Below are 59,026 nucleotides of genomic sequence, written 5' to 3'. Positions count from 1 at the left end.
GCAAAGGATTAGCATTTCAATTGTTATAATTATCAACTGTGTGTTGTCTCATCTCAGTCGACCCCCACTTCCCCTTTGTACACCATGCCACGATGCCGGTTTGTCTCACTAGGGAAACTCCATTATCATTTCCTTGTAACAATCTACTGTTAATTTATGCATTTCTGTGAATTACTTAGTTAGTAAATAAATTATTTAAGACAATTGATGTATGGATGACTCATAGTGAAGACTGGGTTTGTGCAGATAACCAAGACTTTACAACGTTTGGGATGAGACTAACATGAGGTAAAATAGAGAATAAGTCATTAATCAGAAGACTAATTGATCAGATATTAAAATATCTGAATAGATATATTAGGAAAATTATAACTTTGTAATCTGAGTATTTTCCTTGGTGCCCCGACTTCCTAGATAATTGATTAATCAGTTTAATTGCGTAATAATAATTACCAAGAGTTATTTGATAAATAGGTCTTCAGTTTTAATGATGCCAAGACACGACACACGTCTTGGGTCTGGTTTTTAAAAATGTGTTTTTTTATCCAGTTTCCAGTTAGGATTCTATATTACTGAAGTGCTGATATTTCTTTATTCTCTTTGTCTTAATTCATGTGAGTCATTTTTTATTTCTTAGTCATTTTAATAAAGGATGCAGAAAGCATCCAGTTGATTTCTCTGATGTGAATTACATTACGCTGAGTCACATTATTTCAGATTGTGGTTCTGGAGCTGTAAAGGTCAGATCATTCATTTGATGGTGTCTTGAGATGAGTGTGTTGTAGGAACCTTTACTTCAGATCCCACATTTCCGTGTTGTCACCTTACGTGTATTGGGGTTGCGCGGCCAGTCATCACAGAAACCCCAACTTGCCGTCCTTTCTGAGGTGATGACACCCTCAATAATGTGTGTCTTAAGTTAAAGGCCTTGACTTGAGTTGACTTAACGAGACCACCTTGTAGCTGAGACGACCCAAGTCTTGTTCTTCTGTGTCTGTCTGACTGATGCTGAGGCAGAAACGATAGAGGTGTGAGGTTGTGGGTTCTCTGACTGAGCGAAGTTTCCTTTAAATCAAACACAAACACACGGCCGCTCAATAACACCTTATTTTAGCAGCAGAGCTAAAGGGGTCTTGGGTTGGAATCCCTAGGAAACAGGTAGTTTTGACACATTCTGGGGAAGTTCTTTGGTGATGCAATAAAGTTCAGGTTGGTATGAAGTTTGTTGACTTCTGTGTTGCTAGATGTAGAGAACAGAGCCCTGTCTGTTGACTTCTGTGTTGTTAGATGAAGAGAACAGAGCCCTGTCTGTTGACTTCTGTGTTGTTAGATGAAGAGAACAGAGCCCTGTCTGTTGGCTTCTGTGTTGCTAGATGAAGAGAACAGAGCCCTGTCTGTTGGCTTCTGTGTTGCTAGATGAAGAGAACAGAGCCCTGTCTGTTGACTTCTGTGTTGCTAGATGAAGAGAACAGAGCCAGTAGCATCACTTTCAGACAAGTTGAGTTGGTGTGATATATAGGAGGTGACCTGGGCTGGGTTGGTGTGATATATAGAAAAGTAGTTCTTGTAAAAATTGCACATTTGCATCAACAATATTACATCCCAAATGGCAAACTATTCCCTACATAGTGCACTACGCTTTGGGCCCTGGTCAAAAGTAGTGAACTATATATGGTGTGATTTTGGATACATACAGAGGCTGAGTTTCCACACTGTGAGCATTACTAGAAATTGAAGGTGTATAGCAGCACAGTTATTTCCAAACCACAGTGAATTGTCTACCAAGGTAAAGTGTCTCTGTGGCTGCTACACTTCCTGAATTCCCCACAGGAAGTATGATGCTGGGTAGCACTCAGCTATTTCTACCAAAATGAAACTACATCTCTTATCTTTATCTAATCTAATCTTATCTTTATCTAATCTTATCTTTATCTAATCTTATCTTTGTCATCTTATCTTTGTCATCTAATCTTATCTTTATCTAATCTTATCTTTTATCTTATCTTTGTCATCTTATCTTTGTCATCTTATCTATATGTCATCTTATCTATATGTCATCTTATCTATATGTCATCTTATCGAATAAATGAAATACAATATTTGTTATTATAGAAAACAATGGAATGGCAGAACTTTATTAATGTTGTCATCCAAAATAGTTTGTCAAAATGTGTATTGGGATGGATTTGATCAACTCTGTACTAAAGGGATAAATGATCAATTGACAGAGAGAAGTGATTTCTGTCCAACCACAAAGTGGATAACTTGTCATCGTACTGCTGATGTAACTGATACCAACGTAGGGCCTTTCTTCCAGTCAGTCACTGATTATAGAAGGAGAACTGTTTCCTCCAGTCAGTCAGAACTGAGAGAAGGAGAAATGTTTCCGATTGGCTCTCAGGCTGACATAGTGACATGCGTGTTGGTGGAGAGTATTTCCGTAAAGCAGTCTGTGGTTTGCTGCTGTCTGACTGAGTCTAACAGAATCAAATCAAATCTAATCAAATTTTATTTGTCACATACACATGGTTAGCAGATGTTAATGCGAGTGTAGCGAAATGCTTGTGCTTCTAGTTCCGACAATGCAGTAGTAACCAACGAGTAATCGAACCTAACAATTTCACAACAACAACCTTATACACACAAGTGTAAAGAGATGAAGAATACGTACATAAAGATATATGAATGAGTGATGGTACAGAGCGGCATACGCAAGATGCAGTAGATGGTTTCGAGTACAGTATATACATATGAGATGAGTAATGTAGGATATGTGAACATTATATTAAGTGGCATTGTTTAAAGTGGCTAGGGATATATTTTTTACATCAATTTTTCCATTATTAAAGTGGCTGGAGTTGAGTCAGTATGTTGGCAGCATCCACTCAATGTTAGTGGTGGCTGTTTAACAGTCTGATGGCCTTGAGATAGAAGCTGTTTTTCAGTCTCTCGGTCCCAGCTTTGATGCACCTGTACTGACCTCGCCTTCTGGATGATAGCAGGGTGAACAGGCAGTGGCTCGGGTGGTTGATGTCCTTGATGATCTTTATGGCCTTCCTGTGACATCGGGTGGTGTAGGTGTCCTGGAGGGCAGGTAGTTTGCCCCCGGTGATGCGTTGTGCAGACCTCACTACCCTCTGTAGAGCCTTACGGTTGTGGGCGGAGCAGTTGCCGTACCAGCCGGTGATACAGCCTGTAAAAGTTTGAGAGTGCTTTTGGTGACAAGCCGAAAAGGAACTTAAAACTTACTACACTCTCTACTACTGTCCCGTTGATGTGGATAGGGGGGTGCTCCCTCTGCTGTTTCCTGAAGTCCACGATCATCTCCTTTGTTTTGTTGACGTTGAGTGTGAGGTTATTTTCCTGACACCACACTCCGAGGGCCCTTACCTCCTGAGGAACTTAAAACTTACTACCCTCTCTACTACTGTCCCGTCGATGTGGATAGGGGGGGTGCTCTCTGCTGTTTCCTGAAGTCCACGATCATCTCCTTTGTTTTGTTGACGTTGAGTGTGAGGTTATTTTCCTGACATCACACTCCGAGGGCCCTCACCTCCTTCCTGTATGCCGTCTCGTCGTTGTTGGTAATCAAGCCGACTACGGCAGTGTCGTCTGCAAACTTGATGAATGAGTTGGAGGCGTGCGTGGCCACGCAGTCGTGGGTGAACAGGGAGTACAGGAGAGGGCTCAGAACACACCCTGTGGGGCCCCCGTGTTGAGGATCAGCGGGGTGGAGATGTTGTTACCTACCCCCACCACCTGGGGGCGGCCCGTGAGGAAGTACAGGACCCCCAGTTGCACAGGGCAGGGTCGAGACCCAGGGTCTCGAGCTTGATGACGAGTTTGGAGGGTACTATGGTGTTAAATGCTGAGCTGTGTTGATGAACAGCATTCTGCATAGGTATTCCTCTTGTCCAGGTGGGTTAGGGCAGTGTGCAGTGTGGTTGCGATTGCGTTGTCTGTGGACCTATTGGGGCGGTAAGCAAATTGGAGTGGGTCTAGGGTGTCAGGTAGGGTGGAGGTGATATGGTCCTTGACTAGTCTCTCAAAGCACTTCATGATGACAGAAGTGAGTGCTATGGGGCATTAGTTGTTTAGCTCAGTTGCCTTAGCTTGCTTGGGAACAGGAACAATGTGGAAACAGCAGACTGGGATAAGGATAGATTGAATATGTCCGTAAACACACCAGCCAGCTGGTCTGCGCATGCTCTGAGGCCGCGGCTGGGGATGCCGTCTGGGCCTGCAGCCTTGCGAGGGTTAACACGTTTAAATGTTTTACTCACGTCAGCTGCAGTGAAGGAGAGTCCGCAGGTTTTGGTAGCGAGCCGTGTCAGTGGCACTGTATTGTCTTCAAAGCGAGCAAAGAAGTTGTTTAGTCTGTCTGGGAGCAAGACATCCTGGTCTGCGACGGGGTTGGTTTTCTTATTATAATCCGTGATTGACTGTAGACCCTGCCACATACCTCTTGTGTCTGAGCCGTTGAATTGCGACTCTAATTTGTCTCTATACTGACGCTTAACTTGTTTGATTGCCTTGCGGAGGGAATAGCTACACTGTTTGTATTCGGTCATGTTTCCGCTCACCTTGCCCTGGTTAAAAGCAGTGGTTCGCGCTTTCAGTTTTGCACGAATGCTGCCATCAATCCACGGTTTCTGGTTTGGGAATGTTTTAATCGTTGCTGTGGGTACGACATCGCCGATGCACTTGCTAATAAACTTGCTCACCGAATCAGCGTATTCGTCAATGTTGTTTGACGCAATGCGGAACATATCCCAATCCACGTGATGGAAGCAATCTTGAAGCGTGGAATCAGATTGGTCGGACGGACCAGCGTTGAACAGACCTGAGCGCGGGAGCTTCATGTTTTAGTTTCTGTCTATAGGCAAGGAGCAACAAAATGGAGTTGTGGTCAGCTTTTCCTAAAGGAGTAGCGGGGGAGGGCCTTATATGCGTTGCGGAAGATAGAATAACAATGATCCAGGGTTTTACCAGTAGCACAACCGATATGCAGACAGAATTTAGGGAGTCTTGTTTTCTGATTAGCCTTGTTAAAATCCCTAGCTACAATGAATGCAGCCTCAGGATATGTGGTTTCCAGTTTGTATAGAATCAAATAAAGTTTGTTCAGGGCCATCGATGTGTCTGCTTGGGGGGGAATATATGCGGCTGTGATTATAATCGAAGAGAATTCTCTTGGTAGATAATGTGGTCGACATTTGATTGTGAGGAATTCTAAGTCAGGTGAACAGAAGGACTCTAGTTCCTGTATGTTGTTATGATCACACCACGTCTCGTTAATCATAAGGCATCTTTCTTACCAGAAAGATGCTTGTTTCTGTCAGCGGAATGCGTGAAGAAACCAGCTGACTGCACCGACTCCGATAGCGTGTCTCGAGTGAGCCATGTTTCCGTGAAGCAAAGAACGTTAGTCTCTGTCTCTCTGGAATGCTACCCTTGCTCGGATTTCATCAACCTTGTTGTCAAGAGACTGCACATTGGCGAGTAGTATGCTCGGGAGCGGTGCGCGATGGCCCGTCTCCGGAGCCTGACCAGAAGACCGCTTCGTCTGCCCCTTTTACGGCGTTGTTGTTTTGGTTCTCCGGCTGGGGTCCGATCCATTGTCCTGGGTGGAAGGCAAAACACAGGATCCGCTTGGGGAAAGTCCTATTCCTGGTTGTAATGATGGTGAGTTGATGTTGCTCTTATATCCAGTAGTTCCTCCCGACTGTATGTCATGAAACCTAAGATTACCTGTAAGAAAGAACACGTAAAAAACAAACAAAATACTGCATAGTTTCCTAGGAAAGCGAAGCGAGGCAGCCATCGCTGTCGGCCCTCAGACAGTGCAGGCAGAATACCAGTGGCAGGCTACCAGTTGCAGGCTACCAGTGGCAGGCTACCAGTGGCAGGATACCAGTGGCAGGCTACCAGTGGCAGGCTACCAGTGGCAGGCTACCAGTGGCATGATACCAGTGGCAGGCTACCAGTGGCAGGATACCAGTGGCAGGATACCAGTGGCAGGCTACCAGTTGCAGGCTACCAGTTGCAGGATACCAGTGACAGGCTACCAGTGACAGGCTTCAGCTGTGCATGGTCCTTACCAGTTGATATTGTCCTGTAGGTATGATATTGCAGGCATATCCAGTGGCATGATATTGTCCAGTGGCAGTATGATATTGTCCTGTAGGTATGATACCAGTGGCATGATATTGTCCAGTGGCAGTATGATATTGTCCAGTAGGTATGATATTGTCCTGTAGGTATGATATTGTACAGTCCTGTAGGTATGATATTGTCCTGTAGGTATGATATTGATACCTGTAGGTATGATATTGTCCTGTAGGTATGATATTGTCCTGTAGGTATGATATTGTCCTGTACCAGTACAATCCTGTAGGTATGATATTGTCCTGTAGGTATGATACTGTCCTGTAGGTATGATATTGTTTGTAGGTATGATATTGTCCTGTCAGTGTCCTGTAGGTATGATATTGTCCTGTAGGTATGATATTGTCCTGTAGGTATGATATTGATATTGTCCTGTAGGTATGATATTGTCCTGTCAGGTGTAGGTATGATATTGTCCTGTAGGTATGATATTGTCCTGTAGGTATGATATTGTCCTGTAGGTATGATATTGTCCTGTACAGGTATGATATTGTCCTGTCAGTACAGTCCTGTAGGTATGATATTGTCCTGTAGGTATGATATTGTCCTGTAGGTATGATATTGTCCTGTAGGTATGATATTGTCCTGTAGGTATGATATTGTCCTGTAGGTATGATATTGTCCTGTCGGTACAGTCCTGTAGGTATGATATTGTCCTGTCAGTTATTGAGTTATTGCTCCAGAACAGTAGCAGTAGCATGCTAGTTGATCTCAGGCAGCCCACCTAAACAAGGGTTGTGGTCTGAGAAAAGTGGTTGTTTTGTGGTCTGAGATCGGCATGGTCGTGTCAGAGGCCGACCCCTTCCAGGAACTCAAGCTGAGCCACACAGGCAGACGGTAGTGAGTGGGATGGAGGAGCTCAGGTCCTCAGCAGTACTCCGTTTCTAAGCCATTTTATACAGTAACTATTAACTAAGCCTGTGCTGTCTCCTCAGAGGAGAGATGCAGATTACTATGTAGGATAATGTATAGAATGTGTCTCTCTCTCCTCTCTCTGTCTGTCTCCCTCTCTCCTCTCTCTCTCTCTTCCTCTCTGTCTTTCTTTCTCTCCCTCCATCTCAAATCAGATGTGAGTTATAAATTATTACCACTAGGGGGAGTAAATCCAAGCAAATGAGACACCTTTTAGTTTCACGTGGTTGAATACCAGTAGATTCACAAGACTGAAATCTGAGCACTACTTTCTCACAGGATACGTTCCAAATGGCACCTTATACCCTACAGAGTGCACTACATTGACCACTACTTTGTGTTATGAAGGACATAGGGTGCCGTTTGGGACTCCAACAAGTTCAAGACAATGCTGATCACCTATTAAAATCACAAGATGCAGTGATGGATGGAATGGAATGGATTGGTTGACACGTCACAAACGGCTGTTTCTCATATCGTTTTGGGTTCATAAGTGATTGGATTTATTCGGTGGTTCATTTGTAAATCGGGAGGTGCCGGAACAAAAAGTGAGAACGAGAGAGAGAGGGAGGGTGACCTGGGGAGTTCTGTAGCGGAACGCATGAGAAAGAATAATCTCCTTTCAAATGAAGCGTCATGCATATCGTCGTATTTGCGTAGTGACAACGAGCAGAAGAGTTGAGGCTCTTACTGAAGTTGCACACGTGGGGAACATTTTTAGTAGCCCGGGATCCGGGAAACGTGGCGTTTTATCAACGCATTTCATCTAATTCTATGTCATTTTACATGTGTCACGTTCTGACCTTAGTTCCTTTGTTTTGTTTTAGTATGGTCAGGGTGTGAGTTGGGTGGGTTGTCTATGATTTTCTATTTCTGTGTATGGCCTGATATGGTTCTCAATCAGAGGCAGCTGTCAATCGTTGTCCCTGATTGAGAACCATATTTAGGTAGCCTGTTTTCCATTATGTTTTGTGGTGGTTGTTTTCAGTCTTTGTGTGTCTACATTAGACAGAACTGTTCCAGTTATTTTGTTGTTCAGTGTTTTGATTATTATAAAAAATCATGAGCACTTACGACGCTGCACCTTGGTCCTCACCTTCTTCCACCACCGACGGCAGTAACAACATGACTGGAGACTTTGACAGAATATGTTTGAATATGGAGGTGAAAGGAGCGCACACCTGTTTAAGCGAGTTGATGTCTAGCGGAGTAGAACACTTGATAAAGAAAAGGAGAGTCACTATAGGAGCTCAGATGCAGTAATTGAATAACCTGCAGTAATATAGGAGCTCAGATGCAGTAATTGAATAACCTGCAGTAATATAGGAGCTCAGATGCAGTAATTGAATAACCTGCAGTAATATAGGATATCAGATGGAGTAATTGAATAACCTGCAGTAATATAGGAGCTCAGATGCAGTAATTGAATAACCTGCAGTAATATAGGAGCTCAGATGCAGTAATTGAATAACCTGCAGTAATATAGGAGCTCAGATGCAGTAATTGAATAACCTGCAGTAATATAGGAGCTCAGATGCAGTAATTGAATAACCTGCAGTAATATAGGAGATCAGATGGAGTAATTGAATAACCTGCAGTAATACAGGAGCTCAGATGCAGTAATTGAATAACCTGCAGTAATATAGGAGATCAGATGGAGTAATTGAATAACCTGCAGTAATACAGGAGCTCAGATGGAGTAATTGAATAACCTGCAGTAATACAGGAGCTCAGATGCAGTAATTGAATAACCTGCAGTAATATAGGAGATCAGATGGAGTAATTGAATAACCTGCAGTAATACAGGAGCTCAGATGGAGTAATTGAATAACCTGCAGTAATATAGGAGCTCAGATGGAGTAATTGAATAACCTGCAGTAATACAGGAGCTCAGATGGAGTAATTGAATAACCTGCAGTAATACAGGAGCTCAGATGGAGTAATTGAATAACCTGCAGTAATATAGGAGATCAGATGGAGTAATTGAATAACCTGCAGTAATATAGGAGCTCAGATGCAGTAATTGAATAACCTGCAGTAATATAGGAGCTCAGATGCAGTAATTGAATAACCTGCAGTAATATAGGAGCTCAGATGCAGTAATTGAATAACCTGCAGTAATATAGGAGCTCAGATGCAGTAATTGAATAACCTGCAGTAATATAGGAGATCAGATGGAGTAATTGAATAACCTGCAGTAATACAGGAGCTCAGATGCAGTAATTGAATAACCTGCAGTAATATAGGAGATCAGATGGAGTAATTGAATAACCTGCAGTAATACAGGAGCTCAGATGGAGTAATTGAATAACCTGCAGTAATACAGGAGCTCAGATGCAGTAATTGAATAACCTGCAGTAATATAGGAGATCAGATGGAGTAATTGAATAACCTGCAGTAATACAGGAGCTCAGATGGAGTAATTGAATAACCTGCAGTAATATAGGAGCTCAGATGGAGTAATTGAATAACCTGCAGTAATACAGGAGCTCAGATGCAGTAATTGAATAAACTGCAGTAATACAGGTGCTCAGATGCAGTAATTGAATAACCTGCAGTAATATAGGAGCTCAGATGGAGTAATTGAATAACCTGCAGTAATATAGGAGCTCAGATGGAGTAATTGAATAACCTGCAGTAATATAGGAGCTCAGATGGAGTAATTGAATAACCTGCAGTAATATAGGAGCTCAGATGGAGTAATTGAATAACCTGCAGTAATATAGGAGCTCAGATGGAGTAATTGAATAACCTACAGTAATATAGGAGCTCAGATGGAGTAATTGAATAACCTGCAGTAATATAGGAGCTCAGATGCAGTAATTGAATAACCTGCAGTAATATAGGAGCTCAGATGGAGTAATTGAATAACCTGCAGTAATATAGGAGCTCAGATGAGTAATTGAATAACCTGCAGTAATATAGGAGCTCAGATGGAGTAATTGAATAACCTGCAGTAATATAGGAGCTCAGATGCAGTAATTGAATAACCTGCAGTAATATAGGAGCTCAGATGCAGTAATTGAATAACCTACAGTAATATAGGAGCTCAGATGCAGTAATTGAATAAACTGCAGTAATATAGGAGCTCAGATGCAGTAATTGGATAACCTACAGTAATATAGGAGCTCAGATGCAGTAATTGAATAACCTGCAGTAATATAGGAGCTCAGATGCAGTAATTGAATAACCTGCAGTAATATAGGAGCTCAGATGCAGTAATTGAATAAACTGCAGTAATATAGGAGCTCAGATGCAGTAATTGGATAACCTACAGTAATATAGGAGCTCAGATGCAGTAATTGAATAACCTGCAGTAATATAGGAGCTCAGATGCAGTAATTGAATAACCTGCAGTAATATAGGAGCTCAGATGCAGTAATTGAATAAACTGCAGTAATATAGGAGCTCAGATGCAGTAATTGAATAACCTGCAGTAATATAGGAGCTCAGATGCAGTAATTGAATAAACTGCAGTAATATAGGAGCTCAGATGCAGTAATTGAATAAACTGCAGTAATATAGGAGCTCAGATGCAGTAATTGAATAACCTGCAGTAATATAGGAGCTCAGATGCAGTAATTGAATAACCTGCAGTAATATAGGAGCTCAGATGCAGTAATTGAATAAACTGCAGTAATATAGGAGCTCAGATGCAGTAATTGAATAACCTGCAGTAATATAGGAGCTCAGATGCAGTAATTGAATAACCTGCAGTAATATAGGAGCTCAGATGCAGTAATTGAATAACCTGCAGTAATATAGGAGCTCAGATGCAGTAATTGAATAAACTGCAGTATTATCCAACGTTTCCACAGACAAGCTGTCTGATGTAGAACCTGTTTTAACACCAAGCGACTGATCAAAATGGAAGGGTACTTTGACTCTGACCAACAGAATCTGAGATCAATCAAAACAACCTTGTCTTGAATCCATCAACAGCCCCGTCCAAGGTGTGTGGAGAGACATGTTGTAGGCTACAGTATGAGGAGGAAATTAGAGTCCTAAAAATGCTTTCCAGTTTCACTGACTCACCCAATGATACGTAGCTCACTATCTGGTGATGGTCGATGCAGCTCAAAAACATATCTCTCGTTTTACAATATTTGGAAGTTGATAAATGTGTTGGTAGTCTATAGCATAGAGTCTTCTCTTTTCAGCAGGAGACATTTGCTATCCAACATGTGTTTTCCTAGATTGTATTTGAAATATTGCAAAAGGCCTGTTGTGTCTGCATGCTGTTTTTTCACTGAGGCTTCGATCACACTACAGTGTCTGACATTTTGGTTACACCAGAATTACATTCATTTCCAATCCAACGCTGCGTTTGCGTTGCAGAGACAGTTGCATTGCGTTCGGTGTGGTGCATTCGTTGGATGTATCGAACATATGCGTCAAACTGAATGCGTTGACGGCTTGACAGAAATGATAGCAGAAGGAGAATGTTGACCTGTTGTTGAATACATAAACAGATGAAGCTGCGTATTATTTTGCGAATTGTCACTGTTGGTGTCTTCGAAGACAGATTTGCTGCGCGTTCCCGACTATAGAGTTCCTTGTTATTGGGCTACAATCCACAGCTATTTAAAAATATATATTTATCCTCTGTGGCTAAATTTTAGGTCTTCTCGTGGTGTAGTAGGCTATTCTGAATAATTTAATTTATTTCTGACAGCGGTAATTTAGCTTTGGCAAATGTATTTCAATTTCAGGGGTGCTGCACACCACGCGATTCTATGAGGAAATAAATGATGAAGTTCAACGCTGGAGAGATGAGTTACAGGGTCATGTCTATCAGGGCAGAGAGGGTGAGAGATCATAGAACAATAATCTCCTTCTAGATATGTGAGAGATACTGGCGCAATGTTCACACAGCCACGCGTTTGTCTCAAAAATAGGTTTTGCACAAATTATAAACCCGGTCCAACCCAAATCTACTCATAGAATATTAGGCCTGGTCTGAAAATGTACTTTTTCACATGTTTTTTTGTGGGGCCGGATAATTAACAAAGAAGCAGCTTGAATAAACTTTGATCGCTTTTGTTAGAGTTTACATTGCAAAAAGTGAATAAAAATGTTTAATGCAACAAGAGGTTCCGGAACAAGACATTCCAAAACCGAGGCTCAAATTAAGCACTGCGATTTGTCGCAAGTCGCATGTTTGAAATTTAAGTGCTCATCGTTCCTTCGTGATTCCCTCCTGAAAATCACGAGATTTAGAAAACTCCTCATTTTAGAAATACAAATTGTATTTTATTTTGATAATTAAAAGGCAGACGGATATTTGGTATAAAAAACATTCACTTAAACAATACATTAAATATGATTTGCAAAGACAAAAGTGATTTTAAAAATTATAATTTTGACTACAACTATGTTCACCTGTCACAGACAATAACATCCTCATTTATATGAAAAATAATAATAATATCATATTTTATAAAAAACAATAAATATGAACCTAAGTAAATATAACTAAAGGAAAACATGTATTAGGAAAATACACTTTTCCTATTTAAATACTAAAATACTGCTAAAATCCTACATTGAGTAGAAATGATTCAAAGCTTTGACAATTGCATTGATGGGTGGAAGGATGGAAGACTACTGGCATTTATCCTTTCTCTCTCTCATGTCACTGATCCAAAGGAGGACGGTCCTGAACTCTCCGATGGCCTTGTAAGTCCCGTTGGTGTCCAGCTGCCAAAAGAGGGAATGAATGGTTGACAACACATCATAAACACACTCTACTTTTGGATACTAGAGTCATAGGGGATGGAACTGATTGGATACTATAGTCATAGGGGATAGAACTGATGGGATACTAGAGTCATAGGGGATGGAACTGATGGGATACTAGAGTCATAGGGGATGGAACTGATTGGATACTATAGTCATAGGGGATAGAACTGATGGGATACTATAGTCATAGGGGATGGAACTGATTGGATACTATAGTCATAGGGGATGGAACTGATGGGATACTAGAGTCATAGGGGATGTAACTGATTGGATACTATAGTCATAGGGGATGGAACTGATTGGATACTATAGTCATAGGGGATGGAACTGATTGGATACTAGAGTCATAGGGGTGGAACTGATTGGATACTATAGTCATAGGGGATGGAACTGATTGGATACTAGAGTCATAGGGGATGGAACTGATTGGATACTAGAGTCATAGGGGTGGAACTGATTGGATACTATAGTCATAGGGGATGGAACTGATTGGATACTAGAGTCATGGGGGATGGAACTGATTGGATACTATAGTCAGGGGATGGAACTGATTGGATACTATAGTCATAGGGGATGGAACTGATGGGATACTAGAGTCATAGGGGATGGAACTGATTGGATACTATAGTCAGGGGATGGAACTGATTGGATACTATAGTCATAGGGGATGGAACTGATTGGATACTATAGTCATAGGGGATGGAACTGATGGGATACTAGAGTCATAGGGGATGGAACTGATTGGATACTATAGTCATAGGGGATGGAACTGATTGGATACTATAGTCATAGGGGATGGAACTGATGGGATACTAGAGTCATAGGGGATGGAACTGATTGGATACTATAGTCATAGGGGATGGAACTGATTGGATACTATAGTCATAGGGGATGGAACTGATTGGATACTATAGTCATAGGGGATGGAACTGATTGGATACTAGAGTCATAGGGGATGGAACTGATTGGATACTAGAGTCATAGCGGATGGATCTGATTGGATACTATAGTCATAGGGGATGGATCTGATTGGATACTAGAGTCATAGGGGATGGAACTGATTGGATACTATAGTCATGGAACTGATTGGATACTAAGTCATAGGGGATGATCTGGATACTAGAGTCATAGCGGATGGATCTGATTGGATACTATAGTCATAGGGGATGGATCTGATTGGATACTAGAGTCATAGGGGATGGAACTGATTGGATACTATAGTCATAGGGGATGGAACTGATTGGATACTATAGTCATAGGGGATACTGATTGGAGTCATAGGGGATGGAACTGATTGGATACTATAGTCATAGGGGATGGATCTGATTGGATACTAGAGTCATAGGGGATGGAACTGATTGGATACTATAGTCATAGGGGATGGAACTGATTGGATACTAGAGTCATAGGGGATGGAACTGATTGGATACTAGAGTCATAGGGGATGGAACTGATTGGATACTAGAGTCATAGGGGATGGATCTGATTGGATACTATAGTCATAGGGGATGGAACTGATTGGATACTATAGTCATAGGGGATGGAACTGATTGGATACTATAGTCATAGGGGATGGAACTGATTGGATACTATAGTCATAGGGGATGGAACTGATTGGATACTATAGTCATAGGGGATGGAACTGATTGATACTATAGCCATAGGGGATGGAACTGATTGGATACTAGAGTCATAGGGGATGGATCTGATTGGATACTAGAGTCATAGGGGATGGATCTGATTGGATACTATAGTCATAGGGGATGGAACTGATTGGATACTATAGTCATAGGGGATGGAACTGATTGGATACTAGAGTCATAGGGGATGGAACTGATTGGATACTAGAGTCATAGGGGATGGATCTGATTGGATACTAGAGTTCAATCTCAGGTAAATGTCAACAGTTGAGGAATCGGTAAAAGAGGTCAATTAGATCTGGAGATGAGTTTTGTTTTGCCATAAAGCACCATGTTGAGATGTGTAAGAGGGTTGGATAAGTCATATTCACCTTCTTAAATGTGTTCTCCATCTTCCTGACGGTTGTCTTGGTCCATGTTGCTCTAGTTGGGCACTCCACCAGCTGTAGAGAGGAACAACGGTCAGTGGTCTTTTCTGTTTGTCTGTCCGTCTACTATATCTTACAATAACATGGGTGGGTGGTCAGTGTTTTCTGCAGGTATACAACTACATCCATCCTGCTAGTCTGCAGTAAAAGTCCCTGGAATAACCTTCTGGGCTGCCACACTGGCCGAACCTTTCCAGTTGAACCTGGAACCTCTCTGAAAAGGGTCTTCGAGGAACCCCTGTGTAAATGTTGGAGACAGAACCTTGTTGTGATGGGAGGGGTTCCATTTTGAGCCTTTTATATTGTAGAGGTGACAGCCTATCAGATTGGAGGTGGGGTCTGATTGGAGGTGGGGTCTGATTGGAGGTGGGGTCTGATTGGAGGTGGGGCTGATTGGAGGTGGGGTCTGATTGGAGGTGGGGTCAGATTGGAGGTGGGGCTGATTGGAGGTGGGGTCTGATTGGAGGTGGGGTCAGATTGGAGGTGGGGTCTGATTGGAGGTGGGGTCAAATTGGAGGTGGGGCTGATTGGAGGTGGGGGCTGATTGGAGGTGGGGTCAGATTGGAGGTGGGGCTGATTGGAGGTGGGGTCTGTTTGGAGGTGGGGTCAGATTGGAGGTGGGGCTGATTGGAGAATTTCAGACAGTTGTTTTTGGTCACCCGTTAGTGTAAATGTAGTTCCTGTTCATCATGTTAAAATTAATTAAAATGTGCCTTGAATATTTATGAATATTACTTATTATAATATTCATAATTTAAACATTGCTGATTACATACAGTAATAAAGTGGTAACTATTCCAACTTTGGGATTTGCATAGGCTCTTGAGGAAGTCCTACACCTCTGTTAGCCTCATTGAAGCTACAACACTGTCAGTGTTTAACCTTAACATGTGATGACAATACAACAGAACAGATGAACAGAAATGACATTTCCTCTAACAGGTGGTCAAATAAAGAACTATCTTAAAGTTCAATACTCACACAAGATTGGACATCTGTTGTCAGCCTTGCCAGAAGATCCTCAAAGTGTTTGGGGTGGAGACCTTCCACAGACTTCTGGTTGAACACGTTGGAATAGACATCCAATATCTTGTTGATTTCCCAGATGCCAAGTTGTTTCTAAAAAATAAAATGAAAACAATTCAGGTTGTTGCTTTGCTTTGTTTAATAAAATGCAAAAGTAGTTCAGTAACAGTATGTTTTGATTTCTAACTATGATTTATAAATATACCTTAACACACAGATGTTGTTGGACAGATGTGATTTATAAATATACCTTAACACACGTTGGACAGATGTGATTTATAAATATACCTTAACACACGTTGGACAGATGTGATTTATAAATATACCTTAACACACGTTGGACAGATGTGATTTATAAATATACCTTAACACACAGATGTGATTTATAAATATACCTTAACACACGTTGGACAGATGTGATTTATAAATATACCTTAACACACGTTGGACAGATGTGATTTATAAATATACCTTAACACACCAGATGTGATTTATTAACACACGTTGTACAGATGTGATTTATAAATATACCTTAACACACGTTGGACAGATGTGATTTATAAATATACCTTACGTTGTACAGATGTGATTTATAAATATACCTTAACACACGTTGTACAGATGTGATTTATAAATATACCTTAACACACGTTGGACAGATGTGATTTATAAATATACCTTAACACACGTTGTACAGATGTGATTTATAAATATACCTTAACACACGTTGTACAGATGTGATTTATAAATATACCTTAACACACGTTGTACAGATGTGATTTATAAATATACCTTAACACACGTTGTACAGATGTGATTTATAAATATACCTTAACACACGTTGTACAGATGTGATTTATAAATATACCTTAACACACGTTGTACAGATGTGATTTATAAATATACCTTAACACACGTTGGACAGATGTGATTTATAAATATACCTTAACACACGTTGTACAGATGTGATTTATAAATATACCTTAACACACGTTGTACAGGTTTTGGGCAGAAGTCTTTCATATATTTTTCTGGGGAACGTCTGTAACAAAATACATTTAAATTAATTACTACGCACAGAACAATACTTATTTAATGGACTTGAAACAGTATTAAAACCTTTTTCTACTTACCGGTAAAGAGTTAGTGAGAGTTTGTGTTTTGTTGAGTAATTCCTTGATCAGTCTGGGAGAGACCGTCCGTTGGAGACAGTTTGGTCTGTCGCGTCGTTTCTCGCCATGAGCGCGTCCATCCAGGTGTCCAATCAGCGCCAGCAGACCAACCGTCACCAAAATCACAGCGCGCATCTTGTCGGTCTTATTGTTTTAGAGTCGTAATTAACGGCGAAGAGAAGAGCAGAGAATCAGAACTGTAGTTTGACAGTCTGCACATGTTCTTTCATGTTATATACCCATCACTTCACCTTTCAAAAATTCCCACAGTCGAAACGTGATGCTTCAAAGTGTAACAACATTTCGTTTGCGCCAAATTTCACTGGAGTGGCCAACGCGCATTGGTGCTGAGCTTGCTGTTATCTCTCTTTCTGATCTACGAAGTCCTGAGGTTAGATTTGTTTGTTGTGGTTTTGCGTTCTAGAGAGGGTTTACCACTTCGAGATTACTGGATGGATAAAACGAGGTTGAAGGTTCATGATTGGGGTTATTCCCCCGTCAAACAGCTGTAGTTCCATCGACGTTAAGGAAGAGATGTGTCTCTGAGTATCTGATGCTCTACATCCATTATCTTCTTGATAACTGCTGTTCTGTAGGCTTCTAAACTGCGCTCCTCTCTACTAAATGTGAACCTGACCCACTCATGTGCTTTAACAGCCTACTTTCTAAACCTTTATTGTAATATCATAGTAAATATGCCCTTTCTGGGAAATAATTTAGATAAGACGATTCCATGTTGTTTTTATGACTTGTAATGATTCTACTACTGAGGAGGGAATGATTCATTATGTGTTTTAAAAATATTGTTTATTTTGTGTGATTTAATTTAGCATTTTACTGATATCATTCATACTATACTACATCATCATCATCACTCTGGCTTAATACAAACAATAACAAAACTGCAGTAATGCAGAAAATCTCTTGCTGACACATCTGTCTATCCTTTCTGGTGCATCATGCTAACAGTGGTTTTGTGGAGGAGGACACTGTAATGGAGCAGCAATGGCCTCTAACAAACACAAAGGTTTTGCCGTGCAAACTCTCACTCTCTGTCCCTCACTGTTGGTCCCCAGGTCCAATGGGGTTCGTTCAGTTTTGTAAGGTTGTCTGGCACTTACTGGAAGAGGTTTGTTCTGTTCATCCCTGGGTAGGATGAGTTAGCAACTCTGCTCTCCCCCCCTGATCTGTGTTCCCCACTTAAACCAGGTCATCCTCCTACATGGTTCACCACTGCTAGGTCGGGTCTGACCCAGATAGATGGAGTTGTAGTCGTCTGCACGTCGCCTTTCGGCTCCAATCTAAGTACTCTATGAGTCAATGTGGTCAGAGACAAACTGGTTCTGACGACTGACTGAAGCATTCAGCTGAGTTCCAGTCAGTCAGAACATTTAACTGCGTGTTTTACGGTTTTAAATGGTTTACAAACCTCCATCAGTTGGACATTGAACCATATGGAGAAGGTGGAGATCAAATCATTTTATCTGCTACTGTGACCAACTGCGTTTTAACCCTGGTCGTCTGTGGAGCAAAATACAATGTTAGCCCACTGAGCTAAAGTCTAGGCATTAGCTCTGGGAACTTACCTCAGAGAGCAAACACAAATCTTCAGGTTTCAGGAAAGATTACTTATCAAGCATCATTCACTGAACTTCCTCCAAAGCCCTACAAAGACCTTTAGGTTCTCTAAATCAGCAACTCAGCAAAAAAAAAAATCGTATCGAGATGTTAAAAAATATATATATAAAAAAAAAAAATGGAAAATTCATCATTCAGAGAAAATCGGCGGAAGTTCGAATGAGGTTGCCTTTTCAAGTGTCCTCAAATGTCTTCCCCGTCATCATGTGTTTCATTCTACTTCCATCATAACTGGGTTAGACCTCTGTCATAAGAACTGGGTTAGACCTCTGTCATAAGAACTGGGTTAGACCTCTGTCATAAGTACTGGGTTAGACCTCTGTCATAAGAACTGGGTTAGACCTCTGTCATAAGAACTGGGTTAGACCTCTGTCATAAGAACTGGGTTAGACCTCTGTCATAAGAACTGGGTTAGTCCTCTGTCATAAGTACTGGGTTAGACCTCTGTCATAAGTACTGGGTTAGACCTCTGTCATAAGAACTGTTAGACCTCTGTCATAAGAACTGGGTTAGACCTTAGACCTCTGTCATAAGAACCTGGGTTAGACCTCTGTCATAAGAACTGGGTTAGACCTCTGTCATAAGTACTGGGTTAGACCTCTGTCATAAGTACTGGGTTAGACCTCTGTCATAAGTACTGGGTTAGACCTCTGTCATAAGTACTGGGTTAGACCTCTGTCATAAGTACTGGGTTAGACCTCTGTCATAAGTACTGGGTTAGACCTCTGTCATAAGAACTGGGTTAGACCTCTGTCATAAGAACTGGGTTAGACCTCTGTCATAAGAACTGGGTTAGACCTCTGTCATAAGAACTGGGTTAGACCTCTGTCATAAGAACTGGGTTAGACCTCTGTCATAAGAACTGGGTTAGACCTCTGTCATAAGAATTGGGTTAGACCTCTGTCATAAGAACTGGGTTAGACCTCTGTCATAAGAACTGGGTTAGACCTCTGTCATACGAACTGGGTTAGACCTCTGTCATAAGAACTGGGTTAGACCTCTGTCATAAGAACTGGGTTAGACCTCTGTCAAAAGAACTGGGTTAGACCTCTGTCATAAGAACTTGAGAGGTGTGGTGTGAGAGGTGTGGTGGGGGGTCACAGATAGGAGCTGAGAGGTGTGGTGGGGGGTCACAGATAGGAGCTGAGAGGTGTGGTGGGGGGGTCACAGTTAGGAGTTGAGAGGTGTGGTGGGGGGTGGGGTCACAGTTAGGAGCTGAGAGGTGGGGGGGTCACAGGAGCTGAGAGGTGTGGTGGGGGGGGTCACAGGAGGTGAGAGGTGTGGTGGGGGGGTCACAGTTAGGAGTTGAGAGGTGTGGTGGGGGGTCACAGTTAGGAGTTGAGAGGTGTGGTGGGGGGTCACAGTTAGGAGTTGAGAGGTGTGGTGGGGGGGTCACAGTTAGGAGTTGAGAGGTGTGGTGGGGGGGTGGGGTCACAGTTAGGAGCTGAGAGGTGTGGTGGGGGGTTCACAGTTAGGAGTTGAGAGGTGTGGTGGGGGGTCACAGTTAGGAGTTGAGAGGTGTGGTGGGAGGGGTCACAGTCACTGTCACCATGGGGTAATTCTGGGTAATTCTGGGTAATTCTCAGGAAGATACATCCTCTGTTTCCTCTGCTGTTGTGGAACAGGAAATAGCTGTAAAAACACCAGGTCTTTATCTCTCTCTCTGTGTTACATCACTTTAAACACTCCAGAGGTGGAATACAAGAACCTGGCCCGGCCACGCCCCCGGCCACGCCCCCTGGCTACGCCCCCGGCCAAACCTCCGACAGTTGTTTCCCCTGGCCAGCATGCGGAGCAGAGAGGAACCAGGAAGTAAGTGTTTACCTGTGTCAGGTGTCATCATGTTGTCATTTACCTGAACTGGGGAAGCAGGTAAACTTCCTGATTGGACAATCCCACTGTTGGAGCATGCTTTCTGCATGACACAATACACACCCTCATGCACCAACACACCCTCACACACACGGATACACAAAAAACACACACACACACAGAGACACAAACACATACACACACATGGAGACTCACACACATACACACACATGGAGACTCACTCACACACACACACACACACACACACACACACACACATGGAGACACACACGGAGACACACACACAGATACACACACACACACACATGGAGACACACACACAGATACACAAACACACACATGCAGACACTAGTTGATGTTATTGTATGTTTCAGACACTCAGTAACACATCCAGGGATAATGCTTCAGACTCTCTCAAACGGCCACAAGGTTTAGATAATGTTCCAGACTCTCATGCACCACAGGTTTAGATATGTTCCAGATGTTCCAATTGACCATCCAATGTTTCAGACTCTCTCAGTAACGACCATCCAAGGTTTAGATAATGTTCCAGACTCTCTCAGTAACGACCATCCAAGGTTTAGATAATGTTCTCTCAGTAACGACCATCCAAGGTTTAGATAATGTTCCAGACTCTCTCAGTAACGACCATCCAAGGTTTAGATAATGTTCCAGACTCTCTCAGTAACGACCATCCAAGGTTTAGATAATGTTTCAGAGCATCCAAGGTTTAGATAACAGACTCCATCCATCCAAGGTTTAGATAATGTTCCAGACTCTCTCAGTAACGACCATCCAAGGTTTAGATAATGTTCCAGACTCTCTCAGTAACGACCATCCAAGGTTTAGATAATGTTCCAGACTCTCTCAGTAACGACCATCCAAGGTTTAGATAATGTTCCAGACTCTCTCAGTAACGACCATCCAAGGTTTAGATAATGTTCCAGACTCTCTCAGTAACGACCATCCAAGGTTTAGATAATGTTCCAGACTCTCTCTATTTCATCCAAGGTTTAGATAATGTTCCAGACTCTCTCAGTAACGACCATCCAAGGTTTAGATAATGTTCCAGACTCTCTCAGGAAACTGGCCATCAAGGTTTAGATAATGTTTCAACGCATAATGACAGCCCTTCTGCTTCTGTCATCAACTCTCACTGAATTGAGACTTATTATATATTGTTTGCTGTAATAATGAAGGCCTAAATTGCCTGTGTAATTTTACTGAAAATCTTTCCTATTTCAATATCACAGTCTGTAGATGTATTCCGGACACAGATTAAGTCTAGTACTGGACTCAATGGAGAATCTCCAGGAAACTGGCCCAATCAATTTAGGAACCATTTATTGATGAATTCACTCCTATAAACCTTGCTCTGTGGTCGCTGTCTAAGTGAACAATGTATTTCTATGGGAAAAACAGTTGTGTGCTGAATGTGAATTTAATGTGTTTGTATGTTCAGCGTCTAAAGATCTTTCTGGAAAAATATTGATATTCTACCTCTGTCTAAGTCTATACTGTATTCTAGTCAAAACTCCTCCTATATAACTACTGCTGTCTAAGTCTATACTGTATTCTAGTCAAGACTCCTCCTATATAACTACTGCTGTCTAAGTCTATACTGTATTCTAGTCAAGACTCCTCCTATATAACTACTGCTGTCTAAGTCTATACTGTATTCTAGTCAAGACTCCTCCTATATAACTACTGCTGTCTAAGTCTATACTGTATTCTAGTCAAGACTCCTCCTATATAACTACTGCTGTCTAAGTCTATACTGTATTCTAGTCAAGACTCCTCCTATATAACTACTGCTGTCTAAGTCTATACTGTATTCTAGTCAAGACTCCTCCTATATAACTACTGCTGTCTAAGTCTATACTGTATTCTAGTCAAGACTCCTCCTATATAACTACTGCTGTCTAAGTCTATACTGTATTCTAGTCAAGACTCCTCCTATATAACTACTGTATTCTAGTCAATACTCCTCCTATATAACTACTGCTGTACACATTTATAGTTATTCTACTGCTGTCTAAGTCTATAACGTACACTGTGTAAAGACAATAATATATTTGACAAGAAGAAAGTGCTTTTGAATAGTTTTTTTATTTTAGGAATCTTAGGTTACAAACACTGTGGCAAATTCAATACATTTCCCCATGTTATAGACAGCTGCATTCACTTCCTATATAAATACAATCACTTTATAGCAAAATACACATTAGCTCAATAGATGTATAAATAACTTAAACATTTCATAATCATTAAAACAATGATAATAACTTAAAAATGGAATAAATTCTCTGTTTAAATATATTCTCCAACAAGTTGAATAAATCTAGTTGTATTATTGTGTCCAGCACAAGATGTAGAAAGTAATGGCCACAAAGTGGCTACATATGAAATGCTCAAGACCTGCACATCTGACGTCAACAGACTCCTGATGCATTTGAAATACATTTCACCAGTTGGCATGTTGCTTAGTAACAACAATAAATAGATCAATAATAAATAAGCAATGCAAAATGAATACAAAACCCCCCGACAATATCCTTATAGGATATAAGGTACAGAAACATAGCATGACTAACATCTAGATGTACATCTCTATGGGATGATATAGGATGATGTTGGATCTAGATGTACATCTCTATGTGATGATATAGGATGATGTTGGATCTAGATGTACATCTCTATGGGATGATATAGGATGATGTTGGATCTAGATGTACATCTCTATGTGATGATATAGGATGTGTTGGATCTAGATGTATATCTCTATGGGATGATATAGGATGATATAGGATGTGTTGGATCTAGATGTACATCTCTATGTGATGATATAGGATGATGTTGGATCTAGATGTACATCTCTATGTGATGATATAGGATGTGTTGGATCTAGATGTACATCTCTATGTGATGATATAGGATGTGTTGGATCTAGATGTACATCTCTATGGGATGATATAGGATGATGTTGGATCTAGATGTACATCTCTATGTGATGATATAGGATGATGTTGGATCTAGATGTATATCTCTATGGGATGATATAGGATGATATAGGATGTGTTGGATCTAGATGTACATCTCTATGTGATGATATAGGATGATGTTGGATCTAGATGTACATCTCTATGTGATGATATAGGATGATGTTGGATCTAGATGTACATCTCTATGTGATGATATAGGATGTGTTGGATCTAGATGTACATCTCTATGTGATGATATAGGATGTGTTGGATCTAGATGTACATCTCTATGGGATGATATAGGATGTGTTGGATCTAGATGTACATCTCTATGTGATGATATAGGATGATGTTGGATCTAGATGTACATCTCTATGTGATGATATAGGATGATGTTGGATCTAGATGTACATCTCTATGTGATGATATAGGATGATGTTGGATCTAGATGTACATCTCTATGTGATGATATAGGATGATGTTGGATCTAGATGTACATCTCTATGTGATGATATAGGATGATGTTGGATCTAGGCGTACACACAGAAGTCTTTCAGGAAGGTGAAGAGGATGTCAATCTCTCCAATGGCTTTCTTGATTCCTTTCCCGTCCTCCATCTGAAACAACAAACCAAAATCAATGGGGGTTTTAGACAAAGATCACATTCAATCAAATGTTCAATGGATTCATTTTCACCTTGATTCATGCATTAACTCTTGTTCATAACTTTGTTTATCGTGTTTCTTTGTGACACGTATGAAAATGATCAAGTCTGAACAGGTATCCTGGAGAATTACCTCGGACAACTTCTTGCGGAAAGCAATGCTGTGGTGGTGGTCATTGTAGTGTTTAATAGCCTAGAAGAAAGAGAGAAAATCAGTCACTTTCTCTGATATAAACACCATCTCTACACAATATCACACTTAAGATCTCTGAGAGAGGAGAGAGAGGGAGAGAGAGAGGGGAGAGAGAGAGAGAGGGAGAGAGAGAGAGAGAGGGAGAGAGAGAGAGAGAGGGGAGAGAGAGAGAGGAGAGAGGAAGAGAGAGGAAGAGTGAGGAAGAGTGAGGAAAAGTGAGGAAGAGTGAGGAAGAGTGAGGAAGAGTGAGGAAAAGTGAGGAAGAGTGAGGAAGAGTGAGGAAGAGTGAGGAAAAGTGAGGAAGAGTGAGGAAGAGTGAGGAAGAGTGAGGAAGAGAGAGGAAGAGAGAGACAGACAGACAGACAGACACATTGGAAGGTGTTGAAAAGGTAAAGAATGGATGAAGAGAGAAGGGGATGAAACAGGAGTGTAGGTGAAGCAGATGACAGAGAGGAGAACGTACACAGCCGTGTTCCTTCAGGTCTCTGCTGACTCGGGCCAGGTCTTCCTTCAGGGCAGGGAGTTTAGGATGATGCTTGTCCTGCTTCTCCTTAGTGGTCAGGATGTTACTCAGGTAGAAGTCCAGGATGTTGGCATGCAGGCAGCAGATGTCTCTGTGGTTCTGCCGTAGGAAACATCAGTTCAAAGTTCAGTTCAAAGGCATCAATTCATTAGTATGATATGATTAGTATTGCCTACAGCTGCATCAGGTGGTAGAAATAGAAAATACAACACTAAACTAAATCCCATTTCACACCAAGCTGTAAAATAATGTAGGCTAGACATGGATTAACATGACATTACTCATAGGTTTAATAGACAGACCTTTCTAGTATCGATGTCTGGCATCAGTTTAGTGTCCGTATCGGTGTCAGAACTTTGCGCCTGTTGAAACAGACAGGAATGGCATCATTAGGCTTTTTAAAGTCATAATCATAATTAAATAAACCCGAATAAAAGGACTAAATAATAGGCTACTAGTTCTACAAATATAATATATTTAGTTTAGTCCTACAATTATAAGCCATTATGGAATATGAAATATGATCAAGTAACTTACATGTTGAGCCACCTGCTGTACCATGGAGTCGGTATCCGCGCTGTGCAGGGGGGCGCTGAGCGGGCGATGGATGGAGTGCGCCACGGATTCGCGCAGCAGACAGACGCTCATCACCACGACCACAGCGCCTACGAGTTGGACCGTGCTGAACTTCATATTGGCTCCGGGAGATTTGTCTTTCTTCAGTTTGAATAATAATGCGAAAATATCACAGTTCACCTGGAAAGAATAAATTACAGTCAGATAACTTGTTTTGATTCAGGTCAGCCTTATCTAATCCTATAGACTAAACGCTACAGGTGATCATACATCTATTTTGTGAGAGAGACCAGTTGTAATACTCCAACCAAGTTCTCAGATTAGGCTGCTTACCTTGCGGGTTGGTTTGGTAGGTTGTCATGTTTTCTACCTGGTAGGGACAGTATTTATATTGTCTAGGAGACGTCATTGTGGTTCCTTTCTCTGCATTCAGGTCAATCCGCGGGTATCCCCCCTCCCTTCCGGGTTCCCTACCTGGGATAACCAGGTCAACTTCATTACACCGAATTGCAAAACTATACAGAAATATACACAAAAATAACATAACAGTAAAAAAAAGGGACGATTGTTTATGAACAAAAAGATGACATCATATAAATGCGCGTGTTTTCCTAAATGAATGACGTGTGGAATTATTCATTCGTCAAAAAGAGAAGTGATGGCCAAGGGTTCGGGATATTGTGCCTACGTCACCCAGTTATTAATATTTGAAATGATTACGTCAGTTTTCTTCTCCTCAAGTGGTTTAGGATGCTGGAACACCCGATAGAGTAAGTGTACAACGCTAACTGTAAATTCCCCTTGATGAAATTAAATATATGGACAACACTGCAAACAGATCAGCCATAGAGGCCCAGGCTCTACACACATCATGATGTTTACAGTAGATCATGTCCAACATCCCAAATGGCACCTTATTCCCTTTATAGTGCACTACTTTTGAACAGGGCCCATCAGGCTCCGGTCAGAGGGAGTGCACTATGTAGTGAATCAGGTACCATTTGGGACTTATCCCAATAAAGGAGAGCTGGTGCGCTTGAGACAGATTGAGGCAGATTCAGCACACAGGAGTTGCCAAGTGACCCTCTGAGAGCTTTGGTTACATCCCAAATGGAACCCTATGTAGTGTACTACTTTTGAACAGGGCCCATAAAGGCTCTGGTCAGAAGTAGTGCACTATAATAAGGAAATAGGAAGCCATTTTGGGACACGTAATTTTGTTCAGCCATAGAGGGAAACCACTAGGCTCTTTCACAACTCGGGGCATTTTCCCTCGTTATTGGCACCTGTCATCAAACACAGTGGGACGTGTTTCATTGAAGCAGATCAGTGAAGCAGACCAGTGTCGGTCCAGCTATATTGTTCCATGTTGTTATCTTATGAAACGTGTTTTCATGCGTCATTTCACAGAGTACCATGTTCATACCACATTGAAACAGGCGGAGGGATAAACCACTGAGACGCACATCATGGGCTGTTACCTGGTTATATTACCTGATGACTGTTACCTGGTTATATTACCTGACGACTGTTACCTGGTTATATTACCTGATGACTGTTACCTGGTTATATTACCTGATGACTGTTACCTGGTTATATTACCTGATGACTGTTACCTGGTTATATTACCTGACGACTGTTACCTGGTTATATTTACCTGATGACTGTTACCTGGTTATATTACCTGATGACTGTTACCTGGTTATATTACCTGATGACTGTTACCTGGTTATATTACCTGATGACTGTTACCTGGTTATATTACCTGATGACTGTTACCTGGTTATATTACCTGATGACTGTTACCTGGTTATATTACCTGATGACTGTTACCTGGTTATATTACCTGATGACTGTTACCTGGTTATATTACCTGATGACTGTTACCTGGCTATATTACCTGATGACTGTTACCTGGTTATATTACCTGATGACTGTTACCTGGTTATATTACCTGATGACTGTTACCTGGCTATATTACCTGATGACTGTTACCTGGTTATATTACCTGATGACTGTTACCTGGTTATATTACCTGATGACTGTTACCTGGTTATATTACCTGATGACTGTTACCTGGTTATATTACCTGATGACTGTTACCTGGTTATATTACCTGATGACTGTTACCTGGTTATATTACCTGATGACTGTTACCTGGTTATATTACCTGATGACTGTTACCTGGTTATATTACCTGATGACTGTTACCTGGTTATATTACCTGATGACTGTTACCTGGTTATATTACCTGATGACTGTTACCTGGTTATATTACCTGACGACTGTTACCTGGCTATATTACCTGACGACTGTTACCTGGCTATATTACCTGATGACTGTTACCTGGTTATATTACCTGATGACTGTTACCTGGCTATATTACCTGACGACTGTTACCTGGCTATATTACCTGATGACTGTTACCTGGTTATATTACCTGATGACTGTTACCTGGTTATATTACCTGATGACTGTTACCTGGCTATATTACCTGATGACTGTTACCTGGTTATATTACCTGACGACTGTTACCTGGTTATATTACCTGATGACTGTTACCTGGTTATATTACCTGACGACTGTTACCTGGTTATATTACCTGACGACTGTTACCTGGTTATATTACCTGATGACTGTTACCTGGTTATATTACCTGATGACTGTTACCTGGTTATATTACCTGATGACTGTTACCTGGTTATATTACCTGATGACTGTTACCTGGTTATATTACCTGATGACTGTTACCTGGTTATATTACCTGATGACTGTTACCTGACTGTTACCTGGTTATATTACCTGATGACTGTTACCTGGTTATATTACCTGATGACTGTTACCTGGCTATATTACCTGATGACTGTTACCTGGCTATATTACCTGACGACTGTTACCTGGCTATATTACCTGACGACTGTTACCTGGTTATATTACCTGACGACTGTTACCTGGTTATATTACCTGACGACTGTTACCTGGTTATATTACCTGACGACTGTTACCTGGTTATATTACCTGACGACTGTTACCTGGTTATATTACCTGACGACTGTTACCTGGCTATATTACCTGATGACTGTTACCTGGCTATATTACCTGATGACTGTTACCTGGTTATATTACTAATTGCATGTGTGGGGTATAGAGATGAGGGACCTTACAGATAATTGTATGTGTGGGGTACAGAGATGAGGGACCTTACAGATAATTGTATGTGTGGGGAACAGAGATGAGGGACCTTACAGATAATTGTATGTGTGGGGTACAGAGATGAGGGACCTTACAGATAACAGTGGGTTAACTGCTTGTTCAGGGGCAGAACGACAGATTTGTACCTTGTCAGCTCGGGGATTTGAACTTGCAACCTTCCGGTTACTAGTACCAACACTCTAACCGCTAGGCTACCCTGCCGCCCCAATATCTTCTGAAGGCTTTGTTAAAGGACTAGGGTGCTATTTTGGGAAGCAGTCAATCACATGTTGATTAAATGAAACACGTCCATCACCTACAGAACAACAATACACCCAGATTGCAGTGAATTGCTACAAAAGGCTATTCTATGTACAGGAAGTCAATGAGACAGCTGAATGCATACCGATTGTTCCAACATTTATTTCATATTTCCTCTCAACAGTTGTTGTATCCAAACACACAGTGTATATCTCTTATACAAATCTATACAACATGTTTCAATTGCATCAATGTTGATTCGTAGTAGCAGTAGTAGTGCATAATTCACTTTCCAACAAGGATAGTGTATCAAGAAATATATGAACAATGCAGAATCGACAATACAGTAAAAAGATAACAATAAAAAAGTGGTTCTCCATATAATGAAACAAAATAATTTAAAATAAATACAAACCTAGTTATTTACACTTCATTCAATACATTATTACAAAACATCTGAACTAAATTCATACAAATAGGGAGGGTCCCCCAGACACTCTGGTTATATACACCCAGATTCAGTCTAGTAGTCTGGTTATATAAACCCAGATTCAGTCTAGTAGTCTGGACACTGGTCATATACACCCAGATTCAGTCTAGTAGTCTGGTCATATAAACCCAGATTCAGTCTAGTAGTCTGATTAAATAAACCCAGATTCAGTCTAGTAGTCTGGACACTCTGGTCATATACACGCAGATTCAGTCTAGTAGTCTGGTTATATAAACCCAGATTCAGTCTAGTAGTCTGGTTATATAAACCCAGATTCAGTCTAGTAGTCTGGTTATATACACCCAGATTCAGTCTAGTAGTCTGGTTATATACACCCAGATTCAGTCTAGTAGTCTGGACACTCTGGTCATATACACCCAGATTCAGTCTAGTAGTCTGGTTATATACACCCAGATTCAGTCTAGTAGTCTGGACACTGGTCATATAAACCCAGATTCAGTCTAGTAGTCTGGTCATATACACCCAGATTCAGTCTAGTAGTCTGGTTATATACACCCAGATTCAGTCTAGTAGTCTGGTCACTCTGGTTATATAAACCCAGATTCAGTCTAGTAGTCTGGTTATATACACCCAGATTCAGTCTAGTAGTCTGGTCATATACACCCAGATTCAGTCTAGTAGTCTGGACACTCTGGTTATATAAACCCAGGTTCAGTCTAGTAGTCTGGACACTCTGGTTATATAAACCCAGATTCAGTCTAGTAGTCTGGACACTCTGGTTATTTATATAAACCCAGATTCAGTCTAGTAGTCTGGACACTCTGGTCATATACACCCAGATTCAGTCTAGTAATCTGGACACTCTGGTTATATAAACCCAGATTCAGTCTAGTAGTCTGGACACTCTGGTCATATAAACCCAGATTCAGTCTAGTAGTCTGGACACATAAACCCAGATTCAGTCTAGTAGTCTGGACACTCTGGTTATATACACCCAGATTCAGTCTAGTAGTCTGGACACTCTGGTTATATAAACCCAGATTCAGTCTAGTAGTCTGGACACTCTGGTTATATACACCCAGATTCAGTCTAGTAGTCTGGACACTCTGGTTATATAAACCCAGATTCAGTCTAGTAGTCTGGACACCTAAACCCAGATTCAGTCTAGTAGTCTGGACACTCTGGTTATATACACCCAGATTCAGTCTAGTAGTCTGGACACTCTGGTTATATACACCCAGATTCAGTCTAGTAGTCTGGACACTCTGGTTATATAAACCCAGATTCAGTCTAGTAGTCTGGACACTCTGGTTATATAAACCCAGATTCAGTCCAGTAGTCTGGACACATAAACCCAGATTCAGTCTAGTAGTCTGGACACTCTGGTTATATAAACCCAGATTCAGTCTACTAGTCTGGACACTGGTTATTTATATAAACCCAGATTCAGTCTAGTAGTCTGGACACTCTGGTTATATACACCCAGATTCAGTCTAGTAGTCTGGACACTGGTCATATAAACCCAGATTCAGTCTAGTAGTCTGGACACTCTGGTTATATAAACCCAGATTCAGTCTAGTAGTCTGGACACTCTGGTTATATAAACCCAGATTCAGTCCAGTAGTCTGGACACATAAACCCAGATTCAGTCTAGTAGTCTGGACACTCTGGTTATATAAACCCAGATTCAGTCTAGTAGTCTGGACACTCTGGTTATATACACCCAGATTCAATCTAGTAGTCTGGACACTCTGGTCATATAAACCCAGATTCAGTCTAGTAGTCTGGACACTGGTCATATAAACCCATAACAATTGATTGTCTACCTATCTCCAGTGGTTGGGCTATAGGCTGTGAAGCTTCTGTCACTGTTGACATCACAGTCTGTCCCCAATATATTCCTCCCAAGGGTCTGGCCCAAGGTAGTGCACTACATACAGAATAGGGTACTATTGGGGGGGGGGGGGGCAGTGTGGATCAGTGTAGTATGCTGCCATGACACCTATCCCCTAGAGCTGTGCACTATTTATATTTTTTATTTTACCAGGTAGGTTGACTGAGAACACATTCTCATTTACAGCAACAACCTGGGGAATAGTTACAAAACTGTTAGAACAGGGTACTATATGGTCGGGTAGATGTGGTGCCATTTGGGACACATGGTGGTTCAGACTGTGCTGTGTGTCAGTGTTGTCATATCTTCCCTCAGAGACAAAAGGTAGGGAACTACATAGGGAATAGGGCGCTGTTTAGCACATAGTGTGTGTCAATGGTGTTATCTCTTCCCCCAGAAGTCATCCTTCCTCCTCTTAACAGAAGTGCACTAAATAGGGATTGGCGCCCAAACAGGGACTTGTACCCTGGACCCTCAGTGTTTCCTGTTATCTCTTCCCCCAAAAGTGGTCCTTCCTCCTCTGGGCTCGGTCCAGGACCTGGGAGGCCATAGAGCAGGACGCTGCTGACCTGGATGAGATCTGGGACATCCTGTCATCTGGAGGGTCACCAAGGGTCAGGGGTCAGAGGTTAGCCAGGTCGGGGAGAGAGTGATCGGCTGACTCCCAAAGATTTAGAACCTCAGCTATCCTTTATGTTTTATGTCATGGAAATATTGAAGCAAATGTCTCATTTTTATTTCATGTAAGAGGGGGTGTCACTTCCCTTTTATCAAGACTTTAACACTGAAATTACCCCTAAGTCTGACTTTAACACTGAAATGACCCCTAAGCCTGACTTTAACACTGAAATGACCCCTAAGCCTGCCTTTAACACTGAAATGACCCCTAAGCCTGACTTTAACACTGAAATGACCCCTAAGCCTGCCTTTAACACTGAAATGACCCCTAAACCTGCCTTTAACACTGAAATGACCCCTAAACCTGCCTTTAACACTGAAATGACCCCTAAGCCTGAAATGACCCCTAAGCCTGCCTTTAACACTGAAATGACCCCTAAACCTGCCTTTAACCTTCATTATCAGACTAATGTGAGGAAGCTTGTTCCTACTACATTACCTTCATTATCAGACTAATGTGAGGAAGCTTGTTATTGCTACATTACCTTCATTATCAGACTAATGTGAGGAAGCTTGTTCCTACTACATTACCTTCATCATCAGTTCCACAGCCACCACCAGGACACAGCAGCAGCTCAGACGTCCTCAGGCCTAAATTACCTAGAGTAGAGAAGACAATGGACGCCTGTTCTGTTAGTTGTTGTTGTTTATGGATTACATGTGAATGTCTAGATAACAGTACATTTTAGCGTTCCATGTTATTACACACGATGCACAATACTTCTGCAGTTATAGCCTGTTGTCTTCCAATCAACTCCATAGTAGTTTCTACCCCAGATGTTTCTTATCCCAGGTGTTTCTACCTCCGGTGCTTCTTATCCCAGGTGTTTCTACCCCAGGTGTTTCTACCCCAGGTGTTTCTACCTCCGGTGTTTCTACCCCAGGTGTTTCTACCCCAGGTGTTTCTTATCCCAGGTGTTTCTACCTCCGGTGTTTCTACCCCAGGTGTTTCTACCCCAGGTGTTTCTACCCCAGGTGTTTCTACCTCCGGTGCTTCTTATCCCAGGTGTTTCTTATCCCAGGTGCTTCTACCCCAGGTGTTTCTTATCCCAGGTGTTTCTTATCCCAGGTGTTTCTACCCCAGGTGTTTCTACCTCAGGTGTTTCTACCCCAGGTGTTTCTACCCCAGGTGTTTCTACCCCAGGTGTTTCTACCTCCGGTGCTTCTTATCCCAGGTGTTTCTTATCCCAGGTGCTTCTACCCCAGGTGTTTCTTATCCCAGGTGTTTCTTATCCCAGGTGTTTCTACCCCAGGTGTTTCTACCCCAGGTGTTTCTACCCCAGGTGTTTCTTATCCCAGGTGTTTCTTATCCCAGGTGTTTCTACCCCAGGTGTTTCTACCCCAGGTGTTTCTTATCCCAGGTGTTTCTACCCCAGGTGCTTCTTATCCCAGGTGTTTCTACCCCAGGTGTTTCTTACCCCAGGTGTTTCTTACCCCAGGTGTTTCTTACCCCAGGTGTTTCTACCCCAGGTGTTTCTACCCCAGGTGTTTCTTATCCCAGGTGCTTCTTATCCCAGGTGTTTCTACCCCAGGTGTTTCTACCCCAGGTGTTTCTTATCCCAGGTGTTTCTACCCCAGGTGTTTCTTATCCCAGGTGTTTCTACCCCAGGTGTTTCTGGTGTTTCCACCCCAGGTGTTTCTACCCCAGGTGTTTCTACCCCAGGTGTTTCTACCCCAGGTGTTTCTTATCCCAGGTGTTTCTTATCCCAGGTGTTTCTACCCCAGGTGTTTCTACCCCAGGTGTTTCTTATCCCAGGTGTTTCTACCCCAGGTGCTTCTTATCCCAGGTGTTTCTTACCCCAGGTGTTTCTTACCCCAGGTGTTTCTTACCCCAGGTGTTTCTACCCCAGGTGTTTCTTATCCCAGGTGCTTCTTATCCCAGGTGTTTCTACCCCAGGTGTTTCTACCCCAGGTGTTTCTTATCCCAGGTGTTTCTACCCCAGGTGTTTCTACCCCAGGTGTTTCTTATCCCAGGTGTTTCTACCCCAGGTGTTTCTGGTGTTTCCACCCCAGGTGTTTCTACCCCAGGTGTTTCCACCCCAGGTGTTTCTACCCCAGGTGTTTCCGCCCCAGGTGTTTCTTACCCCAGGTGTTTCTTACCCCAGGTGTTTCTTACCCCAGGTGTTTCTTATCCCAGGTGTTTCTTACCCCAGGTGTTTCTACCCCAGGTGTTTCTTATCCCAGGTGTTTCTACCCCAGGTGTTTCTACCCCAGGTGTTTCTACCCCAGGTGTTTCTTACCCCAGGTGTTTCTACCCCAGGTGTTTCTTATCCCAGGTGTTTCTTATCCCAGGTGTTTCTACCCCAGGTGTTTCTACCCCAGGTGTTTCTACCCCAGGTGTTTCTACCCCAGGTGTTTCTTATCCCAGGTGTTTCTACCCCAGGTGTTTCTACCCCAGGTGTTTCTACCCCAGGTGTTTCTTATCCCAGGTGTTTCTTATCCCAGGTGTTTCTACCCCAGGTGTTTCTACCCCAGGTGTTTCTTATCCCAGGTGTTTCTACCCCAGGTGTTTCTACCCCAGGTGTTTCTTATCCCAGGTGTTTCTACCCCAGGTGTTTCTACCCCAGGTGTTTCTACCCCAGGTGTTTCTTATCCCAGGTGTTTCTACCCCAGGTGTTTCTACCCCAGGTGTTTCTTATCCCAGGTGTTTCTACCCCAGGTGTTTCTACCCCAGGTGTTTCTTATCCCAGGTGTTTCTACCCCAGGTGTTTCTACCCCAGGTGTTTCTTATCCCAGGTGTTTCTTATCCCAGGTGTTTCTACCCCAGGTGTTTCCACCCCAGGTGTTTCTACCCCAGGTGTTTCTTATCCCAGGTGTTTCTACCCCAGGTGTTTCTACCCCAGGTGTTTCTTATCCCAGGTGTTTCTACCCCAGGTGTTTCTACCCCAGGTGTTTCTTATCCCAGGTGTTTCTACCCCAGGTGTTTCTTATCCCAGGTGTTTCTACCCCAGGTGTTTCTACCCCAGGTGTTTCTTATCCCAGGTGTTTCTTATCCCAGGTGTTTCTACCCCAGGTGTTTCTGGTGTTTCCACCCCAGGTGTTTCTACCCCAGGTGTTTCCACCCCAGGTGTTTCTACCCCAGGTGTTTCCACCCCAGGTGTTTCTTATCCCAGGTGTTTCTTACCCCAGGTGTTTCTACCCCAGGTGTTTCTACCCCAGGTGTTTCTTATCCCAGGTGTTTCTTATCCCAGGTGTTTCTTATCCCAGGTGTTTCTTATCCCAGGTGTTTCTACCCCAGGTGTTTCTGGTGTTTCCACCCCAGGTGTTTCTACCCCAGGTGTTTCTACCCCAGGTGTTTCCACCCCAGGTGTTTCTACCCCAGGTGTTTCTTACCCCAGGTGTTTCTACCCCAGGTGTTTCTACCCCAGGTGTTTCTTACCCCAGGTGTTTCTTACCCCAGGTGTTTCTACCCCAGGTGTTTCTACCCCAGGTGTTTCTTATCCCAGGTGTTTCTACCCCAGGTGTTTCCACCCCAGGTGTTTCCACCCCAGGTGTTTCTTATCCCAGGTGTTTCTACCCCAGGTGTTTCTACCCCAGGTGTTTCCACCCCAGGTGTTTCTTATCCCAGGTGTTTCTACCCCAGGTGTTTCTACCCCAGGTGTTTCCACCCCAGGTGTTTCTACCCCAGGTGTTTCTACCCCAGGTGTAGGCCTATTATTCTGAAAATAAACTGAATGGGGGGGTGGGGAGGGGGGGTTCTGAAGTGGAGTCAGGAATGGAGGGAGACGTGAGGAAGAGAAAGAGGTGAAGGACTCTGGGAGAGAGAAAGGGAATTCCCCCAATTGTGATACCCTGGCATCGACTTCTGTATCTTTTGTCCTGAGGAGAAAGAAGCAGCTAGGAACTACAACACTAGACAATATCTGGGCTGGCGGGAAGGAATGAGGAGCGGACTACAACAGATCTGGGACCAGGTTTTGTTATGCAACAGAAGAATATGCTGAGAAAAGCCACAAACTGTCAAGATGTCTCAGCAGTAGAGAGAGAGAGAGAGAGACCCCACCCCACAGGGACTCAGTCAAACAGACTGACCTATATACTGTAGGGGTGACGGAAACCTGACACATACACACCTCCCATCAACGGTAAATGACGCTCATTGTCACCTTTATATGAGCGTTTAAGTCTCGTAAACTGTCTTTGATGAGGCAATGCAGTGTTTTTATTGGCCCAGAACTATTTGGGTGATGATGTGATGGGACAACGTCACACAGGTTGAACGAAAGGCACAGATACAGCACAGATACAGCATCCCATATGCCAGTAATGTAAAAGTGGTTTGATCAGTCACAAACCAAGGAAATGTAGATGTTCGGGTTCAACTGCTGACGCTGTTCGTAGACAGACAGCACCACACTACCACACTACTACAGTACCACACTACTACAGCACCACACTACCACACTACTACAGTACCACACTACCACACTACTACAGCACCACACTACCACACTACTACAGTACCACACTACTACAGCACCACACTACTACAGCACCACACTACCACACTACTACAGCACCACACTACCACAGCACCACACTACCGCAGCACCACACTACCGCAGCACCACACTACCGCAGCACCACACTACCGCAGCACCACACTACCGCAGCACCACACTACCACAGCACCACTCTACCACAGCACCACTCTACCACAGCACCACTCTACCACAGCACCACACTACTACAGCACCACACTACTACAGCACCACACCACTGTACCAGGGAGGTCCTCAGGACAGTTACCGTTATGACAGACAGTACCACCAGGGAGGTCCTCGGGACAGTTACCGTTATGACAGATAGCACCACCAGGGAGGTCCTCAGGACAGTTACCGTTATGACAGACAGCACCACCAGGGAGGTCCTCAGGACAGTTACCGTTATGACAGACAGTACCACCAGGGAGGTCCTCAGGACAGTTACCGTTATGACAGACAGTACCACCAGGGAGGTCCTCAGGACAGTTACCGTTATGACAGACAGCACCACCAGGGAGGTCCTCAGGACAGTTACCGTTATGACAGACAGTACCACCAGGGAGGTCCTCAGGACAGTTACCGTTATGACAGACAGTACCACCAGGGAGGTCCTCAGGACAGTTACCGTTATGACAGACAGTACCACCAGGGAGGTCCTCAGGACAGTTACCGTTATGTTGGAACTCTGGTTCTCTGAGCGTCCAGGGAGGTACCACCAGGGAGGTCCTCAGGACAGTTACCGTTATGTTGGAACTCTGGGTCTCTGAGCGTCCCCTGGATGCGGTTAACAGGTGCCGGGACGGCGGCGTTGGGTTGTTTGCGCGAGGCCTCCAGTGGGGGATCAGGGGGGTCCTCCGGAGAGGTCTCCCCCAGCCAGGGGTCCTCTCTCAGGGGGAGGGGGTCCACAGTAGTCACCCCAGCTGCAGGAGAGGACTGGGGCTGGTTCCGCTCCTCATTCTGATCGAGACACAACATCAGATTTTATTTATTAATTTTACCTTTATTTTACTAGGCAAGTCAGTTAAGAACACATTCTTATTTTCAATGACGGCCTGGGAACAGTGGGTTAACTGCCTGTTCAGGGGCAGAACGACAGATTTGTACCTTGTCAGCTCGGGGTTTGAACTTGCAACCTTCCGGTTACTTCTCACCAAGGAGAAGCCTATAAATACTACAAGATGTATCTTCTCACCAAGGAGAAGCCTATAAATACTACAAGATGTATCTTCTCACCAAGGAGAAGCTCTACCCAACTATCCCAATATCCAGTGGTGTAGAATGTTACCTGTCTGGAGAGGTGTTTAAATGGGGAACGGGTTTTACCCAACGGAGGTTCACTTCTCTTCGCCCAGCCGTTCGCCTCCGTCTTAGGAGGAGACACCAGGATAGCACCTCCTGACAAGACATTAGACAAGGTGATCACGTTTACCCTCTGTGGATCAATAAAGTTTTGTTGTTTTTTTTTCAATTCAACACAGAACAGAAGTAATGAGCCATGCTTTGATCTTGACTGTGATATGTGGTTGTCTATCTACTAAACTGAATGGTGCTTTCTATAAGATGCTTTGGATAAGAGTGTCTGCTAAAATGATTCAATTTTCGTGTAAAATGTTGAAAACAGTGAGTTTAGTGTATTATATTGACGTGACCCATAACTGAACTGTGAAGATAAAAGAGTTTTTGAAAAAGTGTAGGCTGGATGCAAGCTAAGGTGGGAAGATGATGAGTCTGACGTTTGTTTCCACTATCACCTAGTTTATGGTCATGGTGAAACTGCCTCAACACAGTAGTTTGTTGGTTTGTTTCCACTATCACCTAGTTTACGGTGAAACTGCCTCAACACAGTAGTTAGTGGGCTTGTTTCCACTATCACCTAGTTTATGGTCATGGTGAAACTGCTCATGGAGACAAACCCAGACTGGGTCGGACCACACACTGTTCCTGGAGACAAACCCAGACTGGGTCGGACCACATATTGTCCCTGGAGACAAACCCAGACTGGGTCGGACCACACACTGTCCCTGGAGACAAACCCAGACTGGGTCGGACCACATATTGTCCCTGGAGACAAACCCAGACTGGATCGGACCACACATTGTCCCTGGAGACAAACCCAGACTGGGTCGGACCACATATTGTCCCTGGAGACAAACCCAGACAGGGTCGGACCACACACTGTCCCTGGAGACAAACCCAGACTGGGTCGGACCACACATTGTCCCTGGAGACAAACCCAGACTGGGTCGGACCACACACTGTCCCTGGAGACAAACCCAGACTGGGTCGGACCACATATTGTCCCTGGAGACAAACCCAGACTGGGTCGGACCACATATTGTCCCTGGAGACAAACCCAGACTGGGTCGGACCACACACTGTCCCTGGAGACAAACCCAGACTGGGTCGGACCACACACTGTCCCTGGAGACAAACCCAGACTGGGTCGGACCACATATTGTCCCTGGAGACAAACCCAGACTGGGTCGGACCACACACTGTCGCTGGAGACAAACCCAGACTGGGTCGGACCACACATTGTCCCTGGAGACAAACCCACACTGGACAGGACCACATATTGTCCCTGGAGACAAACCCAGACTGGGTCGGACCACACACTGTCCCTGGAGACAAACCCAGACTGGGTCGGACCACACATTGTCCCTGGAGACAAACCCACACTGGACAGGACCACACATTGTCCCTGGAGACAAACCCAGACTGGGTCGGACCACACATTGTCCCTGGAGACAAACCCAGACTGGGTCGGACCACACACTGTCCCTGGAGACAAACCCAGACTGGGTCGGACCACATATTGTCCCTGGAGACAAACCCAGACTGGGTCGGACCACACACTGTCGCTGGAGACAAACCCAGACTGGACAGGACCACACATTGTCCCTGGAGACAAACCCAGACTGGACAGGACCACACATTGTCCCTGGAGACAAACCCAGACTGGGTCGGACCACACACTGTCCCTGGAGACAAACCCAGACTGGGTCGGACCACACACTGTCCCTGGAGACAAACCCAGACTGGGTCGGACCACACACTGTCCCTGGAGACAAACCCAGACTGGGTCGGACCACACACTGTCCCTGGAGACAAACCCAGACTGGGTGGGACCACACATTGTCCCTGGAGACAAACCCAGACTGGACAGGACCACACATTGTCCCTGGAGACAAACCCAGACTGGACCACATATTGTCCCTGGAGACAAACCCAGATTGGACCGGACCACACATTGTCCCTGGAGACAAACCCAGACAGGGCTGGATCACACACTGTCCCTGGATAATTTATTTGATTGGTACAAAAAAAGTAGCCTCTCTCTCAAAAACAAACATTTGAATAAAAAGTTTGTCACAAAAATAAAAACAATATGTCAACAATATATCTGCTATGTTACCAGTGGCTGGAGTCGTCAGGTCGTGGTGAGTTCTCTGAACAGTAGCGATCCTTTGCAGTGTGGGTGTGGGCATCCTGCCACCCTCTCTGGACCTGTGGGAGCCTGCTACAGACGACGAACGATGGTCCTGCACCCTCAGTCTGGAAAACAAACAAACAAGAAAGAGACAGACAGACAGACAGACAGACAGACAGACAGACAGACAGACAGACAGACAGACAGACAGACAGACAGACAGACAGACAGACAGACAGACAGACAGACAGACAGACAGACAGACAGACAGACAGAGTGTTGAATCAACATGCAGTGAGGCAACACAACTGTGTCTCTAAAAATAGTAGCTCTTCAAGTAAGTAACAAAATGATGATCGTCTCCAATATGGATATAAACAGAGTGGAGGTAACAGAACTGACCGTCTCCAATATGGATATAAACAGAGTGGAGGTAACAGAACTGACCGTCTCCTATATGGATATAAACAGAGTGGAGGTAACAGAACTGACCGTCTCCAATATGGATACAAACAGAGTGGAGGTAACAGAACTGACCGTCTCCAATATGGATACAAACAGAGTGGAGGTAACAGAACTGACCGTCTCCAATATGGATATAAACAGAGTGGAGGTAACAGAACTGACCGTCTCCAATATGGATATAAACAGAGTGGAGGTAACAGAACTGACCGTCTCCAATATGGATATAAACAGAGTGGAGGTAACAGAACTGACCGTCTCCAATATGGATATAAACAGAGTGGAGGTAACAGAACTGACCGTCTCCAATATGGATATAAACAGAGTGGAGGTAACAGAACTGACCGTCTCCAATATGGATATAAACAGAGTGGAGGTAACAGAACTGACCGTCTCCAATATGGATATAAACAGAGTGGAGGTAACAGAACTCACCGTCTCCAATATGGATATAAACAGAGTGGAGGTAACAGAACTGATCGTCTCCAATATGGATATAAACAGAGTGGAGGTAACAGAACTGACCGTCTCCAATATGGATATAAACAGAGTGGAGGTAACAGAACTCACCGTCTCCTATATGGATATAAACAGAGTGGAGGTAACAGAACTGACCGTCTCCAATATGGATATAAACAGAGTGGAGGTAACACAACTGACCGTCTCCTATATGGATATAAACAGAGTGGAGGTAACAGAACTGACCGTCTCCAATATGGATATAAACAGAGTGGAGGTAACACAACTGACCGTCTCCTATATGGATATAAACAGAGTGGAGGTAACAGAGAACTCAAAGCCACTCAGTGAAAGCAGAAATCAACAGGAAATGGAGAGGGAATGAAACAACCACATACTCATCCTTTCTCTCATCCTTTCTCTCATCCTTTCTCTCCTTGTCCTCTTCTTCCTCTCTCTCCTTCCCTGTTCCACCCCCAGCCCCTGTCTCCTCCTCCCAGGCTAGTCTCCTCTGAACAGGTAGGTTAGAGGCTCCAGGGTTAAGGTGACCAGGGGGGCCTGCTGTGTCCCCAGCCCCCCGGGTGGAGCTCCTTCTACTGGACACGGGGGTGAGGGGAGGGGGTCCGGCTACAGAGCTGGAGCTACTGTCAACCCTACAGACACACAGGGAGAGGAGGAAGGAGGGGGAGGAGGAGGGACACACACAGAACATGACCTTGATAGGTCAGATGTATGAAGACCCCAGTAAAGGACTCTCAGCATCAGTTTCCCCTACTCCATATAGCTGGGTCAACCCCCCCATCTAGCTCTGTGGCTTCTACCCAGAAATATGTGGCTCTGCTTCTTAGTCTAATCATTTGGCTAGTCTTGATTTCAATTTCATTCTATACTTACAGAAGCCCGATTTTAAGGCTGAAATCCTGAGCCAGACATACTACACATCCAGCCCACACTAAAGACATGCTAATGTCATGCTATAGCCAGCTCTGTGGTCGGTCTCCCTCACCTAGCGAGCTCCAGAGCCTGGGGGGTAGGACTCCTGTCTTCCTCCCCGTCCCCGGAACCTGTCCCAGAGCTGAGGTTAGAGGAGGAAGGGGTGGAGGCCTCCCACAGCTGGTTCTGGTCCGACAGGATCTGGTTGAGGTGGAGGCGGGAGAAATGGGTCCCCCACGCCCTCTGTCTGTAGGCCTCCGCCTTCTTACGAAGCTCTCGCACCTGGGAGGATGGTTGATTGGTTGGTTGATAGCATTAATTTGATCATTAAAAGTAGCAGGCTGCTCCAGCCAGACAGGTGGGCCAGGGCTCAGTCACCACACAGATTCTTTACGTTATACAGGTGGAACCTAGTGGTCCGGCCTGGTGCCGGTCTGTTTCTACTCTCTCGTCAACTAACTTATTGAATCATCATACCAAAACATGTTTGGCTTTTACAATGGTAGAAATGGAGACGGCGAGATCTGAGGCAGCACATTAACAGCATGTGGTAAGGGGGGGGGGCCTTGCAGTATCTGAGGCAGCACATTAACAGCAGATGGTAAGGGGGGCCTTGCAGTATCTGAGGCAGCACATTACAGCATGTGGTAACGGGGGAGGGGGGGCTTGCAGTATCTGAGGCAACACATTAACAGCATGTGGTAAGGGGGGGGGCTTGCAGTGTCTGAGGCAGCACATTAACAGCATGTGGTAAGGGGGGCTTGCAGTGTCTGAGGCAGCACATTAACAGCATGTGGTAAGGGGGGGGGGGGCTTGCAGTGTCTGAGGCAGCACATTAACAGCATGTGGTAAGGGGGGGCTTGCAGTGTCTGAGGCAGCACATTAACAGCATGTGGTAGGGGGGCTTGCAGTATCTGAGGCAGCACATTAACAGCATGTGGTAAGGGGGGCTGATACTGATGCAGTGTCTGGGGCAGCACATTAACAGCATGTGGTAAGGGGGGGGGCCTTGCAGTATCTGAGGCAGCACATTAACAGCATGTGGTAAGGGGGGGCTGTAGGATCTGAGGCAGCACAGTAACAGCACATGGTAAGGGGGGCTTTGCAGGATCTGATCACAAAATCAGAGCTCTGTGAGTCAACACTTTCCTCTGATACTGATCACAAAAATCAGAGCTCTGTGAGTCAACACTTTCCTCTGATACTGATCACAAAAATCAGAGCTCTGTGAGTCAACACTTTCCTCTGATACTGATCACAGGTGTGTGGTAGAGAGATCTCAACACAGAAAGTGTTATCAATAGCTTTAAGACATACACAATGATGCAACAGATGACTGACTTTCATGCACACAAGCAAAGCCAGGACACGACACAACACACTGAGCTGGCATCTGGACCTAGACTGGCATCTGGACCTAGGCTGGCATCTGGAGCTAGGGTGGCATCTGGAGCTAGGCTGGCATCTGGAGCTAGGCTGGCATCTGGAGCTAGGCTGGCATCTGGAGCTAGGCTGGCATCTGGAGCTAGGCTGGCATCTGGACCTAGGCTGGCATCTGCACCTAGGCTGGCATCTGGACCTAGACTGGCATCTGGACCTAGACTGGCATCTGGACACAGTCTTCCTCCCTCTGTCCTTATATAGTGCACTACTTTTGACCAGGACCCATAGGCCTCCAGTAGTGCACTATATAGGGAATAGACTGGTAGACTGGTAGACTGATAGACTGATATATTGATAGCTAGCAGGACTTAGGAGAAGGGTTGATGTGAACTACTTTTCAACAGAATCAATTAGAGGGAGGTTACACTGAAATTCAACAGAAAATCCTCATTCAGCTGAACAATAAAAACATCTCTTTCTGTCCTCATTGATTTCCTCAAATTAAACTAGAGCCCACTTGAAATGACTTCGAGCCCGATCCTGGAGTGGAACATCAGATCAATCAGACTTGGTCCAACTAATGGGCCTAAGAATTCCTTCATTATATTGGTGTGTATTAAACTACTTTACTTAGAAGACAAAACGGCAATCGAATTTCTAGAAAGTTCTTCCACGTCTAGACTATATTTAGTACATTTCCATGAAGTTTATGGGCCAGGCTTCTACGTATCGTACAACACAAGGTACGGTTAACCACTCAGCATATTCAGGTTGAATGGAAGGAAGAACGCTGTCTAACCAACCTCCTGCTGACTCATTGTATTTATGCTGACATTGTCTGAAACACACACACACACACACACACACACACCGTGTTCTCATACAAGCACGCACACACACACGCACACACACACACAATTAATCTTTACAGCAACCTATCAGATCAACAATCTCAGGCCTAGATCTCAGGTATGAGGCCTCTCTGAAACTCAACAATCTCAGGCCTAGATCTCAGGTATGAGGCCTCTCTGAAACTCAACAATCTCAGGCCTAGATCTCAGGTATGAGGCCTCTCTGAAACTCAACAATCTCAGGTATGAGGCCTCTCTGAAACTCAACAATCTCAGGCCTAGATCTCTGGTATGAGGCCTCTCTGAAACTCAACAATCTCAGGCCTAGATCTCTGGTATGAGGCCTTTCTGAAACTCAACAATCTCAGGCCTAGATCTCAGGTATGAGGCCTCTCTGAAACTCAACAATCTCAGGCCTAGATCTCAGGTATGAGGCCTCTCTGAAACTCAACAATCTCAGGCCTAGATCTCAGGTATGAGGCCTTTCTGAAACTCAACAATCTCAGGCCTAGATCTCAGGTATGAGGTCTCTCTGAAACTCAACAATCTCAGGCCGAGATCTCAGGTATGAGGTCTTCTCTGAAACTCAACAATCTCAGGCCGAGATCTCAGGTATGAGGCCTTCTGAAACTCAACAATCTCAGGCCGAGATCTCAGGTATGAGGCCTTTCTGAAACTCAACAATCTCAGGCCGAGATCTCAGGTATGAGGCCTTTCTGAAACTCAACAATCTCAGGCCTAGATCTCAGGTATGAGGCCTTTCTGAAACTCAACAATCTCAGGCCTAGATCTCAGGTATGAGGCCTCTCTGAAACTCAACAATCTCAGGCCTAGATCTCAGGTATGAGGCCTCTCTGAAACTCAACAATCTCAGGCCTAGATCTCTGGTATGAGGCCTTTCTGAAACTCAACAATCTCAGGCCTAGATCTCTGGTATGAGGTCTTTCTGAAACTCAACAATCTCAGGCCTAGATCTCTGGTATGAGGCCTTTCTGAAACTCAACAATCTCAGGCCTAGATCTCTGGTATGAGGTCTTTCTGAAACTCAACAATCTCAGGCCTAGATCTCAGGTATGAGGCCTCTCTGAAACTCAACAATCTCAGGCCTAGATCTCAGGTATGAGGCCTTTCTGAAACTCAACAATCTCAGGCCGAGATCTCAGGTATGAGGCCTCTCTGAAACTCAACAATCTCAGGCCTAGATCTCAGGTATGAGGCCCCTCTGAAACTCAACAATCTCAGGCCTAGATCTCAGGTATGAGGCCTTTCTGAAACTCAACAATCTCAGGCCTAGATCTCAGGTATGAGGCCTTTCTGAAACTCAACAATCTCAGGTATGAGGCCTTTCTGAAACTCAACAATCTCAGGCCGAGATCTCAGGTATGAGGTATCTCTGAAACTCAACAATCTCAGGCCGAGATCTCAGGTATGAGGCCTCTCTGAAACTCAACAATCTCAGGCCGAGATCTCAGGTATGAGGCCTCTCTGAAACTCAACAATCTCAGGCCGAGATCTCAGGTATGAGGCCTCTCTGAAACTCAACAATCTCAGGCCTAGATCTCAGGTATGAGGTCTTTCTGAAACTCAACAATCTCAGGCCTAGATCTCTGGTATGAGGCCTTTCTGAAACTCAACAATCTCAGGCCTAGATCTCTGGTATGAGGTCTTTCTGAAACTCAACAATCTCAGGCCTAGATCTCAGGTATGAGGCCTCTCTGAAACTCAACAATCTCAGGCCTAGATCTCAGGTATGAGGCCTCTCTGAAACTCAACAATCTCAGGCCTAGATCTCAGGTATGAGGCCTCTCTGAAACTCAACAATGGAAACTCTTTTTGCCCATTGTATTGTTTCTAAGGTGGATACACAGGTGTTCTGTTCACTCATGTATCATCACTCAGTTTGATGTAACCGTGAGAGGAAGGAAGGGGAGTCATTGCCAACAGCCAAAAGAGAAGGTAGGTACAGTAGAACAGCAGGGAGGCTAGGACCGTGTTACCTCGTGATACCAAACGTGACTATGCTGACTGTCACGCCCCTGCAATGGAGGATGGGAAGAGAGAATGGGTTTAAGAGACTCCATATCAATGACATTTACTTAGAGCCTGTAGGTCATTACTTAATACAATAACTACACTGACCTCTACTGTGGTAGACACTGTAGTAACTACACTGACCTCATCTCCTACTGTGGTAGACACTAATAACTACACTGACCTCCTCTCCTACTGTGGTAGACAGGGTAATAACTACACTGATCTCCTCTCCTAGTGTGGTAGACAGGGTAATAACTACACTGACCTCCTCTCCTACTGTGGTAGACACTGTAATAACTACACTGACCTCCTCTCCTAGTGTGGTAGACACTGTAGTAACTACACTGACCTCCTCTCCTACTGTGGTAGACAGGGTAATAACTACACTGACCTCCTCTCCTAGTGTGGTAGACAGGGTAATAACTACACTGACCTCCTCTCCTACTGTGGTAGACAGGGTAATAACTACACTGATCTCCTCTCCTAGTGTGGTAGACAGGGTAATAACTACACTGACCTCCTCTCCTAGTGTGGTAGACACTGTAATAACTACACTGACCTCCTCTCCTACTGTGGTAGACACTGTAATAACTACACTGACCTCCTCTCCTAGTGTGGTAGACACTGTAGTAACTACACTGACCTCCTCTCCTAGTGTGGTAGACAGGGTAATAACTACACTGACCTCCTCTCCTACTGTGGTAGACACTGTAATAACTACACTGACCTCCTCTCCTAGTGTGGTAGACACTGTAATAACTACACTGACCTCCTCTCCTACTGTGGTAGACACTGTAATAACTACACTGACCTCTCCTAGTGTGGTAGACAGGGTAATAACTACACTGACCTCCTCTCCTAGTGGTAGACACTGTAATAACTACACTGACCTCCTCTCCTAGTGTGGTAGACACTGTAATAACTACACTGACCTCCTCTCCTACTGTGGTAGACACTGTAATAACTACACTGGCCTCCTCTCCTAGTGTGGTAGACAGGGTAATAACTACACTGACCTCCTCTCCTAGTGTGGTAGACAGGGTAATAACTACACTGACCTCCTCTCCTACTGTGGTAGACACTGTAATAACTACACTGACCTCCTCTCCTAGTGTGGTAGACACTGTAATAACTACACTGACCTCCTCTCCTACTGTGGTAGACACTGTAATAACTACACTGACCTCCTCTCCTAGTGTGTGGTAGACAGGGTAATAACTACACTGACCTCCTCTCCTAGTGTGGTAGACAGGGTAATAACTACACTGACCTCCTCTCCTAGTGTGGTAGACACTGTAATAACTGACACTGACCTCCTCTCCTACTGTGGTAGACACTGTAATAACTACACTGACCTCCTCTCCTAGTGTGGTAGACACTGTAATAACTACACTGACCTCCTCTCCTAGTGTGGTAGACACTGTAATAACTACACTGACCTCCTCTCCTACTGTGGTAGACACTGTAATAACTACACTGACCTCCTCTCCTAGTGTGGTAGACACTGTAATAACTACACTGACCTCCTCTCCTAGTGTGGTAGACACTGTAATAACTACACTGACCTCCTCTCCTACTGTGGTAGACACTGTAATAACTACACTGACCTCCTCTCCTAGTGTGGTAGACACTGTAATAACTACACTGACCTCCTCTCCTACTGTGGTAGACACTGTAATAACTACACTGACCTCCTCTCCTAGTGTGGTAGACACTGTAATAACTACACTGACCTCCTCTCCTAGTGTGGTAGACAGGGTAATAACTACACTGACCTCCTCTCCTAGTGTGGTAGACAGGGTAATAACTACACTGACCTCCTCTCCTACTGTGGTAGACACTGTAATAACTACACTGACCTCCTCTCCTAGTGTGGTAGACACTGTAATAACTACACTGACCTCCTCTCCTAGTGTGGTAGACACTGTAATAACTACACTGACCTCCTCTCCTACTGTGGTAGACACTGTAATAACTACACTGACCTCCTCTCCTAGTGTGGTAGACACTGTAATAACTACACTGACCTCCTCTCCTACTGTGGTAGACACTGTAATAACTACACTGACCTCCTCTCCTACTGTGGTAGACACTGTAATAACCACACTGACCTCCTCTCCTAGTGTGGAAGCCTTGACCCAGGCGCCGTCCTTATATATGTAGTTCAGCGGAGAGCGGAAGTTGGCATTATACTCTGATTTCACCTTTCTGGAGAGAGAGAGAGAGAGACAGAAATACACAGAGACAGGCCAAGTCAGATAATGTATATTCAGTGATCGTTTAGCATTGCACTTGGCATTATGATTTAGAAACTAAAATGTATTAGTTGAATAGGCCGCATGTGAATAACCAAAGTCTGCTGCTGTCCATTGGAGAAGTTCCATGTGTGTGTGAGAAGAGAGAGAGAGAGAGTGTGCAGAGAGAGTGTGAGTGAGAGAGTGGTAGAGAGTGAGTGAGTGAGTGTGCAGAAAGAGTGTGCAGAGAGAGAGTGTGCAGAGAGAGTGAGTGAGAGAGTGTGCAGAGAGAGAGTGTGCAGAGAGAGAGTGTGCAGAGAGAGAGAGTGTGAGAGAGAGAGTGCAGCAGAGAGTGTGCAGAGAGAGAGAGTGAGTGAGTAGAGAGTGTGCAGAGAGAGTGAGTGAGAATGTGCAGAGAGAGAGTGTGCAGAGAGAGAGAGAGAGAGAGAGAGAGTGTGCAGAGAGAGAGAGAGAGTGTGAAGAGAGAGAGAGAGAGAGAGCAGTGTTACCGGTAATTATTACCAAAATACTGCATGACACATAGCAGGAAGTGAAGATGGAAAGAGACAGTATACAATACATGAGAGAGTTCCTATTACTGACAGGTTGCCTCTCTCTTTCCCCTCCTACTTCCGCTTCCCCACCCCTGACCCCTGACCTCTGACTCCAGGTGAAGTTTCCCAAAGGGACAGGTCTAGGATCAGCTCCCCCCCCCTAATCCTACCCTTAACGGTTAGTGGGAAGAATGCTAAATGAACCCAGGATCAGCGTGTCGTGGTAACTTCACCCTACAACATACCCTGTCATCACAACTAACTGGCTGATCTCACCTGTGGGGGAGATGTGCCTTCTGGGGGCTCTGTGACTTCACTTCCTGGTCCGCCAGCTGCTCCCGAGGCTGTGGAAGTGGAATGTTCTCCTCTACGATGCTGGACTCTCTTTCTTCCCTCTTCTTCTTCCGCTTGCTCTGATGTCATCATCGCAGCAGAACAGAACAGAGCCATTCCTAAATGTCACGTCGGTCCAAATGGCACCCTATTCCCTACATAGTGCACTACTTTTGACCAGAGCCCTATATAGGGGCGGCAGGGTAGCCTAGTGGTTAGAGCGTTGGACTAGTAAGTTGCAAGTTGCAAGCTCAAATCCCCGAGCTGACAAGGTACAAATCTGTCGTTCTGCCCCTGAACAGGCAGTTAACCCACAGTTCCCAGGCCGTCATTGAAAATAAGAATTTGTTCTTAACTGACTTGCCTGGTTAAATAAAGGCAAAATTTAAAAAAAAATTAATAGGGAATAGGGTGCCATTTGGGATGCAATCCAGTCAGTCAGTCAGAGGAACCTGGGTGTAAAACCAGTGGAACCAGTATGGAAATACCACCAAACCTCCTGTACACTCCAGTGGGTGTATCCAGCGTGGCATGTGGAGAACATTCTCTAAATAACTGCTTTATTTACTTCCATATGGGACGTTCTAGGTGTTCATTGTATTCCTCTTTCATATTGGACATTCTAGGTGTTCATTGTATTCCCCTTTCATATTGGACGTTCTAGGTGTTTATTGTATTCCTCTTTCATATTGGACGTTCTAGGTGTTCATTGTATTCCTCTTTCATATTGGACGTTCTAGGTGTTCATTGTATTCCCCTTTCATATTGGACGTTCTAGGTGTTCATTGTATTTCTCTTTCATATTGGACGTTCTAGGTGTTCATTGTATTCCTCTTTCATATTGGACATTCTAGGTGTTCATTGTATTCCTCTTTCATATTGGACGTTCTAGGTGTTCATTGTATTCCTCTTTCATATTGGACGTTCTAGGTGTTCATTGTATTCCTCTTTCATATTGGACGTTCTAGGTGTTCATTGTATTCCCCTTTCATATTGGACGTTCTAGGTGTGTATTGTATTCCTCTTTCATATTGGACGTTCTAGGTGTTCATTGTATTCCTCTTTCATATTGGACGTTCTAGGTGTTCATTGTATTCCTCTTTCATATTGGACGTTCTAGGTGTTCATTGTATTCCCCTTTCATATTGGACGTTCTAGGTGTTCATTGTATTCCCCTTTCATATTGGACGTTCTCGGTGTTCATTGTATTCCTCTTTCATATTGGACGTTCTAGGTGTTCATTTTATTCCTCTTTCATATTGGACGTTCTAGGTGTTCATTGTATTCCCTTTCATATTGGACGTTCTAGGTGTTCATTGTATTCCTCTTTCATATTGGACGTTCTAGGTGTTCATTGTATTCCTCCAAGGGGGGTTTTGAAATGTCAATAAACAGAGAAAAACCTTGCTAGTCGATGTCCTAATTTCTCCTGATCTTCCCAGAAATCAGTGACAAATACGTGTTATAAGTAAGTAGGGCTATCTGCTTCCTTATTGAAATACAAAAGGTACCGTTGAAGATATTGCCAACGCTGGGAGTATTATATTGTGGCCTAATCTTGGCACCCAGAATCAGATCATGTTTGAGTGCTGGTCTCTGGCCAGCTACGACACGTTCGTAAAGTCTGTCACACAAGAGGTTGAATAAATCGATTAACAGATCAAAGATTGAGTTGTAGTGTGGCGTGTGGACTGACTGGAACTCGGAAGTACCTTTGATGCTTTCTCGGGTGAAACGTTCTCTCTCTGGAACAGAGGCACCTGGTCCCCGTCTACATGGCTGCGTAGCCGTGGTCCTCTGGGAGGTGGAGAGGCTTTAAAGTTCCTGCTGTACTCGCTCTCCACCACCACCACCGGGTTAGACTTGAAAGGAGGGATGGAACGGTGGCTGGTGTACAGCATCTGAAGAAACCATGCAGGAAATATACTGTAACTGTCATAGTTGATTCAAACTCAAATACTCTGCTGCCATCTACTGGCTGTTTGACAAAACAGCATCTCTGCTCCACAGCTTGGGGAGATAGCCTACCTCTCAAACTAGTCATTCGTTTTGAAAACCAGACCCTGGGCAACACACTGACTGACGTCTGGTTTTAATGATGGACTCTTTTGGTATAGAGGAATTACATCACTTCCTACGTCACGACTTTATCCTCTCGAATAAAATACTAAATAGTAGCTAGCAAGATGGAGATTCCGGAGGTTATAGTTCGCAAAGTGGATACATACTCAGGTTGTACAACTGAATGCCTTCAACTGAAATGTGTCTTCCTCATTTAACCCCTCTGAATCAGAGAGGTGCGGGGGGAGGCTGCCTTAATCAACATCCACATCTTTGGCACCCGGGGAACGGTAGGTTAACTGCCTTGTTAACCCACTGTTTTTACCTTGTCAGGTTACTGGCCCAATGCTCTAACCACTAGGCTGCCTGCCGCCCCAGTAGCTGGCAGTTTACATCAACTACCTCAACTAAAACCACTGCAACGACCCTCATTTTGGTTTTGAATCACAGACCCTCATTAAAACCAGGTCTGGGCATGTCTGCCTCGTGATTTGTTAGGCGTCAGTCCCCACAGGTCCGTAGATAGTGATGTAGTTCCTCTAGGTCAACAGACTCCCTCATTAAAACCAGGTCCTAGTCACTGTGTTGTCCTCGGTCGGGTTTTCAACAGACCCTCATTAAAACCAGGTCCTAGTCACTGTGTTGTCCTCGGTTGGGTTTTCAACAGACTCCCTCATTAAAACCAGGTCCTAGTCACCGTGTTGTCCTCGGTCGGGTTTTCAACAGACCCTCATTAAAACCAGGTCCTAGTCACTGTGTTGTCCTCGGTCGGGTTTTCAACAGACCCTCATTAAAACCAGGTCCTAGTCACTGTGTTGTCCTCGGTCGGGTTTTCAACAGACCCTCATTAAAACCAGGTCCTAGTCACCGTGTTGTCCTCGGTCAGGTTTTCAACAGACCCTCATTAAAACCAGGTCCTAGTCACTGTGTTGCCCTCGGTCGGGTTTTCAAGACTAACTAGTAATGGGGCAGAAGGGGTGACAAACCCTGGGTTCAGGGTGTAACAACAAGCAGTGAATCATACTTAATACTTGTGCATTGGGCCCCTCTATGACCAGGAAATGCCTACACATGTCAAATGTGTGACTATCATGGAGGTTTGGGGTTGCTTTAACGTGGGACATCAGGGGATGTTATGGAGGTTTGGGGTTGTCTGTTCAGACAAGATGAGGATATGAGTGGGACATCAGGGCTTTAACGTGGATGTTATGGAGGTTTGGGGTTGTATATATGTTCAGACAAGACGAGGATATGAGTGGGACAACAGGGCTTTAACGTGGATGTTATGGAGGTTTGGGGTTGTATATATGTTCAGACAAGACGAGGATATGAGTGGGACATCAGGGCTTTAACGTGGATGTTATGGAGGTTTGGGGTTGTATATGTTCAGACAAGACGAGGATATGAGTGGGACATCAGGGCTTTAACGTGGATGTTATGGAGGTTTGGGGTTGTATATACGTTCAGACAAGACGAGGATATGAGTGGGACATCAGGGCTTTAACGTGGATGTTATGGAGGTTTGGGGTTGTATATATGTTCAGACAAGATGAGGATATGAGTGGGACATCAGGGCTTTAACGTGGATGTTATGGAGGTTTGGGGTTGTATATATGTTCAGACAAGACGAGGATATGAGTGGAACAACAGGGCTTTAACGTGGATGTTATGGAGGTTTGGGGTTGTATATGTTCAGACAAGACGAGGATATGAGTGGAACAACGAACACCTGCTCTGCAGCCAGCAGTGGGGAGGCGTGGCCAGCTACAGGTGTCTTCCACGGGAACTGTTTCCTGTACTCTGACTTCTGTAGTCCGGTCCTCTGTCCAGACGACTTCAGCCCTGCCTTCCTCCTCAACACATAGTCAACCTGGAACCACATTTCTCTCTTTACTACACAGGTCACCAGTAATAACTCACTGTGCGTCATTGTAAATAAGAATTTGTTTTTAACTGACTTGGTTAAATAAAACAAATGAACGGTCTGCTGCACAAGCCACAGGGCTGCTTAGAAGGCCTGGGTCAAATACGTGTGTCAAACGGTCCTTTCAAATACATGAGCTGCGCTTGATTTAGTTTTCCTGGTACAATGGAGCCAATAGAATAGTGTCAAAAGTGCAAACCCCAAGCTAAATCGAGCACTTGCATTTGCATACATGAAATAAATAACAACCATTCTCACCCCATTGAAAGTTTGGTCCTGTTTCCCTACAGTAGCCAGGGGGCTCCGGGTGTGGGTCTGGACATGAAGAGTGGTTGGGCCTCGTTGGGGGTCCCCTGGAGGAGGGGGACCTCTAGGGGCCAGAGGGGTGTGGACTCTCTCTGGGGTAGGAGCCAGGGGAGAGGTACCAGGTCTGGGGGTCTCATCCCGTCTCTGTGGGGGCTCTGTGGTGGTGGGGTTCCATTGGAAGGAGCTGGACACCTGGGGCGTGTGGGAGGAGGGCACCTTCCTCTTGGACAGAAACTGAGGCTCTCTACTGATACCTGGTGTAATATGGATGATAGGAGAGATGATAGTGTCTCTACTGATACCTGGTGTAATATGGATGACAGAAGAGATGATAGTTGACCATGTGACTCAGGTGGTAGAGCATGGTTCTTACAAAGCCAGGGTTGTGGGTTCTATTCCCACGGAGGACCAGTATGAAAATGTATGCACTCACGATGACTAAACTGTAAATAGTACAATAAGAATAGTAGAGCTGCGCTCAGTGTTTTAAAGATGAACAACAGGAATATGAATGATGTGTGATATGTTAACTTGGCATATTATTTTTTAATTTTTTTATTTTACCTTTATTTAACCAGGCAAGTCAGTTAAGAACACATTCTTATTTTCAATGACGGCCTGGGAACAGTGGGTTAACTGCCTGTTCAGGGGCAGAACGACAGATTTGTACCTTATCAGCTCGGGGGTTTGAACTCGCAACCTTCCGGTTACTAGTCTAATGCTCTAACCACTAGGCTACACTGCCGCTGTTACTGGGTCATATAGACCACTTTCTGTTTTTGCAAACATTGCTGCAGGAAGTGCAATACACGCGCACGTTCGTGACAGAACACACAAAGAAACACCTCTATTTACATGTTGTTTATGAGTGCTTTTCACACTACTTTTGGATTATAAATGGATTTTAAGGCTTGTATGAATGTCCTGCTTAATATAATGTGTGTGTTATCATCGCAAATTCGACTGCATTATACGTCTATTTAAAAACACTTGAACTTCAACCAGTAAAATGTCTCTTTGTCTCGCTTTTGCTGCATCCTTCATACAGTATGTCAATGAGCGTTAACGTTCTCGCCAACACCTGCCGCATCCAAAATAGTTATTTTGAAAAGTTCACATCCAAATATAATCTTAGCGACTGTTCAAGCAAGAATCAAAACATCATTGTAAGCGTATAAGAACCTACAAAGTTATTTTGTTTAGAAGTAATAAAAACTTAAATTCAGGCTATGTTGAAGGGGTGGCAGATGGCGACCACGAGTCTCGGGCATCTGTGCGTGACGTCAGTGTGTCGTGTACTGGAAAAGGGTCTATATCAATCAATAAATCAATCAATAAATCTTACCCATCTGGTCAGATCGAAGTCCAGCGAGGCGCATCCGTCGCTGAGGAGAGGCGCTTCTGGAGCGGGTAGCGAGTCGGTCTTTAAATTTCTTCTTGTACTCACTGATGCCCTGTGCATGTGAGTATCCAAAACATTAGTAAATAGCATAGGAATACACGACTTACTATATTGTATAAGTGGGATATATTTAGCAAATAGGATGCCTTTAAAAGGACTGTAAGCATCATGCATGCACAAACGTTTGCATGATTCGTGTTGGTCAGATGTTTCCTAGGAAACCGAGTGGCTGCATTTGTTTGAATGAAATCTGTGAACTGAGTTTGCAGCTACAGGCATATCTAGCAAATTTGCAGCTGTATAGGTCACAGTTTATAAACCATACTGTACCACTGTCTTTATCTAGGCTGATTAAATCATACTAACGCAATTAACCACGTTAAACGAATCCTCTATTGCCCTTTACAATGGCATGCAGTTGATACATGCATCTCTATTTATCAATAAAAACAGGAAGTAGCCACTGTTAGCCACTGGCAGCTAGTTTACATTAGCTTATCCGCTGTATACCATTGTAACGTGTTAGGAAACACTTAGCTAAACCAAGCTAATAACCGACACCTTGGACGTGGGATTTGGTTGTTTCCCCGTCTAGCTAACTATACCTGCAATCGTCGAAGATGGTTTATCCGATGTAATCGCAATGCAGGATGTTAATAAACTCACATTTTATTTGTGCGAATGAAACAATGTTTCCGTGTTCTTGTATCAGTCGAAACCTCTTCACCTCACTCAGGCGGTGACCCAGATTACTGGACGTGGTTGTTTCAAAAACACTGCGCTAACCAAAGCCAAGAGATGAATTTCTATACTCGTTCAATTAAAAAGTACAATTTGTTTACCTTGAAATGTAGTGGCATTGCTCTGTTGGTTAAAGTTCTGCAGGTGTTTGGGAGAACTGTGTCTGTGTTTTCCAGCTAGATTGTTATTGTTGTGTGAAGTTACAAGGTATCTGGACGGTTACAGCAGCAGCTTTGAGTTGCCTTGGCAAAGCGTCGACCTGCGCATGCGTGATCAAACCCGTTGTAATTTAGAGGGGTTGATATCTAGTAGCTGTGTCAGACCTATGCTTAGAGGGGTTGATATCTAGTAGCTGTGTCAGACCGATGCTTAGAGGGGTTGATATCTAGTAGCTGTGTAGACATGTCAGACCGATGCTTAGAGGGGTTGATATCTAGTAGCTGTGTCAGACCTATGCTTAGAGGGGTTGATATCTAGTAGCTGTGTCAGACCGATGCTTAGAGGGGTTGATATCTAGTAGCTGTGTCAGACCTATGCTTAGAGGGGTTGATATCTAGTAGCTGTGTCAGACCTATGCTTAGAGGGGTTGATATCTAGTAGCTGTGTCAGACCGATGCTTAGAGGGGTTGATATCTAGTAGCTGTGTCAGACCTATGCTTAGAGGGGTTGATATCTAGTAGCTGTGTCAGACCGATGCTTAGAGGGGTTGATATCTAGTAGCTGTGTATGCTTAGGGGTTGATATCTAGTAGCTGTGTCAGACCTATGCTTAGAGGGGTTGATATCTAGTAGCTGTGTCAGACCGATGCTTAGAGGGGTTGATATCTATGCTGTTAGAGGGGTTGATATCTAGTAGCTGTGTCAGACCGATGCTTAGAGGGGTTGATATCTAGTAGCTGTGTCAGACCGATGCTTAGAGGGGTTGATATCTAGTAGCTGTGTCAGACCGATGCTTAGAGGGGTTGATATCTAGTAGCTGTGTCAGACCGATGCTTAGAGGGGTTGATATCTAGTAGCTGTGTCAGACCGATGCTTAGAGGGGTTGATATCTAGTAGCTGTGTCAGACCGATGCTTAGAGGGGTTGATATCTAGTAGCTGTGTCAGACCGATGCTTAGAGGGGTTGATATCTAGTAGCTGTGTCAGACCGATGCTTAGAGGGGTTGATATCTAGTAGCTGTGTCAGTGTCAGACCGATGCTTAGAGGGGTTGATATCTAGTAGCTGTGTCAGACCGATGCTTAGAGGGGTTGATATCTAGTAGCTGTGTCAGACCGATGCTTAGAGGGGTTGATATCTAGTAGCTGTGTCAGACCGATGCTTAGAGGGGTTGATATCTAGTAGCTGTGTCAGACCGATGCTTAGAGGGGTTGATATCTAGTAGCTGTGTCAGACCGATGCTTAGAGGGGTTGATATCTAGTAGCTGTGTAGACATGTCAGACCGATGCTTAGAGGGGTTGATATCTAGTAGCTGTGTAGACATGTCAGACCGATGCTTAGAGGGGTTGATATCTAGTAGCTGTGTAGACATGTCAGACCGATGCTTAGAGGGGTTGATATCTAGTAGCTGTGTCAGACCTATGCTTAGATGCTTATGCTTAGAGGGGTTGATATCTAGTAGCTGTGTCAGACCGATGCTTAGAGGGGTTGATATCTAGTAGCTGTGTAGACATGTCAGACCGATGCTTAGAGGGGTTGATATCTAGTAGCTGTGTCAGACCGATGCTTAGAGGGGTTGATATCTAGTAGCTGTGTAGACATGTCAGACCGATGCTTAGAGGGGTTGATATCTAGTAGCTGTGTCAGACCGATGCTTAGAGGGGTTGATATCTAGTAGCTGTGTAGACATGTCAGACCGATGCTTAGAGGGGTTGATATCTAGTAGCTGTGTCAGACCTATGCTTAGAGGGGTTGATATCTAGTAGCTGTGTCAGACCGATGCTAAGAGGGGTTGATATCTAGTAGCTGTGTCAGACCTATGCTTAGAGGGGTTGATATCTAGTAGCTGTGTCAGACCTATGCTTAGAGGGGTTGATATCTAGTAGCTGTGTCAGACCGATGCTTAGAGGGGTTGATATCTAGTAGCTGTGTAGACATGTCAGACCTGTGCTTAGAGGGGTTGATATCTAGTAGCTGTGTCAGACCGATGCTTAGAGGGGTTGATATCTAGTAGCTGTGTCAGACCGATGCTTAGAGGGGTTGATATCTAGTAGCTGTGTAGACATGTCAGACCGATGCTTAGAGGGGTTGATATCTAGTAGCTGTGTCAGACCTATGCTTAGAGGGGTTGATATCTAGTAGCTGTGTAGACATGTCAGACCTATGCTAGAGGGGTTGATATCTAGTAGCTGTGTCAGACCGATGCTTAGAGGGGTTGATATCTAGTAGCTGTGTCAGACCTATGCTTAGAGGGGTTGATATCTAGTAGCTGTGTCAGACCTTAGATGCTTAGAGGGGTTGATATCTAGTAGCTGTGTCAGACCGATGCTTAGAGGGGTTGATATCTAGTAGCTGTGTCAGAGACCTGTGCTTATGCTTAGGGGTTGATATCTAGTAGCTGTGTAGACCTATGCTGTGTCAGACTAGTAGCTGTGTCAGATGCTTAGAGGGGTTGATATCTAGTAGCTGTGTAGACTGTGTCAGACCGATGCTTAGAGGGGTTGATATCTAGTAGCTGTGTCAGACCGATGCTTAGAGGGGTTGATATCTAGTAGCTGTGTCAGACCGACAGGGGTTGATCTAGACCATGTCAGACCTATGCTTAGAGGGGTTGATATCTAGTAGCTGTGTCAGACCGATGCTTAGAGGGGTTGATATCTAGTAGCTGTGTCAGACCGATGCTTAGAGGGGTTGATATCTAGTAGCTGTGTAGCTGTGTCAGACCTATGCTGTGTCAGACCTATGGGTTGATATCTAGTAGCTGTGTCAGACCGATGCTTAGAGGGGTTGATATCTAGTAGCTGTGTAGACATGTCAGACCGATGCTTAGAGGGGTTGATATCTAGTAGCTGTGTCAGACCGATGCTTAGAGGGGTTGATATCTAGTAGCTGTGTCAGACCGATGCTTAGAGGGGTTGATATCTAGTAGCTGTGTCAGACCGATGCTTAGAGGGGTTGATATCTAGTAGCTGTGTCAGACCGATGCTTAGAGACTAGTAGCTGTGTCAGACCGATGCTAAGGGGTTGATATCTAGTAGCTGTGTCAGACCGATGCTTAGCTGTGTCAGGGGTTGATATCTAGTAGCTGACATGTCAGACCTATGCTTAGAGGGGTTGATATCTAGTAGCTGTGTCAGACCGATGCTTAGAGGGGTTGATATCTAGTAGCTGTGTCAGACCTATGCTTAGAGGGGTTGATATCTAGTAGCTGTGTCAGACCTATGCTTAGAGGGGTTGATATCTAGTAGCTGTGTCAGACCTATGCTTAGAGGGGTTGATATCTAGTAGCTGTGTCAGACCGATGCT

At 44.0% G+C, this 59,026-nt stretch overlaps 1 protein-coding gene across 8 annotated transcripts; it reads right to left on the bottom strand.

Moving 5' to 3' along the window:
* Window positions 1-29,095: 29,095 nt before the first annotated feature.
* mdm1 (Mdm1 nuclear protein) lies at window positions 29,096-55,800 on the bottom strand. Of its 8 annotated transcripts, none has more exons than XM_064960956.1 (15): window positions 55,665-55,800; window positions 54,766-54,874; window positions 53,373-53,674; window positions 52,920-53,060; window positions 50,842-51,030; window positions 49,073-49,209; window positions 48,120-48,216; window positions 45,972-46,010; window positions 41,814-42,022; window positions 41,206-41,460; window positions 39,872-40,011; window positions 37,742-37,851; window positions 37,197-37,413; window positions 32,504-32,572; window positions 29,096-31,891 (listed from the first exon to the last, which is right to left on the bottom strand). In XM_064960956.1, exons 1-15 carry the CDS (start codon window positions 55,680-55,682, stop codon window positions 31,782-31,784), a joined length of 2,142 nt encoding a protein of 713 aa, XP_064817028.1. In that variant the 5' UTR covers window positions 55,683-55,800; the 3' UTR covers window positions 29,096-31,781. The 8 variants fall into 8 exon arrangements, 6 of the variants coding, with proteins under 6 accessions (XP_064817028.1, XP_064817031.1, XP_064817030.1 ...); XM_064960959.1 differs by lacking the exon at window positions 55,665-55,800 and adding an exon at window positions 55,489-55,653; XM_064960958.1 differs by lacking the exon at window positions 55,665-55,800 and adding an exon at window positions 55,428-55,510.
* Between the last annotated feature and the right edge of the window lie 3,226 nt (window positions 55,801-59,026).

This window comes from Oncorhynchus masou, unplaced genomic scaffold (assembly GCF_036934945.1).
Source record: "Oncorhynchus masou masou isolate Uvic2021 unplaced genomic scaffold, UVic_Omas_1.1 unplaced_scaffold_2586, whole genome shotgun sequence".
Classification (NCBI taxonomy): domain Eukaryota; kingdom Metazoa; phylum Chordata; class Actinopteri; order Salmoniformes; family Salmonidae; genus Oncorhynchus; species Oncorhynchus masou.
Note: the sequence above shows the minus strand (reverse complement) of the source record. Positions and strands in the feature narration are given on the sequence as shown.

Bases quoted from the DNA above. Each gene is read 5' to 3' on its own strand.
- mdm1 (XM_064960956.1), bottom strand. The intron at 41,461-41,813 runs GTGAGGGAGACC...GTGTGTCTGTAG, and splicing joins CAGGCTCTGGAGCTCGCTAG to GGTTGACAGTAGCTCCAGCT. The intron at 37,852-39,871 runs GTAACATAGCAG...ATGTCTTGTCAG, and splicing joins CCTGACGACTCCAGCCACTG to GAGGTGCTATCCTGGTGTCT.